The sequence below is a fragment of the Acomys russatus genome, chromosome 6 (genome assembly GCF_903995435.1).
Source record: "Acomys russatus chromosome 6, mAcoRus1.1, whole genome shotgun sequence".
Taxonomy (NCBI): Eukaryota; Metazoa; Chordata; class Mammalia; order Rodentia; family Muridae; genus Acomys; species Acomys russatus.
In genome coordinates, this window is record NC_067142.1 from 70,522,237 (window position 1) to 70,583,184 (window position 60,948).

Genomic DNA, 60,948 nt, shown 5'->3' on the forward strand with positions numbered 1-60,948 from the left:
ATATTTGCACAATAGTAATGAGCCTAAAGTTAGGCATTACAGGCAAAACCATATAAAGGTGTTTGAGTCATCAGTTTGTTATACCCTATAGGTCAGCATGTGCTACATAACTCATTAGTCTATGGATTCCAGCTGAGGCAGCTATCTAAGGTGCATTAGTGGTTAACTAGCCATCTTGGCTTACGTTTCGCCTCATCTGCGAGGTTATCTGAGGCTTACTCTCATAGAAGCCAGCCTGGGACCCAGGTGAGCAAACCCAACATACACATGTATTTTGAAGCTTTCAGTCTTGTTTGCTAATATCCTATTAGCCAACACATCACCCAGGCCAACCCTGATTCAAGGAATAGACAAATGGGTTCCATCTCTTTAGGGAGTGGGAAGGACAGTGGCTACTTTTGAATCTACCACATATAGCCACCAAGAAAGGCAGCACTACATGGGGTCACCCTCTCCAACCCTTTAACCCCCCAAAAAGAGTATAAGCATTGAACTCTAAAGTGAAGAGTAAATAAACTTTTACCATATTAACCCCGGAAAGGAGGAAATTTGTTCATCATTGCAGCCACTGATCCAGAGCCATCAAACTCACCAGCAGGCAGGGAAATGCCTTGGTGACTTAATGAAAGGTTGCACTGCTGTGCTCCCACTGAGCCATAGTTCCCATCCCCATGGAGTGATCCACTGCCCTGCATACACTGCATCCATTGGAGCTGCCATGGGTCTGAGAAAGTGGCTTTTGGGTCATGGCTTACTTATGGGCGTACTCTGAGAGAGTGTCTGTAACAGGGTGAGCTATAGGATGGGACCGGTGCCGAAGTCTAAGCAAGGATGAGATTTCAGTTGAAACTTATCATGTCTGAGAACTAGAAGCCACACACAGAGTGACCCTGAATGGAAGCTACAGTGCCAGCCTTCTGTTCTTGCTACGTCACTGCATCCATCCAGCACTACATCTTTTTAAAATTTATTTTTATTTTTTACATATATATATTTATATTATTATACATATATACAATAAACTACCTAAAAAAAAAAGAATAACCATGACACAATCAGGAATTATATAAATGCTACGTTCTTAGTGTTTTGGCTATTTGTATTTGACAGCCTTGTAGAAAACATCTTTCCTATCTGGGTGCATCTAAAATTCTGAACGTAAATCAATCTCCATCACATCTTGTTATTATCAACTTAAAAAACCTATCTAGACCTAAAACCATCTTAATCCCCAAACAACTAAGCTTCAGTGTAAAACTAAGCCACCTGGTCTTCAACTCCATCATAGACTTGAGAATAATATTGGGTTTCGGGTGACTATTCAGGTAGAAAACTATCTCTGTCATCTTCTCATTTGGAAAGCCACTAACCTGCACTTGTGGCATACTCAGGTAATCAAGTTTATTCCTTCTCAGCACTCCATCTTTTAGACCTCTCCCAGTGAATATGCCTGACTCCTGACACAGTGCTTCTAGTGGACTGAAGGCAACTCTAAGGAAGGGAACTAATGTGAGCTTGTCAATCTTCTACAAGCTTAAAATGCGCTTCCCTTGGCCTGAAGGATGGGTTCCTCCTCTTGGATGAGTTCTCACTAAGTGCCAGTCTTGGGAGCTCTCTTTACTGAGATTATTGTGGGGGTTTGCTTAAATTCAACATAAATCCAACATAACCCAAACACCTGTTCAATGTAGATGACAAAAAATATTATAATCAAGTCAAACAGGCTTACGAACTGAGCTCAGACCCTGAAGGGACATTGCACAGCATAGGTAAAGGATGAAACCATAAAGGGAGGGGGACCGGGGTAGGTTGCAGCATCCTTATTTTGATATAAGAGATGGAGCAAGGGAATTTCTATTAGGACAGGTGTAGGTCCCTGGGCCTAGAAACACAAACTTGTTTGACCCTACCAGCAATATGGAAAAGTTGTCCCTGAGATGTCTGGACTCAGACAACTGTTTACAACAGAAGCTGTTCGGCTATTGGGAAGATCCCAGCTCCCCTGGAACCTGGGACTGTGAACTTAGTTTCTCCCTATGATTAAATGGAGTCTGAAAATGAAATGGTAGTAATTAGAATAGGTTTCGTTGGCTCCTTCCCAACAAGATGAAATCCCTGGAGAGAATGGATTTATCCACTCCAGACAGCTTTTGTTTTTGCAAGCTGATTTCTGGTGTGGATGAACGACTTCTTCAGCCTCTGATATTGTCTTATATTTTTTATGAAGCTGCCAAATTTTTTTGTTGAAAATTCTCATTTACTGTGGAGACAAATTTGATCGGTACCATGAAATTTTAAACATGCACTTACACGTTATCATGTACTAGCAGTGCTCTTTTCTAAATGACCACACCAGTGAGTGGGGAGCCTGGTGTGGCAGAAAGCGTGAAGGTCATGGTCTCTAGTGACTGGGTTTACAGTAAGGGGAGGGAAAGAGGCAACACAGTGGCAGCATGGAAAAAAACTTCCAGTAGAAGGTAAAGGAGTTTTTGTTGTTGTTGTTGGTTGTCTTTTGCAGTGTTTTTGTTTACTTCCTTGGATTTCGCTAAAACTTTTCACCCCACAACAATTTGAACACTCAGTAGGAGACAGAGGTGGAAGGAGATCACTGGGCATGGCAGGAGGCCACCAAGATAACAGAAATGCTAAGACTCTCCTCAAGTCAGGTGCTGGCCAGAGCAACAGCTCTTCTAAATATGGGGACCACAGAGAGACGCAGGCCACACGAACACAGGAAGTAACTTCAGTTCGCTCTCATTCAGAGTCCAGATTCTTCACACCCTCTGTGTCTACATGCTTCTAGCTTTATCCATGGCTAATGAAGAGTGAGAGGTGGTGGTGGCCCAAAGAACCCCTGCAAGAGAATAAACCACCATTCTAGAGTGTGACTATGTTACTAAGGCAGAGATTGGTGCCAGTGGTGCAATGTTGCACAAACAAACACCTTAAAAGACGGAAGAAGCTCTGGCACTGGATAATGGGGAGTGGGTGAAAATGTTTGAAAATGTGTGCTAGAAAAGTCCTATATTGTCATGCACCAGGCAGTGGACACTGGTACAGTCAGAACTTAAGTCTTTAAAGACAATTATTGAAGAAGTCATGATCAGAATATTCACATAAATAGGGACTTCTTCCCCCAAAAAAGGTACTTTCATGAAGATCTTAGGGGGAATGAGGAATGTCTTATTGGAAACAAGAAGATGGGTGGCTCTTATTGCAAAGTCAAAGGATTGTACTGAATTGGGCCTGTGTTCTAGTGCTTTTACTGGCATCAGGATTTGAGGGGTGAAGTAGGACCCTCGGTGGTTAAGAGCACTTGATTCTCTCACGCAGGGTCCAGGTTCAGTTCCCCACACCGATGTCAGGCAGCTTATAGGTAACCGCAACTCTATGTGCAGGGATTCTGACAGCTCTGACTTCTGAGGGAGCTTGCATTCATGTGCACATACCCACCCACACCTATCGACCCACACACATACATACAACTCCAGTGTAGGGAGATTTCTAGGATCCAGGGAAGCAGGGTCACCACTGAAAGTCTCCATTGGATAAAAGCCAACAGAGCCATGGGTCCAGGGACACCACAGAGAGACCTCGCATAGACCATGCTTAGTGAAGAGGTCAGGCCAGAGAAAGCACTAAAACCCAGGCCCGTGGAGCCAACAGCTTATAGTCCTAGGCCCAGAGGGGACTGGGGCCCTAGACTCCAGCCTGAGAAAACTGTAGTGTATGCTGTACTCAGCAAAGCCTTGGGAAGGGGTACCCTGGAGCCAAGGAGCGCCAACCCCTACCCAAGATATCTGAAAGGACAGGCATGGTCAATGATTGCTCTGCCTTGAGATTTAATGTCATTTCATTTATCGGAAGTTAGATTTAATTGACACTGGTTACCCCTTTTCCTTTTAATAGCTTCCATTTGGAATGTTGGTGTTTATCACTTACCAGGATATGTTTGAAGAGTTTAGTTTTCTTGCTATCAGACACACAGTTGGAAAAAAATATTGTCTTACTATTTATCCTGTCTCTGGAGGAAGGCAGGAGATTCCTAACTCAAGAAGCTAACAAAACTCAGAAGAGCTAGGAGGTCATGACACTTAGGAGTCTGGGGGGTGCTGTTCAAAAGGTTTGAAGGTTTGTTAACCCCTTCCTCGGGGTTTTATAGGCAATGGATAATCTCTGGGGTAAAAGAGACCTTCAGCAGGGCAGCTGCACACTGGGCAGGGAGCTCCAGCTATGCAGCTTTTGTGAGTCATCACCCATGCTGAGGTGGGCTTGTTAGTGGTGCAATTGACTGTGAGTCACCTATGCTCATGGTCGAAATGCCAATAAACAAGTGGATTCTCTAACCTACACTTAAGCAAGTTATTCTATAGTCTTTCATCTATGTCCTGTCTGACGAGAACAGCCATCTTTTGTCATGTCTCTCCATGAGAATATATGCAGCAAGGAGGAATTTGCTTTGGGACAAATCACACTTCAAGTTGTGTGTGGCGTGTTTATGTGTGTGTGTGTGAGGGGGGGGAGAGAGAGAGGGAGAGAGAGAGAGAGAGAGAGAGAGAGAGAGAGAGAGAGAGAGAGAGAGAGAGAGAGAAAGGAAGGAAGAAGAAGGAGGAGGAGGAAGGAAAGCAGGAAGGAAGAAGAAGGAGGAGAAAAGGAAAGAAGGAAGGAAGGAAGGAAATTAGGTGAACCAGGCGTGGTGGTGCATGCCTTTAATCCCAGCACTCAGGAGGCAGAGGCAGGTGGATGGATGTGAGTTCAAGGCCAGCCTGGTCTACAAAGAGAGTCTAGGACAGCCAAGGTTACACAGAGAAACCCTGTCTAGAAAAAAAAAAAAAAAGTTGATGCTGGTATCCCCTTTCAGATGGAATGGATACATTAGAAGATGAATTTTATAGGGCCAATGCTAAAATAATTTAAATGTATGTCTTCTCCTCATTCATGCTAAACCTTCATTCCTGTTATGATGTTATGAGGAGATGAAACCTTTTGAAAAATGATTAAGTCGCAAAGGAGGCTCATTTTCCTTTCCAACCTTCTGCCACATAAAGCTAAAGCAACAGGCACCATCTTGGGAGAAAGCACAGCTCCCACTAGAAATCAATGCTGATGCTTTGAACTTCCCATCACCCAGAACCATGAGGAATCAATGTATGCTCTTTACCAATGATCTAGTCTCAAATATTTTGTTAGCATCACAATGGAACTAAGACAGGGTTTTGGAGAAGGAAGCATCTATTCTTCTTTTTTGCCCCATTCTGCTATGTTTGATAGTTCTTCTATGACTTTTGCAACTCCAGGTGGATTTCTTAGGCTAATTCTTGAGAATTTCTTCATTCTGACAAGAAAAATAGGACAGACCACTAAGCTGTTCTTAAACTAACTGGGAAAGCCACAAAACCTCGTACCAAGGGGGTGTGAAATCTGGGAGGGATTTTTTGTTTTGTTTTTATTTTAATTATTGGAAGTATTGTTGTTTGATTTTCAAGACCTCTAAGTTTGCTCAAAGGAATTGTGCACACAAGTTTTCATTTGGTATTCAGAGTGACTCAGAGTTCTCTCTTAAGAACACACATGCACACAAGCAGGCATACTCACAGGCATTCCCGCACATGCATGCATTGCTGGCCCACTAATGGAAGAGCATAGGTGTATTTTCTGGCATTTTTATTTGGTTAAAGTTATTTTGGTTTATAAATCCTCAAGTCTTAATATTCTGAGTTGCATGGAAATCCAAAGAACAGCCTGAGTCATCTCTGAGTCTTTTTTTTATTGCCCCCCTATAACCCAGATAGAACTTCTACTTTCCCTTCCTGTCTGGAGGAACATCTCCAGTCATCAGTGTCTCTCTGCCCTACTGACTTTAGTTATACATGACTTCTTTCCACTATGGAAATCAATCTAATTAACTTTATTTAGTTTTGGTCCTTTGCTGTGTGGGGGGAACTGTACTGATAAAAGAGGAGACAAAAAAACTAACAATAACTCCTCTCAAAATATAAAAGGATGATCCACACATTATAGTTCCCTTATTGCCCTTGTTGATGGAGGTATGAGAATCCTAGAGTGGCTGAGTAGTGGACTTAATTTCCAATTTAATGGGATCATTGTTGTATCACCTTGGGGAAGCTTGTGTTCCTCAGAATCACCTATTTATTTATTTTTAAACTTTATGTACATTGGTATTGTATCTGCTTGTATGTGTGAGGGTTTCAGACCCTGGAACTGGAGTTACAGACAGTTATAAGTTGCCATGTGGGTGCTAGGAATTGAACCCAGGTCCTTTGGAAGAACAGCCAGTGCTCTTAACTGCTGAGCCATCTCTCCACCCCATTTCCTTAGGATGAATGTCTTTAGGTCAGTAGAGCACAGCGACACAGGGACAGAAGATATAAAATGTCCAGCTATAAGGAGATACCCAGTGTCTCCATTTTTCTCCCAGATGACAAAAATTAGGGCTGAATGGCTTGGCTTGTACTGGGCAAGGTGAGAGCCTTACCAGACTTACTAGACTTCTGTTGTTGTTGTTGTTTTGATTTTTTTTTTTTTTTTTTTTTTTTTTTTTTTTTTTTTTTTTTGGTCCTTACAGGTGGCAAAGAGGTGGTTCATCTGTGGTAGTTTATTAAGTTTATAATTTTTAATCCTTCCTTTGAGGCCAGGCCAATTGGAGTGCTAATAGATAGCAACTAGCTATAATACAGAGGGCAAATACCTAAAGTCAACTGAACTGAACTGAACTGAATTGAACTGAACTGAACTGAAATCCATGACCCAGCATTTCCTTGAGTATATCCCAGGTACAGATTGCTCTGTCTCTTTTGGCTTTGGGTAGCCCTTTAAAACATCATAAGAGGGTTTCAGACCATAGTACAACTTTCGGCATGTAATGCCGCACATAGAACGGGGGACACAGCAATCTCCACATGTACCTGTTTCCACTCCTCTGCCACTGTGCTTAAGAACTATGCCCCTTGAGAAACAAATCCCAGGCAGCCTGGGTGTATCTCATTTTCTGGATATCCTGCCTTATGCCTGGCAAGCTGTACTGTTTAAAAGTTCTAAGAGAGGAACGGAAAACTAATTTGGAAGGAGTAATCAAAGACTCTCCATAGTCCAAAAGAGGTGACTTCCCAGTCGTGCAGGGAACAAATAACCCTCCACTCCGAAGACAAAGGTAATTTAATAAAATGGTACACGGCTTCTCTAGAGAGGGAGACTTCACCAAGCTCAGTGGTCACAGCTGTACTGTGTAGACTAACTACCTTGGATCTGTGCCACGCAAGGAAAGACTTTCAGTATATTCTGTTAAAGAAAATAACTTCATTTCAACTCTCAAAATGCTGTGGTTGGCAGCATTCTCCAGGAAAGTAGAATGTACACATAGGTATGTTATGTATCAAATATAATGTGCTCAGCATATCAATGTCAATGGAACATGTGTGAAGTATATATTATATAATATATAATATATATGAGGTCAGTGGAATGAAGAGACAGAGAGAGGGACAAAGGGAGAGACAGATGGCACACACACATTTATAGGAATTGGCTCACATGGTGTGGCAGTGGTGTAAATCATGATCTGAGTCCAAGGTTCAGAGACCTTTGCTAGGTGGTGACAATGACATATGTCCCCCTTCCAGAAGGAGAGAGACAAACCCAGTCTTCTGAGTTGTTGTTCTTTGCGGGGCTTCCTTGGGTTGAGCGATGTCAACTCACACTGCGAAGGGAGATTTTCCTTCTCAGGTCCATTGGCTCATATTCACAGACACACCAAGTGAAAGGTTTGGCCAGCTACATGATCATCTCTTACCCAATCAAACCAACAGATGCCATTCATCACCAAAAGTGCAACCTTTGTCAACTGGGCAGCCATATGCCCCAGCTTAAAACACAGTTAATCTCGAAATAAAGACCATAACAAGTTCACAATGCTACCGAGCAGAAACAGCTCCCCTGTGGGAAACCAGCACAATACTCATCCCTTCCCCAGAAAAGGAGGGAACGTGCTTGAGTGATGTTTACTTTCCTCCTGATACTTAATAATTTAAATACTGTGCTCCAAAATTAACTATACTTAAATATTGATATAAAGTTTAAGTACCATTTGTTATATGATAAGGGAATAAGAAATGAAAGAAAGCAAAGATAATTACTTGATATATGTCTACATATGGACGTGATCAGAATAAAAACTGCTGATGACGATCACAATTCTAATCTCTGTAACTGGTCACTTCTTATCATGTGTTTCCAATTGGCTTCTTTTGAGAGTCATTCTATACCCATTAGGAATGCCTACACATTTTATAGAGTACCTTATAGATATTTGAGAAACTTTTTCACGTAAGTTACTATGTCTTTAGGACATCCCCATGTCTGATCACATATACACTGCGTCTGCATGATATCAGCATATTTATGTGCTCACCCAGATTAATGGCCTGGATCAGACTGCAATTAGCTCATAATAGTCATCTCTATCCCTTGTTAGGTGGTCCTATTTGGTTAATAATTCACAACTAAGGCTCCCCAGCAGGCCAGGAGCTGCCTCTCAAGTGGAGAGTAGATATATACAGATGATAGCAGAGTCTTGCTCCAAAATCTGAAAGGTCCAGACTTTGCCTCATTGTACAGACCTGGCATGGGCTCCAAACTGCTTCTCTACCATCCACTTTTACCTTGACCACCACTGTATCTGCTGGGTCATATGGTTCAACTGGTAAAATAAACTGTACAGATGCCTGGCCTATGACATAGTATTCATTGGTCTAGACTCTTCTCAAAACTTGAAGCTTTTGGGGGTCACTCCGTAGATAGGCCAAAGTATAACTTCAAACAAAGACTATATGGCCTCTGAAGTGCAGAGGTTCACCAGATGTTGTGCCTTTTTCCTGGTTGTGGTAGGGGGCAGTTGTAAGAACTGGTCACTCACCTTACAAGGGATCTCTTGACATGAAAATTCTCAGAGAGATCTGTTACCTGTAACTTCTCTAATGGGTTTAGAGGAGTTGCTAATCTAGTTCACTGTTTTTAATCAGAGCAGCATCAGCAGTGCAATGGGTTAGTGTGATGTCTTGTAAAAGGGAAAAGTCATTGAGATGAGAGTTGGGAAGGTAGCAACAGTGTTTGCTTAGTGAGGATAAGGACCTGAATCTCATCCATCAAAAAAGGGGGTAGGGAGACAGAAAGAAGAGAGGGAGAAAGAAAGAAAGAAAAGAAGAAGAAGAAGAAGAAGAAGAAGAAAGAAAAGAAGAAGAAGAAGAAGAAGAAGAAGAAGAAGAAGAAGAAGAAGAAGAAGAAGAAAAGAGACTCTGTACTATCTGTACTGAGAAGCTGCAGAAGGTAATTACTTTCCTCACTGGAGTGCCACAAGTTCTCTGGAACATTTCTCTCTGAGGAGTGAACTGTAGGATAACAAACACCAGCAAAGTGACGTGAACCACTGCAAAGCACAGCGATACAAAAGCAGTGTCTCACTGTCTGTGGGCTTCTATTTATCCCCTCTCTGGGTCCACACAAGGATGTTGTGCAGCTGGCAAAAGCCATGCCCCTCGAACAAGACAGCTTTCAGCAAAACTTCATATGCCCTTTCACATGTCTGTTTTTCACTAGCAAAAATTACGAGTCAGTGGAAAAACACTCCCAAAACCACATCCACATTCACATGACACGACTGAGTCTTCAAAGAAAGCAGAAACTTTCCCTTCAGGAATGTGAAGCAGAGAGTTGTGTTACAGCTTACACCTACAGTAAAGAACAGTGGGGATTGAAATCATGCATGCACATTGCTCTCCCCAATCTTAGACGGTTCAGACGCCTTTGAACTTCCCTCATCCCATAGAGGCAAGTCTTTGTATCTGAACTGACATGACCAGCATAATCCATTACAGATATGTCCACAGGGAACCTAATCTGGATGGTCCCTCACTAAGACTGTTTTTCCAGGTAATTCTAAATTCTGTCAAGCTGACGGTTAAAACTAAGCACCACATGTAGGTCATTGCTCAGTTACACTCATATTCAGGGAAATAAATGACACCCGGACTCCAGCTTCATCTCATACCACACACAGAGATGTCACCATTCTGACCGTTTTACTATGTCATATTTGGTCACCAGAGTGGTAAGCACTCAGGGGACAAACAGAGTAGACAACTACAGTGTTAAGCATAATTGCATTGTTTGAGTTTGCAAATAGAAAAGCATTTTATATTGCTCATTTTAAAGTGAATTCTCAGAACCATGGGTAGTTAGCAAGAAAGCACTCAAATAAAAAAATAAATACAAAATTGGGGATATCTAATCCCCATATGAGAAGACAATAAGATAAACTCTAAGGGAAAAAGCAATCTGCACGAAAGAGGCACATGTGGTGGGGGAAGTAACAAAATAATTCTTTCATGTAAACAAGAAAGGTTCTCTGTGGAGAGAGACTGAGCTTCAAGAGAATTTTCAGCGTCTTCAGTTCACACAGATACAATCACTCTAGTCCCAATTTCTCTTACAACCCACAGAACCTAAGGAAAAAGTACTGAGAGGCCTGGTTACCACACTAGAGACCGAGGACCTGAAGCCAGGTACAGCTGAGCAAGTGGCACTGGGGCAGAACCGTAGAGGACTTTCATAAGAGGAGGAGTGGTGATTTTCTGGAGTCTTCGAATTGTAATATATTTGTGGGCAAGTTACCAAGATCTTATGAGCCCTGACTTACCCTCTGCACAGTCCATAAAAGGAAATCATCTGGAAGCATTTACTCTCCAACGTTAAGTCCATGATGTCCAAGGCATTCTATTAGAGTGAATAGAAAAACGATTTGAATTTCTATTTTCATCTAATCTCTGTCTTTCTGTCTCTCTCTCTCTGTCTCTCTCTGTATCTCTGTGACTCTCTCTGTCTCTGTCTGTCTCTCTCCCTCTCTCCCTCCCTCCCCGTCTCTTCCTCTCTCCTTCTCTCTCTCTCTCTGTATGTATCTTGGTGTGTATGATATTCAATATCCATATAAATTAGTACACACATAGTTAAAGAATGCTGGAGCTAAACCACACAGAGCATTGGCTGCGAAATCTGTGAAGAAATAGCAGCGGTTGAGTCTCTGATCCCCCCAGGCTGTGGTAGCCTGAACCCAGGAAGGCGCCTCACATTCACTGTGTGGCTTCTAAGGATAATAATAGTTATAAGACTGTTGCACAGATCAAGAGACTACTTAGCGTGGCACCTGGCAAGGCACGTGTGTGGCATAGATAATGGCTTGTATTACTCATCAGGATCATGGAGATTAGCTTTTCTTTCTTGCCAAACTTCCTGCTTGTTGAAAAATGTCATCCCCCCACAAGAGCCAGATGATAGAATCTTTCAGTCTACCTCTTCTCTTATAGAACCCTGCTCCCTTCTTTTACAGAATAAAGTCAGCCTGGGGAGCAGGGGGCTGGAAAAGAATGCTCCAAAAGCATCCTGCCATCTTTCTCTATAGGCAGAGAAACTGGATGATGCCTGAGCAGTTGCTGTGAGCTCTCTGAAGCATGATGCTAATATGTTAGCATTTTCAGACTAAGACCAGCCTATCCGTAGCGCTCTCTAAGCTTCTTATCCTTTAGAACTAGACGAAATGCTTGAGGTTGTTTGTTCATGTGTAGCCCGCACTTCGAAAAAACACAAGATTTATGCATTTAATAAGAGCCACAGAAGAGTGTGATTTGGTGCCAAACGAGGTTTAGGAACCATGGCTGCCTCCCACACAAGCTATTCAGAGGGAAGAAAGTATAAACAACTTAATTCCAACTTTCTTTGGGTCTATAAATTATTTACAGCCAAGATCATCATTTTTAAACTTTAGTAGTATCATATCAAACTGGTTGGCAGAACACTGAATCAAGTAAGGAACAGAGCCTGAGTTCCTTCATTGAATCATCTCCAATACTGTCATTCAATGATCCATAGAAAGTATGACAAAGTAAGATTTAAGAGTCTGTGACTTAGGTGACAGATGGTGGTAGGTGGGTGTTAGACAACAACTTTTTCATTAAGTCTGAGATTGGAGGGGACTCGATAACAACCCTCTCATCTTACAGACCATGAATGACCTCAGTGTGACTACATGCCGTGGCTTCAGAGAGTTAAACACAGTAGCGGTCAATAATCATCTTTCATCACCAAGACCAGCCTCCACAGAATGACTTAGACAATCTTCTGTTGTATGACTTAGATCAACCTCCATCGCATGACTTAGACCAGCCTCCACTGTATGACTTAGACCAGCCTCTACAGTATAACTTAGACCAGCCTCCATTGTATGACTTAGACAATCCTCTGTTGTATGACTTAGCTCAACCTCCATCGTATGACTTAGATCAGCCTCTGTCATATGACTTACATCAGTCTCCAGACCATCCTCCATCATATGACTTAGACAAGGCCCTGGATAACTTCAATGTACCTATGACAGAATCAGACATGGCCCTCTCTCTGGTCTCAATGTTTGTGTCTTCCAGTGTTCATATGCTGAAATTCCAGTCCATGGTGATGACTGTTTTAAGATACTGGACCTTTGGCAGTGATTTAGAGCAAGAAGATAGAGTCCTCATAAATGGGGCTAGATGCTTATAATACCAAAGCAAAGGTTGACCTTCTACCATGTGATATTCCAGGAGGAAGGCGCTACTTGTAAGGCAGGAAATAGGCCATCACCAGGCATCTGGGCTACCAGTGCCTTGATCTTGGATTCCTAGGCCCCAAACTATAAGTGATAAATTTCTATTGCCTACAAGCCACCCAGTCCCCATAGTTTTGCTGAAACAGTCCTTCAAATTCTCAATCCTTGGTCATCACTGGCTGATCTAGGCCAACTGCCTGCAAAACCAACTTGATGGAATCTCCTGAGACTTCTCTCCTTTCCTTAGGCCACAGAATTCTGGTTCTTTCCTAGGATGAAGCACACCTCAAAATGCAAAAATTTCTGTTCACATCACCTATGTTCTAGCTCATGTCATTTGTACATACCCCCATCCTCTCAAGAGTCCTCACTTCTCCCTAGTCAAGAAAGCTTTCTGCTTTCAGACACTTGCAGGTTTTACAGACAGAGCAGCTCCTGGAAGCTGCAGTGCCTTTTTCCTTTTGCAGTGATCTTTGTGAATTTAGTTTATCTCCATCTAAGTCCAAATTTACTTTTTCAGTTGCACAGGAAAATTGTACTTTTTACTCTGCCCCTGATCTTTCAAGTGCATGTGTTTTTTACCCTTGAACTTATCTATTGAAGAAATACGTATGAATTAAGATGCATACCAAGTTCAGACTTGGTGCTAGAGATAAAAATAATGAAGTCTCTACACTGCAGAAGATGAGATGAAATACAGAAAAAAAAAACAAGTATCAAAGGATATGAAGAAAGACTTCATAGAAAATAAAGCAAATTGCAAGTCTGAAGACCATGAGGTTCGGTCCTTAGGATATTCAACAATTAGCAATGGCAACCATGTGGTTGGAATACAACAAGGAGGAAGAAATCCAATTCCCTGGACTTACAGGTGGTTGTGAGACACCCAACACAGTTGCTGGGACTCACATTCAAGTCTTTTGAGTTTGACAAGTATGTACTCTTAAGCTCTGAGTCATCCCCCCAGCCCCACTTACTCAGAAAAGCGTTTCCTTGTAACAGGGTCTCACTATGTAGCTCAAGCTGACTTTGTAATTTTTATCCTCCTATCTCAATCTCCTAAGTGTTGGGATTACAGGCATAGGCCATATTTATCTGAAAATAGATATGACTGAAACTTGCCTGTCTTGTCCCTTTGTTATCTACTTGATTTTAATTTTTCCAAAATTTATTTTTAAATACATTTATCTAATAAATCTTTGCCTTCGTTTTAACATGGTATTTTCCTTATTATAATTACATTCTACTGTAGTGTAGGATTAGCATTTATTTATAGTCAGCATAAAAGTTTCATTTTCTCAAAAATGAAGTTTATGATATGTCAACATGAAATATTTGTTTCATGCCAGTTGTGATTGCTTGTTTTCATTGTCAACTTGATACAACCTGGAAGGGATACAATCTAGAAAGAGCATAACAAAGAGGGGTTTTACAGATCAGGTGGCCTGTGTGCTTGTACTTGGAGAATTATCTTGATTGCATTTACTAAGGAACAATGACCCACCCACTGTGGGCAACACCATTCCCTAGACAGGTAGGCCCAGACTCTTTACATGTAGAGAAGGTTCTAAGCACAAACAAGCATGTATTTATTCTCTTTCTGTCCCCAGCAAATGTGACTAGATGCTTCAAGTTCCTTCTTCAACCTTCTTATAATGATGAACTGTAACCTGGTATTGAAAATTGGATAAACCTTTTCTCCTTTAAAGTTACCTTTGTATCTTTAAAAATATGGAGTATTTTAATCACAGCACAGAAATAAAGCCAGGACACAACTATTGCCCTTCTCATTATATGTATTTGTATTATATTTATATAATATTATATTATTATATGCAATATAGTATACACAATATAATATATACTATTTATATATAATATATTATGTATAATAAAACATACAATTATATATAATACTATATAATTATATAATGTGTACATATAATATATATAAGTATATATTATTTTCTTTTTTAGTACATCATGGACTGATCTTTGTAACTGAATTCTTTCAGATATTACGTCGTTTTCTCTAATTCCATCAGGGATCAAATATTAACTTTATTTTTCCTCATTATTTACAACTAAGAAATCAGTAACTTCTGCTTCATGCCCTCACCTACCTATGCCCTTTTCTCATGAGCAGCATTTATGTGTTTCATCCCCATAATCCACCACACCCTTAAAACTGTCTCCACGGCACAGTATTTACTATAATGTCCCACAAGCAAGGGGTCAGCATATTGTTCAGAGTTAAATTCCCTTTCCCATTCAAGCATAAAGTCCATTACAGAGACAGGCAGTGGGTTTGATAATTTCTGAATGACCCCACTATTAGTGTCTGTACTCTATTTTCTAGGCCCCATGAAGCATGATGAAGCTGAGAAGACCTTGTTTACTGTTAAAGTCCAAATCCTGCTGCTGAGGACGGAGAAAGAGGGCTTTGAAGCCCCTTCTTGCTGGCAGTTCTTGAAGTTCATAACTTGACAGAGGAGCTCAGCAAGGCATTTTTCTCATGGACTTCCACAATACTCTGAACCTCTCAAAAATAAATGCGAGAACCCCTGCAGCCTCGAACGCACAGTGTAGACGTGATGTTTATCTGTGGCTTTCAAATGCCTAGGAAATATATTTGTGTATTTCACTATTCATGTAACTAGGAATTGGAAAGGAAGATCCCGCATATAATTTCCTTATATTTTGCTCAGGACTGGGCATGCTAGAATAAAATAATCAGAGAAACAATTCTGGTGTCCAACTCGTTCATTCATGTTCAACAAACATATTGAATGCCCTTATTAAACCTGTTAGAGTGGCTCAGGATACACACTATCCAGGCATGCACCTCAGTTTCTAATTCTGCACATCTAAGTGGGTAGGCATGCATGTGGACCAGGTAGGTGATGGAGAAGAAAGAAGAAAAACTGACCCACATGTTGTGTCTGTGCCTACGATGCCAGCACTTGGAAGACTGACATGAGAGGATCTAAAGTTCAAGGTCAACCTGTGTTTCATAGAAGGATTATCTCAAAAGGCAAAATAACAACAACAAAACAATAAGAGAAAAGAGGGTCTGGAGAGATGGCTCAGGGATTAAGAGCCTTGCTGCTCTAGGAACTCTAGTTGAATTCCTAGAATCTGTATCAGACCACACACAAGTACCTGTAACTCTAGCACTAGGCCTTCTTCTGGCACTTAAGCGCGCGCGTGCACACACACACACACACACACACACACACACACACACACTCACTCACCTTTTTAAAAAGAGAAATAAGAGAAACAGAAAAGAATTAAGAGAAGTGATGACTCTTATGATGAATTTAAACTACCAAGATGCAAAAGAGCTGAGCATAAAGTTAATGGCTTTTCTGAATCTTCACTGTCTCCTGAAAAGCAAGATTCAGATAGACGTGAGATTTATTGAAGAGTCATCAATAGAATAAGCTTGTAGGGCCTGGAGACATGGCTCGATGGTAGGGCACATTTGGCTTCTACAGAGAACCTGAGTTCCATTTCTTTTTTTTCTTTTCTTTTCTTTCTTCTTTTTTGAGACAGGTTTCTCCGTGTAGCCTTGGCTGTTCTAGAATTCATTCTGTTGACCAGGCTGGCCTTGAACTTACAGAGATCTGCCTGCCCCTGCATCCCAAGTGCTGGAATTACAGGTGAGGTGCCACCACTGCCCAGCTCTGAGTTCCTCTTCTAACACTATCAGAGAACTCACAAATAGCTGTAAAGCCAGATCTGGGATGTCAGACATCATATGCTGTCTTCTGGACTCCTCAGGTACCTGCACTCAGATAGATAGATAGATAGATAGATAGATAGATAGATAGATAGACAGACAGACAGGCAGACAGACAGACATAATTCCGAGGAGCAAGGATGCCTCAAATTCTGACCCTAATGCAATGATTGGCCATTATGTCTCCAGCACTTAAAATCATGCACCAGTTTCTGTCTCATGCAGTACACAACGGTTCATCAAGGCAGAAGTAGATGCATTTAAATTGCCCTAAATTTCCCCTTCTATTGCCTATTCATTATGTTACTCATCTTCATCTTTTTGCCAGAGTTGTGGGGAGACAGTTCTCAGCAAAGTAAACAACAGTGGGTGTCCTTTGGACAGCTGTGAGGTATCAGTGGAGGATGAGGAGGAGAGTAAATTGCATAGCTATCTCTGGCCATGTCATTCAGAGACTTGGGCAATATTCAAAGCGAGAGTCAGGCCCTTCTGCAGTTAAGCTGAACAAAGAGCTGCTTCCCACAATGATAGGATGCAAACTTACCAGCAATAAGTTGTATAACTACATCATTGACAACACATCCATGCAGGCAAGCAGCAGAGCTTCTCGGCCTCTCTGAGTTTGCTAATGTGCCCACAGATGGTAACTAGGGGAAACATAAAACCCAGAGAAATTGCATCTCAGAGAGACTCACTGGTTCGTAGCAGTAGCTACGCTGCTGTGTTAGCAGTGTCAACCAGGCAAGTGTATGTATGGTGGGGGCGGGGGAGGGGAGTACTTGGAAAGGTACAGTCCAGCATTCAAAGGGACTATGGGTGGCAACAGTAGTCGTAGACTATAACCCTGTGTGCAGACACAAGCACAGGGAGAAGAGGGCCCAGAGAGCCAGCAAACAGTGGGCACCAGGGGCGAGAAAGGAGTACAGATGTTATTGGGGAGGCGTGGGGGTGAACTGGCAGATGGAGGATTGGAGAATGACTTGGAGGCTTAGCTAATTTCCCTTGTTCCTAAGAATGATTCAAAAGCAAATCCAATTTAAATCTGAAGCATTTTATTTTTGAAAACTAAAAGACTTTCGCTTCTATTCATATGGAAGTCCGAGGTGGTGCCAGATATACACAACGTGGAACTGCATGCCCTGAGTCCTATGCGTGAGCTGCTGTTGTCTCACTAAGCTTGGCTGGGACATCTCTTGCTCACAGTTACTAATGCTGAAATTTCCATTTGGAAAGAGCCCAGGTGCTTCACAGGGAGAAAAGAGCAATTTCATTTCTATTACCCTGGCACTTCCTTTGCTCTATTCTAATGAGGTGGCCTAGATTCAAGTGTCAAGTTGTGTGAACCTGAAGGGTCTTTTAACTTCTACCATTTTATGGGTGAAAAAACTGGAAGTCAGAGAAGGCAATGGGCATGCCTAAGGTCAACACCTACTTGATAAACAGAGCCAAGACTAGAACTTTGGTCTCCAAGATCTTTGAATTGTTCTCTTTAGTTTGGGAGAGAATCTCTTCTTCCAGGGCATTATAAAGAAGGTGTCACATTACACTGCGTTCCACAACATCATGTTTTATGTGCAACTAAGGAAAAGAAGAGAGGCCACCAGCCATAAAATGTTGGACTGCATGTTGCATTTGGTTTTAGGAAAACAAACATACTCTTTAGAGGATTAAACAACAGCAACAGTAGACAAGATTCAGAGTGGTATGGTATTAGACCAGTCCCTAATGACTTACTGTTACATCATAGGCCCTCAACCCTCATCAGAAAAGCTGCTTCTTGCAACAGGCAGTAATTAACCCAAAGACCCACCACTGGAGTGTGAAGAAAATAAGAAACTGCAAAGTGCTCAGCCCCAAATAGAACATCTACGTCAGATTGTATCTCCAAGGATCCTTGGAGGAGAAGAGGTTAAGAGCCAGAAGCACTGGGTGACAATAATGAAAGTATTTTCCAGACACAACATGATAGTTGCACATAGGAACCCACAGAGATTATGACAGCATACACAAGATGTACACAATCTCAAATGAGACAAAGTCCCATCGTGAACAAGGCAGGAAGCCCCACTGTCAGCTGAGAAACTATTAGCATGTGATAGATATGAAAAGAGAGTCATTTTCTTTAAAAGTTAACCACTGGTACATCAACTATGCCCCAGGGGTTAGCCCTAGACCCAGTAATATTTGGGCAACACAAATTGAATTCCATGGATAAGAAGAAGGAGGAGGAGGAGGAAGAGGAGGAGGAGGAGGAAGAGGGGGAGGAGGAGGAGGGGAGGGGAGGAGGAGGAGGAGGAGAGAGAGAAGAAGCGAGAGAAGAAAGAAGAAGAAGGAGAGAGCGATAGAAGAAGAAGAAAGAAGAGAAGAAAGAAGAAGAAGAAGAAGAAGAAGAAGAAGAAGAAGAAGAAGAAGAAGAAGAAGAAGAAGAAGAAGAAACACAATTACACGAGTAGAGAGGTACAGATGGATCTCAAAGGGTTTTCAGGGTATATGACCAAAATACATTACATGAAATTTTGAAAGAATTAATAAAATATTGTTTAAAAAATAAAATAAAAACAAAGATTCTGAGCACTAATTCCCAAGGCATCCCAGATGTTTTCAAATCTAGGAAGTCAGGGGCTTTGGGGGAAACTTTCAAGCAGACCATGGCCACGGGAGAAGGCAGCCATGACTCCACCCTGCACAGACACTGACAACTGTTTGGGGGATATCAACCAGAAGTGAGATGTCCTCAGGTTCAAGGGTAAAAGTCATGGAGGCAGGCTAACACCTTAAATGGCAAAGCAGGCCCATAGCAGAAATCATACATAAACTCCTGAAACCAGGGGAAAATAGCCTTTATATTGTTAATTTTAAAATCTGGAAGTACAGAGGAAAAATGACAATGGATTATTCACGTAATTACTTATTGGTAACCCCAACCCTCACTGTTCTCTAACTCTAGTGACCTGATCAACTACCTCCTCTCCCTGACCCCATTATAAGAAAAAAGTATCTTTGAAGTAATCAATCTGATGTTTGGTTTTGTTTCTGCTATGCCAGCCTTTCTCTGTCCTTAAAGCCAGAAACTAGGTGCATTGGCACACTTATTCTCTGCTATGGGATAAAGGATGCCTGTATTCTAAAATGAAAATGAAAGCCAGTTGGGATATTTACAAACCAGGAGCCTCAGTTTCCCCAGTAAGCCAGATACTCAGGGGAGAGAATTCCCTTCTTACTCTAACACAATATAAAGAACCATATCAGGCCAAGTGTGTCAGCAACACACACCTACAACCCCAACAACCAGGAAACTGGGAGTCTAACCATTGCTTAGTCCACAAGGCTGGGTACCTCAACTATCACAACCTGAAATAAGTCCTGGGGAACCACTAGTCCTTTGGCCACATTGGAAGTCCAGAAGATCCGATTCTAATATCAGCAAAGGAATCAGCAGCTGCAACTGGGACAGTATAGTGAGAAGAAACCAAATAGCTTCCTTCCTCCATGTTCTTTATTATCAGGGCAGCTGCTAGAAGGTTCACCTACATGTCAGTCCAAACCAAGATACCCAGAGTGTCTCCCAAGATACTCCCATAGGCCAACCCTATGTAGGCAGCTCCTCAATGGTTGCTCTCTACTCAAGGACTCTATATTGTGGCAAAGTGGCATTTCAAACTTATTGGCTATCACAATAGCTCATTTCCTTTTCTCACTGTGTAACATTCCATTGTACGAATATCACATTTGTTTATTCTATTGAAGGACAGTGGTTAGAAAAAAGCCACTGGTTGGTAAAAATCATAGCAACAGAAATGAACCTAGGACACTTCCTGAGATCAAAGAGAGCTCAGAGTTTGAGAACACAAAGCTACCTACCTTTTCTGTGCAGTGAAAATCAGAGGTTGGGTTTTCATTGTCACCTGTCTATGTAATTCTACACAATAACAATGTTGGTTCCAGTAACCTTATGGATTTTTACACACTTGGCAACACCTTTTGCCATTGTAACTACTGAAAACAACTATTGTCTAACATTAATACTTTTTTTAAGCAAAGGATGGGGATGTGTCTCAGTGGTAACATGTTTACATAGTGGTCACAAGGTCCTAGGTTCAGAACACCAATACAGCATTGCTACCAAATATTCATAACAGCATTAAAAGACAGGAGTAGACCCAAAAGTACCCGGATGGAAAGAGTATAATGCAAATACTATGAACATTGATTTTAAAATAATGTGGAAAATAAGTGAGATCTATCTACCATGTTTGCAAACAATTCCTTTGTTTATATTTTTTTTTATCAGTGATTGACAGTCCTTTTGTGAGTCAGTGTATTTTCAGTGTCTCTCTCCTCCATGTAAAAATCCATTAACTTCCTCTTCTAACCAGAGACCAAACCCTGACAGGCTTTAGACTGCTTTAGCTTTAGGCTCCTGCTGTATGCAAGAGGACACCAGGGGCTTAGTCTTCCTGTAGAACAATAGCCCTTGTTCTAATCATCATGGGAAGAAAACTGAATTATGAAATTATGGTGTCCAAATTGTACATCCCTGCAGCCAAGCAGCTCTACTTGCCTGAAATTGGCCTGATAATATAGCAGCTGACTATTAGAAAACTTGAGAGTAAATAGATAAATCAGGGTTTAAAGATGGAACAACATTTCCAACGTTACAATTCAGCAGTGCTTTCCCAGTGTGTGGCTTTCACCCCATATCCTGCCCCCCATCCCACCCACCCCCACTTCCACCATTAACTACAGGAATGATTTTCTGACTAAGACTGGTGGCACCACGGTGTTGTAGGGACAGAGTGACAGCCTGGTGACTCATCAGCCACTAGAAAGAAAATTATTCAAGAAATGCAACACCATCGACATTAGAAATATCTCAATGCTGTGAATCTCTTCCTAAAAATAAGGACAACAAAATAACTTTATTCACTGACAAAAAGCCACACATCCAAGCGACGGTGACAGGGTATAGAACAGATTATAATTATTCAAAGAATCATCGTGATTACTCATAAAAAAAAAAAGTCCTTAGCATTTGCCAACCACTTTTTTCTTGTCAAAACACATTGTCTCTTCTGGGGTTCAGACCCTCAATTTGCCCAATTACTCTCCATAAATGTTCTCTTTGGTGGCTGAAATATACAATACTATTCAGATTCTAAAGACCGTGGGAACAACATTTGAGAAGCAGATGAATAGCTTTCGAAAGTGATTGTACTTAAGATTTGTGAGAGTAGAAGAAAGTCAGGGGTTTTCTGGGGGTGTTATCTGAGGACTTGGGCTTATTCTAAGGAAGCGCCAGGCTGTGAGTAGAACAGGCTGGATGAATGGCAAAGGTCTCTGTACAGAGAGCTGCCCACTGTCCTCCACTCCAGGCTTCTTTCTCTGCATCCCTTCTCTGCTGGGAAACCCTGCTGCTATGGTTCTGGTCCACCATGACCAGGAAGCCCTAGCTCTGTGATGACTCTAGGGGACTCCTTTTGTCAGCGTGGCTACCTCTTCTCTGTCTGACCTCATCTGGAGAGTGTCCCTAGGCACAGATGCCTCTAATTACATCTGATACATGATCTTTGACACAGTTCCCTGAAAAAAAAAACACACTCCCCCTGCTGCCCATAGGGGAATTAGGTACTGTGTTCCCTTTCATATGAGAGAACTATGCTGCCAAATGAAAATAAAGCATTCCTGGCGCTTCAAGCCCCAGCCAGTAGTGTACACCTACCCTCTACCCACTCCCTAAGAACTATGTAGCCTTTGTTCATCCCAAGTAAAGTTGAACAGTCTCAATGAAGCTGGTCCTGGAGGTCATTCTCTCATACTCACAGCTGTGTGAAACACCATGCCTCCCACCCCTGTACGCACACACACCTCTGCACCCTTTGTCCTCAGGTCGGGAACCAGTGGTCAACAGGGAGGACCACACTTCTTCAAAATGGTTCATGTTTCTCTTAGCTCTTTCCCTCTAGTTCCCTCCCCTATTCCCCCTTTTCTGTGTGCATGCTCACTTTCTGAAATCTAACCAGTGGGTTGTAGACCCTGCAAAATATGGGTCCCTATTGCTAATACGTATCCAAGATGCAGTTAATCCCATATCTACCCACATTGGACAGAATGTTCACATTGAGTGGGAAATTGTCCATATCTGCATTAAGTGATGCTTCTAATGAGCCTTCACCTGCATTGGGGGTGCTCTTCCTATAACAAACTTCCACTGACCAGTCATCATCTGCCCCAACACCATACTTCTTGCTCTTAACAAAACCTCATAACCTCAACCTTCTGTCATCGAGCTGTGCCCAACAACCCTAGGAAACCACTGTGTAGCTAATGTGGTTGCTTAGTATAAGGCAAGATATTGATTGCTGAACAGATATTCTTTGCATTTATCAGGGCTTTGTAAGCACTTGCTTTTGCTGCGCTATAGCCACTGCTCTGTGTTGAGTGCTGAGCATCCTTCCTCCAAGGCCCAAGTGTTAAAAGACTGATCTCAAGTGGCACTGTTGGGAGTGCGACTTTTAGGAGATGGGGCCTTCAGGGAATCCCTCGGATTATTGGGGATACAGCCTTGACTCAAGTTGTAGCCTAGAGGACCTTTATCTCCTGATATTTTTTTAATAAGTAATTTTATAAATGTACTAATTCTTTGATTTTCATACAATGTATTTTGATGACATTTACCTCAAATCCTCCCCTTCATCCTCCTCTGGTTTTATTCCTGGCCATACGTCTATGGTTTTGCTTCACCAAACACCCCCACCATGATAAGCCACCAAAACCCCAAAACAACCATCAAACTATGAACAAAAATAACCTTTTCTTTTAGTAATTTAGTTATCCCAGGTATTTTGCTATTGTAATAGGATTTTAACTATGACAAATACTTAATCTTTTTCTCCTTAGTAAATTTTAAGTGCACAGTGCTATGTAGGGACTGTGTTATAGAACAGATTTCCAGAACTATACATGTTGTAGGAGTGAGTACCTTAAGTAGAGACTCAAAAGATGGTTCAAATAATGTCCGCATACAGTACCTCTTAAGTAGGCATTGAGTGAGGTCTTGCACATCTAGAGGTAGACAGTATACTGTCTCATCTATGCTGGGGGTTTTCATGGGGAAAGTTGTCTCATTCTGCTTTGTTTTGTTTGAGATGAGTCTCATACTGTAGCCTCACTCTGTAGTCAGGTTGGCCTCAAGATCATGGCAATTCCCCTGCCTCTGCCTTGCAAGTGCTGGGAGAGACCCGAGCACATGGGGTACTTATCTCTTGAGCATCATAATGCAAGCTGTCAATCAGCACACTAGATTGGCTGTTTCTCAACCCACTCTATTACTTCACACAGAAGAGGGGTACATCTGTCATCTTAGGAGCTATAGAAAATATTTGTAATAAAGAATTCTTGTCTGAGGCTTATACTTGAACAAACAATAAGCATGTACGTTCTGTTGCCATTTAGTAAAATAAATAAATACATACATACATAAATACATAAATAAGTAAAATTAGCTTTATAAGGATCAGTCTTGTCCTCATGGCCACAGAACAAACAAGTAGCAGTGTTTAACCTGGATGTAAATTTGGATACCAACTGTACCATTGTCCAGTCTACCATTGGTGCCATCTCAGTATCTCAACAAGCCCCCTTAGATAGGCCACAAATAGACTATCAGGGGCTGCATTTATCTTCAGTGTCTTAGAGAATGCATCCATGTTAAGAATAGAGCCAGAGCGTAAGTTTTCAGATATCATTGTTGCAATAGGCTTATGCTAAGATCTCACCATTTTTACTGCATAAAACACGCTGGCTAGAATCATTCAGCTGTCATCCTACATGCCCTTTACCTCCTCAGTTCTTGAAGGTCCCATAAGCCCTCCCACAAATATCAGCATAGCACTGGAGTTTGCCTCTAGTCCATCTTTTCCTGTCTGGCACCTTATCTTGAGATACAGTGTCATTCATCACTTCCTTTCCTCTGATGTCAGCTTGTTGACAAGATGCTCACTCAGCCCTCCACCTTGCCTTCTTGGACAATCATTCCTTACCTTCAGGAAACTGAGAGTTGATGTAGTGCAGAAGCATTATATGGGGTTAATATAAATGAGGCTACACTGGCCTCTCTGCATTGGCCCTTGGGTTCTTTATTTATTGTCAATATTAAGATTGCATGAAGTGCACTGTGGTCACCCTCCCAACCCCACTACATTCTCTCATCCTCTCTTCCTACACAAGTCTCCTCTTTCTCCTAGCTAGTCCGCCTCCTAGCCTCATGTCCCTCCTTTCCTACCTTTTTTTTTTTTTAAAGACACAACACAGGTAGTTGCAGCTGCTGTATGTTCATGATTGTAAGTGACGTGTCATACCAGAAGACGGCACCTCACCACGCTCTTCCCCATCCTTCATGCCCCCCAGTCCTTCTGCCTAATCTTCTACTATGTTCCCTGGCCCTCAGAGGGGGTGGCATGGATGTCTCATTTCGGATCAAGTGCCCAGAAATTACTTATTCTTAGTATTTTATCAGGATATGTCCCGAACTTGGCCATCACCCAAGACCAAAAGTCTTCTCTGACCAAGGCCAAGAACTGTAATACTCTACAGGTATAAACACATTTAGAAGGAAGTTTAACTACATGTCCATCTGGCAAAACATCACTAGTAGCTTCCCCTATAGGGCCTATGACTTTCCCCAGTCCAAGACTTTTGACCATTTCTCCAGTGCCAGGCATGTATTCCCTCCCATGGAGTGACCATCAAATCTGATCTGGAAGCCACTGTTACACCAGTAGGCACATTTTTCCTGAAGGTTGGATATTGGTTTTGCAGGCTATACTGTGAAATATAAGCTGGACATAAATTTAATATCCTTCTGCCTCAGCCTCTAGAGTACTGGAATTACAGTCAGCAGGCTCCTTGTCTCTATATTCATATACTTACTAGCTCAAAAGCCTGCCATCTTTAATAATCCAATCCATCTAAATACTCTTGAGTACATCTAAAGCCCGTATAATTGTATTTCCAGCCACTTTGGAGCTTATCTGTGTGTATACCCTGTGAAATGCACCCAGACCCACTAGCAAGAGATAAGCTAAACTGCAGGCCAGAAAGACTCCAGACAGCTGCTGCTCTATGGGGCTGCCCCCTGACTCCTATACTGAACTCATATACTCCAGCTATGCTGCAGAGGGCATGAGCCCTTCTCCAGCTGCCTGTCCCCTGGGAGTCTCTTTGATACCTCCTTCCTGAGGGGGTGGATCTTGTTCCTTAGGCTACAGAAGGACTCATTCTCTGGGTGTTGGGAGTGTGCATACTGTTGGCACTTGTGCTCACATAGTTTTTTTTTTTTTTTTTTCAGTCATCCTCCATATCTCTCAACCCCTACAGAGTGACCTAAAGTTGTTCAAAGTTTGCAAGGAGATACACAGAATGTACACTAATCCTATAAGCCAAGGTATGGATTCAGTTTGTTATTGTCCATTTATAGGTGGCTTAGTAGTAAATATTCTATCACCTGACAGTATTATATGACAATAAAACCACTGAGCTCTGAGTGCTTATTTTACAATTGTACAGTATATGACAAAGATGTGAGCAGAACACTACCAGCTGCCTTAATTAATCATCAGAATTTCCACTAAAAGGTCATACTATACCACACAGCCCCAGTTTTATTACATTATAAAAATGATTGGAGGTCATAAAGATATAAAAATCTTATCATAGCTGAAAAGTGAAAAGCGCTCTCTCTCTCTCTCTCTCTCTCTCTCTCTCTCTCTCTCTCTCTCTCTCTCTCTCTCTCTCTCTCTCTCTCCTCTCTCTCTCTCTCTCTCTCTCTCTCTCTCTCTCTCTCTCTCTCTCTCCCCCCCCCCCCACCTGAAGGGTCAAATTCAGAGTAAACCATGTCACAAAATAAGAAGAGATAGCATTGGCCACAGAATAAAATAAATTTCCATCTGTATTAGTTTCCTCACTGCTGTGCTAAGATAGGTGAAAGATCAGGTTAATGAAGGAAGGGTTAGGCTGGCTCACAGTCCCGAGGGATACCTTCCACTGTGGCGGGGAAGGCATGGCGGCTGGAGCATGAGGCAGCTGCTCACATTGGGAAGCAGGGATTAATGTAGAGGAGCACAGCCCACTGTGGGCTGTACCATCCTCCTTCATCTCTTTCCCTGGCCTCCCTTTATGATGAAAGCCTGTAAGCTAAAAATGAACTCACCGAGATCTGCCTGTCTCTGCCTCCCTGAGTTACTGAGATTAAAGGCATGTGCCACCACCACCTGGCTCATCCTTAATATTTAAAATTGGTGAAAATTGAGAAACAAGTCTACAGTTTAGCTAATGATATTAGACTGATGCTCATCTCCCAGCCTTGGCTAGTGTACAATGGTTATGTAAGACGATAGCATGTGGGGAAGGTGGGTGAGGAATACAGAAGAGTCTTTCATCCTGGCCTCTTAACTTCATTGTAAGCCCAAAACAGGTGAAAAGAGAAAGGTTTTTTTTTTTTTTTTTTAAATAAACTAAACTAAAAATAGCTAGTGGTCAGGGAGGCAAAGTCCGGGACGCTAGTGTCATAGCTGGGAGACCTGAACTGGAAGAAGCTGGCTCACTGTAAGTCTTCTGTCAAAATGTTCATGTTAAAAATGAAAAAAGAAAGAAAGAAAAGAAACAAAGAGAAAGAGAAAAGAACCATGATCTAACCCAAAGCAAACTGAGACCTAAAAACCTTGGTTTTCTGCTCTAGCTTTCCTGCCTAGGATGCTTATTCCTATTCTAAGTAACTGACAAGGAGTAAAATGCCACATATGGATATATGCAATAAAAGTATATCACATGAACTAAGAAAGTAATGAGTCTAGTCAAAAATCAAACAAAGTGACATTTATTTTGCAACCCCAGAAAACAAAGATCCAAACAGTGTTGAAATGGGCTCCAAGGCTTACAAAATGGCAGCTACGTTCATAACGTCAAGCCACAAGGGCGCTGGTAAGCCCCACACATGTTAACTGGGAATGATGGAAAGTGCCAGCAAACATTCAGCAGTTCTGTGAATAAAAATGAGCCTGAGAAAAAGACTGTCTCACTTCCCCCACCCATGGGATTTGCTTTCACTTTGGAAAACATGTCCTAGGCAGTATGCCCCCATTAGATTTGCTACAGATAACACCCGTAAACAATGCTAATTATAGTAGTTACTTTGCATCCTGATCAGAAAATACTCTATGGAACTACTCAAAAGGAGCAAGTATTTATTTTAACTCACAGTCTCAGAGGGTCACCATGGGAAGGCATGGTAGAGTAGAATGTTTCATACCTCAACAGTCCAAGAAGCAAGCAAGTAAGGCAGGAACGGGGGGAGGGTCAAGTATAACCTTCAGTGGTCTGTCACCAGCAGGCCACTTTAGCTAGCTAGAGCCATCTCCTAAAGGTTCCACAGACTCTCAAAACAGCACCATACTGGGGATCTAGTGTTCAAAATGTACCGCTGATACAAACCTTAATAGCAATGGTTACCTAAGCTGCTTTCAGGAACATTGAGGCAGCTCAAATGGATTGAAAGTACCACATCTTCACCTGGTCTTGCAGAAGTGACATCGGATAGCCCAACAGTGCCCTCTTAGAGCATGCTGATGTTGCTATTTTGTAGTCACATGTCCTATGGAGAGCCTCAAAGTTTGCTTCTGCCTCTACAGACCACTTATGTCTTTATTCCCACCACCCCACCAGTCTCCTTTGTTTTCTCCCACAAATGTCCTCATATTAATTACTTTTCTCATTGATATGACTCAGTATCTGACAAAAACCAACTTAATGTTGGGAGTCAACATACTAGGATGAGGCATCCCACCTCAATTAACCAACCTGAAACTCCTTCACAAGTGTGAGGAAAGAGTCACTTCTAAGTGATTCCATACCCACTCCAACTAACCACCAAATGGCAGAACATGTACTGGGAAGAAGACAGCCACCTTATCAAATGATGCTGGGAAGTCTGAATATCCACACGTAGAAGAATGAAACTGCATTCACGCCACTAACCTAGACAAAAGCCAGTTCAAAGACCTCAGTGTAAGACATTTCTAGAAATGACATCAATAATGTAAGAAATAATCTCAAGGATTAACAAATGGAATTTCATGAAATTATGTTTCTGTACAGCAAAAGAAACAATCACAAATGTATAGAGACTGTCTACAAAAAGGGATAATTATTTGCTGACTGGACATCAGGAGATTAAAATTTAGAATATATAAAAACTGCAAAAATTTAACATCAAAAGTCTTAAATCACTCAATAAATAAAAGGGCTAGTAAACAGAATGATAGTTTTCAAAAGAAATACATGTGGTCAATCAATATTTAAAAATTATTTAACATCCTTAGCTATCAGGAAAATTAAAATCAATGCTACTTTTAGCACCAGTGAGATGGTTCCATGGGCAAAGGTGCTGGCTTTCAAGGCTCATGACTCAATGGACTCAAGGCTCTGAGCTCAACCCTCAGAATCCACAGCCTAGAAAGAAGTGATTTCTGTGAGATGTTCTCTGTTCCACAGGTGCACCATGGCATGTGGACACACAGACACACACACACACACACACAGACACACACATATACAAACACACACACACACACACACTCATGGGTGGTGGAGAAACACAAAATAAATAAATAAATCTGCTGAGATTCCATCTCACCCCAGTCAGAAAAGCTATCATGAAGAAAAAAAATGACAATAAATTCCAGCACAGATGTGGACAAAGAGGCACCCTTACACACTGGTAGGGATGTAAGCTCATTCACTCACTATGGAAGTCAGTGTGGAGCTTCCTCAGTAAACTAAAAACAGAACTACCATGTGACCCAGCTATACCATTCCTGGTTATATAGTCAAAGGACTTTAAATCAATATGCCAAAGAGGTATTTCATAGGTCTGTTTATCATTGTAGTATTTCCAATAACTAAAACTGTAACCAGTTTAGATGTCCATTTAACAAATGAACTCACTCATGATCTTCTGGGATCCAAAGGGTTTATGTTGCCACTTCTTCAGTTCTGCCATCCGAAGACTTTCTAATAGGCATAGGATGGTTCTACTACATACCTGCTATTGTCCTTGTTAGCCATTCCGTGGGCTTGGCATTTCGAGTATGCTGGGTTCTCCACTGCAACTTAGGCTACGCCTCCACTAAAGCCTTCCAGGTTTCTCTGCTGGAAGTCCATTCCTACCATATGGTGCCAAGCCCCACTTTCTTTCCACATCCTCTAAAATCCTGCAGCTTACATGACACCAAAATTAGTGCTATATGTGAAAGTTTTATGCCTTCCTTTTGAAGTTTCGTTGCTAGATTGAGATGTAGCCTTGGCCCCCTCTGGACCACAGCTATTGTGTGATGACTCTGCTCCCAGGAGACTTCAAGTCAGTCATGCTGGTTTCTTATTAATCACAGATATCTCTTCAGTTCTTGTTAATCAGCATCCATTGTCCCAGCAAAGATTTTGCTTCTGTAGCCTCTCAATGCAAAATTCCACTTCATACCTGACAGTCTAGAGTCCCACAAGCCAGGCCTCCACTGTTTGCACTGCTCTCAGCAATACCTTCCAATTTTCCACCACAGTTTATTAACCTCTGAACTCTCAGTGGCTTTTCCAGCAGAAAGTTCTAGTCTTCTATTTCTCCTACAAGACCACCCAGGGCCACAAGGTGAGGACCATCACAGCAATGCTCACTCTAGTACCAATTTCTGTTCTAGTTTGCCTTTCTGTTGCTGTGATTTAAAAAAAAAAAAATCTGGTAAAATAAAAAAACAAACTAACTGGGAAGGATAGGATGGATTTATTTCAGCCTACAGCACAGTCCATCATCAAGAGAAGCCAAGGCAAGAACTAGACAGAGACGGACTGCAGCGAAGACCATGGAGGAAGGCGGCTTACTGGCTTGTTCCCAGGCTCAGGTGAAGTGACCTTTCTTATACCACCAAGACCCATATGTCAAGGGATGATACTGTCCAAAATGGGCTGGGTCCTTCTACATCAACTAGCAATCAAAAAAAAAAAAAAAAAAAAAAAAAAAAATGTCCCCACAGACTTGCCCACAGGCTGATCTGATCAAGGCAATCTTCCAACCCTCTTCCCAGGTGTGTCAAGTTGACAACTGAGAGAATAATGAAAGCCATGTAACACAAGCGGAGAGGCATGGAAAACTTAGGGGAGAGAGGAAGCAAGAGACAGGGGGCTGAAATGAAGGGAAGAAAAGTATAATGGCATATACGTATGAAAATACGGCAAGGAAATTCATTATTTAGCATGCTAAATTTTGTAAGACATAGAAAGATGTTACAGCACAAAAAAAAAAAAAAAAAAAAAAAAATGCCTGTGCTACCATGCTCATCTTAGTCACACTCTTAAAATCTGTGAAGTATCTGCAGTGCTCTTCAGAGAGCTCAGAAGACTGAGGCAGGCATTGTGCTGGGTACTTAATACACACATACAAAGTTGGGAAAGTATGGAATGTGTGCAGTAACAGCTGCACTGTACGGGTGAGAAACGAGGTGGTTGCTAGACAAAGTATGGCCAGAAGCCTAACTAGCTGACACCCAGGTAGAATTTAACCACACTAGGTTAGTCGGCCAGCTTCCTGTCTTCCTTGGCATCTAGAAATTGGCATCCAATGCCAAGTTCTTCCCCATCTCTGCATCTTTCCTTTCGGTGGTTACCTGGGATCTTCCTTCTCCTTTGAGCTTCAACCCTCACTTCTAAGTCATATGATAAAGAGTCCAAGTTACTGACAAACATATATAACTATCAAGAAGCTTCCTTCCTAAATTTCTTCCTCGCCTATCTGAGAAAAGACAAAGCATGCTTTTACTCCACCACGCTCTTAAAGATTCCTGAAAGAATACAGTGCCATGACACAGGCAATGTGTCTCCACTTCATCCTCAGGATACAGGGCTTTTCATTCTAGGCAGCGTGGATTTATGGGTGATGTTTGGTACTTACATGTCAGGCAGGAGGGAACAAGCAGCTTGGAGCTCTGCAGTCTTTTGGGGAAAACTGAGGAGTGGGGTAAAATCTCAGCAGCTCAGTGGTTTCACCTGCCTGCATTCACACAGTATCTTGTGATCAACAAAAACACAATCAGTAGCTTCCTCCTCCTCCTCACCCAGATTCCAGACGAAAGTTCTGTTACGTTAAACTGTCAATTCAGAAAATTCATTCAAGAAGTGAATCATCTGTGCTTACCAGTTTTAATCTTGACATTACAGAATATTTATTAAAAACAAGCAAACATCAGCACATTGGATTCTCAGGTTTCTCCCTGTTACATATCACTTCAGATCAAATGGAAAGAAGAAGAAAGAACAGCCACGCAGGAGCGTGATTGTTAACAATTCTAAGCAGGAAAGTCTCTAGTATTTGTGAATATTGTTTTCTGCCGCCAGCCGGGCTAAACATCTAAGCAATGAGCAAATTTGTTACTTACTGTGACTTCTTTGCTGTTTGTATGTTAAGCTGGCAGCTCGAGACTGACCTGTTCCTTTAAGTCCTCGGCTTTTCCTCCTTTGAGATGTGTTTTTGTTCAAGAAAACTCTAAAGTGGAGCAAATGGCAGATGTCTGTGGTCCTGGTACTCAAGATTCCGAGGCAGGGGAGTCGTAAGTTTGAGGCCAGCCTGGGCTACACAGTAAGATACAGCTGAAGGAAAAAAGAAAGGCACCAACAGAACAACAAACAAAAACTGAACAAAAATGGCAAGGGAAGGGCCTGGCCTTTCATGTTTGCCTGCAGGTCGGAAGGGGCTGTCTTGGTCTCTAACTTAAGCCTGACATTTTTTTCTTTCTGTTTGTTTGTTTGTTTGTTTTGTTTTTAAAGACAGGCTCTCGCTATACAGTCCCGGCAGGCTTTCACTTAATGAAGATCCTGCTTCCCTTTGCCTGCAGAGGGCTGTGATTATAAGCCCAAGCCACCATGCCCCAGCTGTCTCTCTCTGGTGGGAATAGGATATATCCTATTAGCACCACAGACAGGTGGAAGAAAGAGAGGAAGCAGGAAGCGAAACCTAATTGGATGGTCTTGGGGCTGGAAAATGCGGTTAGAGGGGCCTCTCCTGTGTACTCTGTTCAGCAATCTCTCTCTGGCTCCAATCAGTTAGATTCTTTCCACAGTTGTTATACCCAAGTATCTCTGGGCTTTGCTAGATGTCCACAGAGCACATGTTTCCCAATGGAAACATGAAGTTGATGCTCAATGCAAGTATCCAACGGAGAATTCCAAAAGCCTTCTTCCCATGACATCACCCTGCACTATTTTGCTTCAGCACCATCAGAGATGATTATCAACTGAAAGGAGTCCTTGGCCTGTAATATGCTGAATCAGTTATACAAAAACTGTTTGAGAGGCTAGGAGCCTGATGTGCTCTTATCTTTACTACCTAAGTGGTTATGTCTCCAGACAAGCCCTCAACCGACAGCCTGCCAAGGTAGACATCAGCAGCCAAACAAATAAATATGTCACAACTAACAGTCATTTGTAAGTGTGGCTGTTGCTATACAATCTAATTGACTTATTAATTTCAATAAAATCCTTTCTTGAAGGAATCAAGAGAAACCACACCCTCTCCTAAAGCAAGGTGTAGAAGCACATCTAACTATCGCTGGCAAATACAGTACTATAGGTGAGAGGGTAGAGCCTGCCTAGCGTGCTTGAAGCCCCGGGGTGAATGCCCAGCACTGAGGAACATGCATGCGAGCACACACACACTCCAATCATATGGACCAGTAAGTACATCCTACAAGTTCAGGAGTTATGCTCTGGGAGCACAGGAAGCTGGTTAGAGACATGATTTGTGAGTCAATAACAAATACTTTACTCTCAGGATCTTCCTTAAAACACTACCAAACACAAACTAAAACGCTTTTAAAACTGATGGCTCTTTTAAAAAGCTTATGAAGTGATAAACACATATGCACAAATATCAGAGGTTTGACTCTATGAGTTATTTAGCATAAAGTAAAAATTATTCAATTTTTGTTTTTATTTTATATTTGTAGGTTTCTGTGGCCCTGGAGCTTCATGCAGATAACCAATCTGCTTGCTACAGATTCTCAAGTCTACATAATTTCCCCTTTAATGTCCCCATTTACATTTAAAAACACATAGTCTTGTTTGTTAAATTTCATACAAGTTTATTTTAATATAAATTTATTTAAGTCACTTTGGACCCAGCATGTCCTTGGGTTTTACCCACTCATCAAACTGCTCTGCTGTGAGGTAGCCAAGTTCAATGGCTGTTTCCTTTAAGGTTGAGCCTTTCTTGTGTGCAGTCTTGGCGATCTTAGCTGCTTTGTCATACCCTAAAGAGAAGACATGCAACACCAACATTAGTGAACTTTTCCTAAAACAAAAGACAGCCACCATTTACTTGGCACTGATGTTATACACCTCTTGTATGACACATTCTACTCTAAGACTATGGAAGAGTTAACTGAGTGTGGTGACACACGCCTTTAATCCCAATACTCAGAAGAGAGAGGCAAGCAGATCTCTTGAGGTCGAGGCCAGCCTGGTCTACAGAGTAAGTTCCAAGACAGCCAGGGCTACAGAGGAACCCAGTCTCAAAAAACAAAAACAAAACAAAAAAGAAACCACTATGCATGAGTGACCATGGCAATAACTATTATGATTTCTATAAAATACAACCTTGATTTTCTTAGGAAATTTTATCCAAGATTTTATCCTCATTTTATCCAAGATTTGTCCCTATCTTGAAATGGACCAATGATCAAAAGAACATAAAAAATTGAAAATAAAGCACCACGGCATAAAAATCCATACTTGAGCATGCTGTCCAATAATCAGCTATCCAATAGCCATCTTTCTAAGGCAACACTAACACGTTATGGCAGGCCTGCAGAACAGACAGCTGTGTAACAGGCAGCTGTCGGGACTGCCTCTGGAAAGAGAGGTGGGAAGTCTTTGTGCAGGCAGGAGCAGCCAGACTGAGAAGCTGCCAGCACGGCTGCTTTCCATGGCTCTGCTCTTCTGGATGCTCCACCACACTGGTTGCCATTCTGTGAGGTCTGCTTAGACATGACAAGGATAAAGAGGAGAATATGTATTTGGCCAAAGGAGCCAGGCAGCCCAGGCAGGGTGATGCAGTGTGATCAATCCCAGCATCCAAAGGATGATAAGGGTCTCAGCCTGGGCTATACAGCAAGCCTCCAGCTCAAAAACAAAGCAGAACATCCCAGGCACTGGTTTACTTCATTCTTTTGCTTTTTAAATGAAGGCTGACACTGGGAAGTTCTCAAGGTTGGTCTGACACTAAAAACCGACAGTTTAAAAAGACAGAAGGCAAACGTAAGGACAACGAAGTCAGTGATGGAGGACTTATGACCACAGAGACAGGCCTGCTGGGCAATATGGTAAGCAGGCAGTACAGTATTTGACTGGATATAACCAAAGCCAAACTGCACCTGCTTTACTTCATTCTTAGCTGAATCATAAATGCTCACTGTGCTGACAAAGGCACGGAGTAGACAGAGTTACCTGCAGAGAGAATGCTCACATTAAGCTCCTGGCCAGCCTGTTGTCGGTACTTTCTATGTGAATGAGGACTACAGTGTAAGAACCCCTGCTCACCAACCCTAAACCCTATGAAGCAACAGCCTCGGGCATCACAAGGCCACTGGGAACCTGGACCAGCCTCGCTCAGCCAGAGAGGTGGTTCGTACTGAGTCCTTAAGGTACATTTGCCAGAGATGTTGCCTTGGGTGGACAAGTCCTGACAGCCTAAGAAAGCCGCCCAGTCGTTCTTAAACAGGGTCTCTAACCTAGAGCTGCCGGCAACACGTGAAAACCAGATGGAATGTTTCTCACACAAACCTTTGGGGTTGCTTTGCACCTTCCCACTTATATACTGGTGTGTAACTATTTTAAACAAGTCTAGTTATTTTACCAACTTTGTGAAACAAACAAACAAAGAATAAAACCTGCCCACTAAGGTCAGGATTGTAAAACATTCTAAACTGGTACCTGTGTCATGCCCCACAACTGCACCATCAATTATTCCACAAAAGATCAAAGTCATCTACTGAGCAGAGGGAACTGCACAGTGGGGTGCAGTGGTTGCCCCCTCCTGTGGAAGCCAGGGCAGATGCCTTAATGGGCTGGACAGTGGTGCCAGTCAGCCTGCCACTTAAGTCTACATAAAACAGTTACAATCTAGAAAAGACTAGGAACACAAAACATAGTTTTATAAGAAGTATCTAGTTTTCTCTCTTTTCTCTGTAAGTTTCAAATAAGTTCCCTTTCTTTTAATTAGTAACATTCCGTATTTGAATTGGATAAAACAAAATCAAAGTATTGAAGTATTACATAGTATCTAGGAAAAAAGAAACAAATGAATCTGTTGGCTGTTGATAATAAGGTAGTGCCACCTAGTGACATTACCAACAGAGGGTCTTGCAGCTAACCTTCCCCAGCTGTTCGCACACAACACCCAGCATCTAAGTCTATTAATATGGAATAGGAGGTGGTGGATGGCTTACTTAGTGTGTACAGCTGCTGTGTTCCATCCCACAGACCCACATGGCAGAAGGAGAGAACTGACTCCTGCTAGCTCTTCTCTGACCTCCACAAGTATCCCATGGGATAGACACAGACACACATACAGACACACACACACACACACATACACACACACACACACACACACACACACACACACACACACACACACACACACACACACACACACACACACACACGGTGGGGGGGATGGGGGAAGGGACAACAACAACTTTTTTTTAAAAAAAGAAGAGTTCAGAGCCATCCTAGGCCATATATCCGAGACCCTGTTCAAGAAACAAAAGTCACTTGAAACATTTAGGACTAGCAGATAGTTCAGCAGATAAACGGCTTGCTGCCAAGACTGCTAACCAGTGCCATCCCACGGACCAACATAGTTGAAAGAGAAAACACACACACACACAATTTTTTTTTTTAAATTTTAGGTTTTGGATTTTTTTAAAAGCTTTAAAAAGCTGTTCTTAAGATGGTATTACCCTACACACTTACCTATGTGTGGATTAAGAGCTGTCACCAACATCAAAGACTCGTTCATTAGCTTGTTGATTCTTTCTGTATTGGCTTGGATCCCCACCACACAGTTCTCTGTGAAGGACACTGAAGCGTCCCCCAGGAGCCTGGCTGAGTGCAACACATTCTTAATCTGTCAGGAAAAGGAAGGAGAATCACTTCTCAGCTCCAGTTTACTCTGCTTTGCTCTTGTCCAATGACATGCATTATTTGATGTTCTATGCTGGACATGTAATTCCATCAATTTATATCACTCCTACCAATTCTACAGAATAATACCCAACAAGTGAGAAGGGAAGAGACTGGAGACACAAAGTTACAAATCTAAATATGATAGAAAAGACGTAAGTATGAGTAATTAACACAAGATAGCCCATGGCAGATAACTAATACAAGATACAGATCACTGTGAGTGACTAACACAGGACAGCCCATGGGTAATAACAGAAGACAGCTCTCAGTGAGTAATTAACACAAGACAGCCCACGGTAACCACACGAGACAGGGGTATGTGCTGTATTCACAATCCAGGAATCCTACTATTACAGAGGAAGTGGACAGCAGAAATGGATGAAGACCCATCCATGCAGGAGAAAGAGGAGCAGAGGCTCAGGGCTTGTGGCAGATGCTCAATTTTGGATTCTCTGATTTTATGCTTAATGGAACAAACATCCCAGGCTCATTTTAAAGTAATATGACATGATGTTTAAGATCATATAAAACCAATGGGTACACGTTATACCTGTTTCTCTTGAGCAACACTTACATGTACACCTCTAAAACTCAGGAAGGTCTGGAAGCTGTATGTGCGCCACTGGACGCTAACAGAAGTTACACAGTAAAGCTTAATATGACTCTAATGATGCTTACAAGTGAAATATCAGCTGGATTTTCTGATTAAAGCAAAACCTTTTTTTTCCAATTAGGTCTACTCCCCACTTAATGTTCATCCATCCTGTTTCTCCAGGTCTGACGCAGTAGTTTTACTTTATGCCTTGGAATGATTGTTTACCAAACTGTTTTGGGTTTTTTGTTTGTTTGTTTGTTTGTTTTTAGCTCTTTCCTCTTTACAAAGAAAGAATAACATGGTATTACTTTTAAGACACAATAAATGATTAAAAATCTAACAATGAACAGTTATTACACATCTGTATACTCAAGGCAGCTGGTATCAACTGTTGAGAATATGGCCTTAATATGAAAGCATACAGAACTGAAGTTCACTTTGGCCTGTCTTTTATTTACCAGTCCTAACAGAATATACATGCCATGAAGGAAAAAAAAAAAAAAATTCAAAGGCCTCATCATGTCTATTGTTTTATTGTAAGCACCTAAAATTGTGTGATCCAAAGTGAAACTAAAATGAGTATACTAATAGTCCTTTGAATATTCTTATCAATTAGACATTATACCACAAACCAGTAAGAAATAAGCTTCTAGTGCATTTCAGAGATGGCGCTGTACAGTGAAGGACTTAATGCTGACTCAGCTTAGCTCTCGGAAGTTCAGGAATGTGCACACAAGATGACACCACTTGTTCCACATTTGGAACAAGGTGCAGGAAAAAGAAGTTTAGTGGTCAGTTTTCAAGGCATATGCAAAAGGCAAAAGTAAATCAAAGAAAGCTTTGTTGTGGGCAGAGAAAGTGCTGAAGAAATGGAGAGAGGATCAACACAGCAATCTAAGAGAATAAGGGATGTCCATTAGAAGGAAAAGATGATGATGGAGATGATGGAGAACAAGGCAAGCAATAAAGGGGCTGAGGCTGGACCACAGGGATCAAACCATAAAAGAAAGTGTGGGTCCGTCTTTCCTAACCCGGTCTGAAGAGGGCACGATGCAGCAGCATGAGCAGGGGACAGAGCCATATGGATGGAGCACTTTTTAAGCTGAACTGACTTCTAGCTACCATGTGGTAAGAGACAAAGAAACTCCTGTCTTACTTTCCAGATTTCTTTGTTCTACTTAAAAAAAATCAAACTATCAAATCACTTGAGCTGAGTAGGACCAAATTCCCATACAGGTTTTCCGAGTAGGACTAGAATACACATGGCTTCCAGTTGCTACACTACACTACTACCTTCTGTGGGAGCTCCAGAAACCTTCAGGAAAGCCAAGAGCACTGCACGATCTCTGGTGCCCCATATTTGGCCATGTCCCTTTGTTGGGGAAGCCCAATGGCACTCGGAGGAAGGATAGCAGGTTACCAAGAAGAGACTTGGTACCCTAGCACCATATTCATGGGGAGGAGGTCCCCCTCGGTCACAGTCATAGGGAAGGGGGATTGAGGTGAAAGTGGGAGGGAGGGAGGAATGGGAGGATGCATGGGATGGGATAGAAAATGAGATGTAATATGAATTATTTTATTTTTCAATAAAAATGTGTTAAAAAAAAGTCTTCAGTCAAAAACTGCTAAAAATCAGACTGAAAGCTTACCATCATTGGTTTAAAAACATTCAATTCAAAATGTCCATTGCTGCCTCCAACAGTAACTGCAACATGATTCCCCATGACTTGGGCTGCAACCATGGTCATCGCTTCACATTGGGTAGGGTTCACCTTTCCTTTGAGAAAACCAGTGCAGAATCTCATCACAAATACTCATGGTTTCCTGTATCACTTAAGACCGTCTTTTTATCAGTCAAAGAAAGAAATGTAACATTATTAAATAAAGACATAAAATAGGGCTAAGTTGAGGCACAGGCTGCAATTCTAGTCACTCAGGAGACTGAGGCAGGGATATCCCAAGTCAAGGCCAGCCTAGGCAACAAGTGAGATCTTGACTAAAAAGCACAGAGAATCCCAGGGATACATCTTAAAAACAAAAATACTTGCCTAACATGAGGGAGCCCTTGGGTTCAATGCCCAATATTACAGATAAAATATCAAAGAAACTGGGATATGTAACCATACAGAATCACTAAGTGAAAATTAATGAAAAGATCGATCTACACACAGTTTTCCATTGGCTTTCATTCCTGTGTAGGCAAAAGTGCATAACTAAAAGGACATAGACTCCACCCTCCAAGAGAGTGACAGCCAAGAAAAGAGCTGGCCACTCCAACACACAGGTCCACACAGAGAAGGCCACATGCTATGCTGGAATCTATTTACTGCCCAGGTCCCCAGGGCACTAGCTCAACAGAGCTCCTTTAAGAAGCCCAAATCTGGGGCTGGAGAAATGGCTCAGCAGTTAAGAGCACTAGCTGTTCTTCCAGCGGATGTGAGTTCAATTCCCAGCACCCACATAGCTATCTGTAACTCCAGTTCCAGGGATATCCTGATATAGACAGACATGCAAACAAAACACCAATGCACATAAATAAAAGTAAATCTTAAAAAAAAAAAAAAAAGAAGACAAAGAAGCCCAAATCCAAGCTACACACAGTAGATTCTTCTATCCAGCGTAGAGAACGCACTGGGGGATTGGCCCCTTTGTCTGTAATGTTCTTCCGTTTGTCTTTTAATTTGGAAACATGGTTTTGCTTAGTTGTCCTGTCAGGCCTGAAATAATATTTGAAGCCCAGTTTGGCATTGAACTCACAATCTTCCAGCCTCAGCCTCCAAAGGGCCAGGATTAGCCACATGCATTGTCACGCCTGGCTACATTTCTTTTTCTAACAATTAATTCTGAATTTGCAATGAACTAAGCCTAGATGTCATTTTCAACACAAAGTATTACATATCAAGATCTTTTGGTCTACAGACATATACAGACTGTATGTAACATATAACGTTAAAAGTCTAATGAAAGTTCTTTCGATATATTTTGTCAGCTTTAGTATAATTCACTGGCCTCCAGAGGGGCCTTTGTGGATCTTGACTCTAAATATACAACATAGTACGACCTAAACCTTTGCTACTGCTAAACAGTTAACAAGTGTTCTTGGTCTCCACCCTGAGTCACCAGTAAATGATGAAAGGGTAGACCCCACCCTCAAGATATTTCTCCAACTCGAGTCTACTCATTAGTTTCTCCCTAAATGTCTGTTCACCTCACTCCATTCCCCTCCCGCAGACTCCAGTGTCTGTCACTTTGATTTAACAGGACAGAAACTGGGGCAGAGCGTGACACAAGACTTTAGTAGGACTCATTTATTCAACCCAGGACGACTGTTTTACTCTGGCATTCTCTTGGCTTAGACTGGAGTATCCAACTACACGTAGGCTCCAGAACGGGAACCTCAACGTGCCGCTAACTCAAGTCATCTTCCTGCCTTGGTACATTCTGCAACAACCCGCACAGATACGGTAGAACAAATGTTTCTCACACATCCCCATCGCTTAGGGACAGCAGTAAGTGAACAGACATGTGCTATGGTGCGAATCCCTGGGTACAGTCAAATTCCAGCTCCAGAATTTATCAGCTATGTGCTCACCTGGCATGATGCTACTCCCTGGCTCATTTTCAGGCAAGATCAGCTCTCCCAGACCCGACCGAGGACCAGAACCCAGGAAGCGAATGTCATTTGCTATCTTCATCAGACTGCAGGCGGTCGTGTTCATGGCACCACTAAGCTCCACCAGCGCATCGTGAGCAGCCAGAGCTTCAAACTTATTCGGGGCAGTGACAAAAGGCAATCCTGCAGCAAGGAAAGAGCTCCACAGGTGGGCATGGAGGAGCAGGTATGCCTGCCGACATTAAGTAAGTTAAACAAAGTCCAATACACACAAAAGCAGGTGGGTGTACAACGCACAAGGTTCTGGCTGAGTTTGATTCCCAGTACTACAAACATCTATAAATCAATAATAATAAATAAACGGATAATAATAAATAAACAAATGCAAACTCAAGGGAAATGCTTAAGAGTCAAGCTGCGTCAATACTCCTGTAAGACATCTCAAAGGGCCTCTTAACACGACTCTTTAACAAGCACATTGATACAAGACCTGCCTACTCTTGACTAAGAATGAGACTGTGAAATTCACTCTGCTTTTTGCCTACACTGCAGTCTTACATAATCATTTAAAATCTGTCTGCTCCATCTATTCTACTCTTGGAGACTAGGGAGCACCGACAAGCTCTGGGCTCAGTCTACTCATCCCACAGCAGATTCTGAAATCTGTGGACTCTACATCCTAATACAGTTCAACTCTAGTAAAACGTGATTTTAAACAGCCTCATCTAAATAATAAACAAGTGTGAGTGCTCAGCCACAAAGCACATCCATGTCACCCCTACCCCAAGGCTCAAAGACATCTCAGAAGAGAAGGCAGTAAGGGATGACTAGCTGGAGATGAGAGGAGAGCTGTGAAATGCTGTCCTCAGGGCAGGGCATGGCTACTGCATATGTGAACTCACATCAGCTGTGGTTATCCCACAAGGTCAAGCCAGTTAAACTTTTCTGCATGGAGACCCCTCCCCTACCTGAGGAGCTACTGGCAGGTGTTGGCTGTCGGAGGAACGAGAATCATTTTTGTTTGGGGATGACTCCTAGTGAGTTGCCCGTATCCCAGTGGATAACCCCACAGCCATGCATATATGGGCAGTGCAAATTGAACTTGGGGATATATACTGAGACAGAGACAGAGACAGAGACAGAGACAGAGACAGACAGAAGGGATTTGAAGTTGGGAGGGAAACACCTCTGGGGATTTGGATGGGGGCTGAATATGATCATGATACATTGTATATATATATGATATTTATGACTATCTTAAAAACTCAGCTGTGATATGTACTGTATAGTTATTAATACCCTAACATCTGCATCTTAATCAGTTTTCTGGATATGACAATTGGTTCTAACAACAGTAATAACAGTATTTATTATTCAGATTATAGTACTGTACTAGTGGGAAGACAGTATTTGAAGATGTTAAGGCAAAGAAGTACCACAGTGTGATAAAAAATCTAAGCTCACAACACACTTATCATGTGATACTTTTCTCAACAGTCAACTGTTTCTGCTTTCTTTGATAACTACGTAAAACAGCTTTGAAGGGAAAGGACTGAACGCTATCAGACAGCAAACAAAGCTACTGTGCAAACCATATTCCTATAAACGCTTACATAGAAGCCTTCAAAAAAGTAAAACGAACTTTATTAACTTCTGAAAAGGGCACAAGCGTGTTACTCCTAAATTTTAGAAGAATTCAGCCTGGAAACATCTAGAAGATGCATAAACTGGTATAAAGAAAATGGGTAGTAATGCATGTGGTCCCCAACCTGTGAGTGAAGCCACTTTCGCAGCCACCTTTTCTGCAAAGCCGATCCTGGTATTTAACCCTGTCCCGACAGCAGTGCCTCCAGCAGCGAGCTCATAGATTCTGGGCATGGCGGCTTTTATCCTCGCCATTGCATACTGGACTTGCTGAACATAACCACTGAATTCCTGACAAAGAGAAATCACAGTAAGAACAAATTCCAAAGAGCACACAACTTACTCTAATGGCACTAAATAGAAGCTTTTAAAGCGCACTTCAGAATTCTTAAATTATACACTACTCAATGTTAAATTATATGCTACTCAATGTTAACTCATTCACATGATAAAGTAAGAAGGGCTACAAGTCTACAAAGCAGGACAATGCAAATAATAACATGTAGCTTTGTTTATAATGTAGTATTTTAAGAGTCAAGAAAACAATACATGAAATAAATCTTCAAAAAGAACAGTTCCACTACTTTTAACTCTACCTACAATTCACCGATGAGCTGATCCCCTCCTCCACTTTTAGAGTATAGCCCACAGAGAAAAAATACCAAACATTCTCCAAAGGAGGTGGGGGGAGCGAAAGATGTCCCATACAATTTCAGCTTAAAATCCAGAGAGTGAACCCGAGAGGCTGCTTTACAGGGACCGCATTCAGCAGCCTGAGAAGGTCACAGTGGAACAGGATCACAGTGTCACTGTACACTCTGACTCTGCTACAGTGTCACATTGCTTTTTACACCATAAGTCTGTCTATCGTGTTTTCAGGATTATGAACCATTAATCATTATACAGGGACAAAAATCCTATGCTCCTGGTATTTTACACTTGTCCTTATCTGGGAAAGCCAAGATACACAGTTAAACAAAATCTTTTCTCCTACCTAAAAATACTGAAAAACTAAATACTTTTGATTAGGATTGAGGTTTAATTAGAGTCTTAAAAATAATTTAAAAGGTAGATTTATTTTATGAGATAGTAACTTTTTCTCATTCTCTCCCCTCCTATCCCCTCCTCTCCCTTCTTTTCCCGCCCTCTAGCATGTGCACATACACATGTGCACACACGCCAGCTGTATGCACTTAAGAGAATATATTTTGAAAACTGCAAAAACTCAAAAGACAATTCCAATCAAAACAAATATACATGTTTTTCATAAAGTAAAAAAGAAACTAGAACTGTTGTCGTGATTAAGTTATGGTGTCATGCAGGAGACTAAGTCATGGCTCAAACTGGTTTTTAGCATAATGGCTTCTGACATACAACATACAAAAAAAAAGAAGGTAAAAATTAGAAATCAGGGGAAACAGACTGAAATGCATATATTGATCCTTCTTAGAAATTACGCATAGAACTAAGAGCTAATAATGTGAAGAAAATGCCAAAAAAGGCAATGTAATCCACTGGGTAAATTTCATCCCTTCATCTATTTTTAGCTAAGCCTTTGAGGTATTCCTCATTCTTGCTGTAAGAATTTTGCTTAAAAAATGAAGCTTTGTTTATTATCTGCCACAGAACAACTGAGAATCCATCCAATTGGGCAGCAATCAAGTGCGTATCCTCTTCCAGTTTTCATGAAACTATTACAGGTTAACTGTCAGCTCTCTCAAACTGGAGTGTGAGCGGAGACAAAACTGTTTCAGGAATGTTCTTTTGTTTCTTTGCAATGCACTTTATTAGATCCCCCTTGGCTGTTGATAGAGAAACATACAGATGCTTTTTGCTATCCTGAAAAGTAATACTTTTCCACACACAGTTATGTTAAAGGTAAGATGGGCCTCACTTAAGTAACTTTTAAGAAATCTAATTAAATAACTTATTAATTTAGGTTAAGAGGACAGAGGAGGCACTCATGAGAACGGACGGATGAAGATGATGATCGCTATGTGCCAGGCATGGCTCTAAACATGTCTGTCAATCAGCTCACTACAGCCTCACAATCATCTCAGAAAACCGCGCCACAGAGAAGCTAAGCAACTCTCCTACATACACATAACTGGTCTACAGCAAAGCAAAGCTTGAACCCAGCATCCACCTGAGCCCAGCTCACTGGCAGCATGCCAGAGCATGATCTTATGTGAGCACTATTAAAAGTTGCAGATTGGTTAATTCAGAAAATCTATCACTGACCTTTGTTGTTATAAACATGGCCTTTACTTTAAAGGCAATTTTGAGAGGAAACATTGATAATTTGTATCAATCTCTAAACTAAACAAAATGAGTCAAACTTCTGTACCTGCCCAAGAGTAAGTGGGACAGCATCCTGTGTGTGAGTTCGCCCAATTTTGATGACCTGCTCAAACTCTTTGGATTTTGCACTGAGTGCATCATGCAGCTTCTGTAGTCCTGGCAACAGGACCTCGTGAACTTCCACCGCAGCGGCGATGTGCATTGCTGTGGGAAAGGTATCATTCGAGCTCTGTGGGGAATTTTCAAAAGAAAAAGATGTTAACTCGGAGGGTAAAGAACTTTAATCCCAGCACTCAGGAAGGCAGAGGCAAGTGGATCTCTGTGAATCCGAGGCCAGCCTGGTCTACAAAGCGAGTCCATGATAGTCAAGGCTATACAGAGAAACCTTGTCTCGAAAAACCAAAAAAAAAAAAAAAAAAAAAAAAAAAAAAAAAAAAGAAAGAAAGAAAGAAAAGAGGACCTCAAATAAAAGCAACTAGGTGACTATTCAAACTTCTGATCCTAATTGACCCAGCATTTCAGACTGTCCCAACACAAGACTTTAATTAAGCCTGGAATTTCTCAACATGTAGAAACTGGACCACAAATGCTATTCCTAGCTTATTTAACTATTTTCCCCAATTTTATTTGGGCCCCTGCAAAGGTATTATTTATCCCAAATCATCCAGAAGAAACCTTAAGATCAATGCCCCATTTCCCTTCATGTGGGTTGGGTAGGTTTTTGGTTGCTTTCTTGAGCTATATATGTTTATTTTCATTGGGAGTTAGTTATAAGTTATTACTCATCTTACTGACAGAGAAAACAAGGTTGGACTCGAGATGTCTCTCTTTTCCTTTATCTTTCTTTCTTAGGTTTGGAGATAAGGGTTGAAAAGAAAGAAGGGGGAAAATAGAAATATATAGGGATGACAGGACAAAAAGATTATTGAATCTACTCTTCAACTTAATGCCTTGTTACTCACAAGGTTATTTTTAATCCACTGGTATAGAATTTTGTATATTGATGCAAAATAAGTTTACTTTTGATACATTGGTATAGGATTCAAATTTAAGATTATTCTTCACCCACATTATATATATTTCTACTCTAAGATGAGGTATTGTACCCATACAACTCAATTATAATACAAGGTTTACTTCCAATACTTTGAAAGTGCTATTGCAGGCTACTTAAGATAATTAAGTTATACAAGTTGTTAGTTGATCAAATCATGGTCATGTCAATTACTAGTCTATTTTTAATCACAAGAATATACATCCTAGGTGTAACTGATAGATATGATTCTATAGATAAATAAGGTAAAATCTCTAGATAAGGTCTTCAAAACCCTCAGAGACCACGCCAGGCATGGCGGTGCTCACTTTTAATTCCAGCACTTGGGAGGCAGAGGCAGGCAGATCACTGGGTTTGAGGCCAGCCTGGTCTACAAAGAGAGTCTAGAACAGCCAAAGCTACACAAGGAAACCCTCTCAAAAAACCAAAATCAAAACCAAAAATAAAAAATAAAAATAACCCTGAGAGACCTACAGAATATGGCATTTAAAGATGTTTTTATTATTTTAAATACTCTTTGGCAAGAAGACCCAGACTACCTCAAAGAAGATGATGACCATCAATGAACCTCTTTATGGCAATGGCTTCAAATGTGGCAAACCAGCCACTGGGAAAAATGCCCTTATTTCAGAAACAAACAGAATTCTGCCTAAAAGTGGGGAAGCTTGGATGCATGCAAAGTCGACAGCCAAACTATGCCAAGACAGGGTAAGCAAGTCCTAAATAGTTCCTGCCTCACAAATATGTCTGTCAGATATACTGGGCCAGAAGGCTGAAGAAGATGAGTGACTGCTCAAGCAGCAAATTGTCTCTGTCATCTTCTCATTTTGGAAGCTGCTAATCTACACTTCCTGTCTATTCAGGTAATTAATTTTATTCCTTCTTAAGTCTCTGATGGGGTTGAAGACCAGACAGTTTAGTTTTACAATGAAGCTTAGTTGTTTAGGGGTTAAGACGTTTTTAGGTCTAGATAGATATTTTAAATTGATAAAGATGAAATATGATAGATATTGATTTACAGTTAGAATTTTAAGACACACCAAGATAGGAAAAATATTTTCTTCAAGGTTGTCAAACACAAATAGCCAAAACACTATGAATGTAATATTTATATAATTCCTGATTGTTTCGTGGTTCTTCTTGCTGTAGGCAGTTTATTGTATATATGTGTAATAATATAACTGTATACGTAAAATAAATGAATAAATAAAAACCCAGTATGCACAGTACTCAATAGTGTCCATTTGGGAAGTTAACAGTGAAATAAATAAGTTAAGTTAACGGTGAAATAAAAAGCAACCTGGTTTCCCACATGAAACATACTCAGGACTATACTCTATACAAGTGCAGGCAACATAATTCATATTATACCCAAGCACGCTAGATCCACAGTATACATTACAAGTATTCCCTAATAAAGACCAGTCCACACAGGAGTTAGCAAGCATATCTGAAGGCAGCAATGTGTTCTAGAATGTAGCCGTTCTTTTCTAAAACATTTAGTAATCTGGAGGAAAAAAAAAAAAATCTGTGAGGCAGAAAGCCAAAAGACCCAAGCTGTCAAGGAGATAACATGACCTGCACAGTATTGAGAACTTGTAAGCTGACAGCCAGGCGTGCACACTCAGCACACCGCTGTCCTGTACTTTTAAGGGGTGATGTGATTTTAAAATACGCATTCGCTCCTGCCCTATGTCAGCTATTTCTTATGGCAACTATCAGACAGTTCAGTGAGCACTCACGCACCTCTACCTAAATCCAACCAGCAATGCACTCAGTCTTGTGACTCCTGCTTCCTACTGCACCAGTCTGACAGACTTCAGACTATACATTATGTTAAAAAAAAATATTTAAAGGTAATACTAAGTTTTTAAAGTACGTTATAAAATAAACTATATAAAAAGCCCTACCTTTGACACTTAAAAAAATATTAGCCCTAGGACCCAGGTCCCAATTTTTTTTTTTTTTTAATGACTATTTCCAGAGCTGGAACAGAGAAAATATATGATGGCTTGGATATTTTATCATGGCAACAGCAAAATAAGAGTGTGGGTCCAGAGAGAAGGAAAAGACAGCAGCATGCCTAAGGACACAAAGGCCAACTGAGCAGGGCTCCCCAAACACAGCCAATCTCAGTAACATAAATAGTAAAATATAAGGTTATAAGTGAAGGAATAGCAAGCTACTGTGAATTTATAGTGCTTAAACACAACAAATAGATAAACAAATGGGAAAACAAAACTCCCATTAATAAATGTAAAAAGAAGGAAAACTGATCAGGGTGGTGGTGGTACATGCCTCTAATCCCAGCACTTGGGAGGCAGAGGCAGGTGGATCTCTGAGTTCAAGGCCAGCCTGTTTTATAGAGTGAGTTCCAGGATGGGCAGGGCTATTTCAAAAAAAAAAAAAGAAAAGAAAAAGAAAGAAAGAAAGGAAGGAAGGAAGAAAGAAAGAAAAGCTGGAACCATTAAGACACCACAGCAGTGGGCTCAGTGATGAAATGGCTGCCTGGTATGCTGAGGGCTTAGATTCCATCCCCATCACTGTGGACAACTACAAAACAACAGAATGCCCAGCAGTAAGTCTAGGTAAGATGCCCGGACAAACGCACTCTCCTTTTTAAGTAGAGATTATTTCCAGTCTCAAGGTATCTCTGATAACTTCTGCAGTGAGTCTAACACATACCCAGAAACTTCTTCTATCTCTCCTCCAGACTGAGGCTCCAGTGTCATGCCAAAAATGAGGCAAAGTAACATGGTCACAAACGCTGTGTAATGGTGGTCCCACCCAGCCATGCCTCCTTACAACCAGTGATTAAGTGTGACATCACCGCAAGTCAGGCTCCAATGAGAAGGTCTCTCACTTCTGGGATGGTGTCCCTAAAATCTCAGAGCCTCCATCTGCACACCAAGTGAAGGCACTGCTGCTGTTATGGACTATAAATCCACACCCTGACCACTCGGGAACTCTAAGCCTCAAAGTGAAAACTGAATGGAAAACTGGGGAAATCCTAAAAGAAGCCTGTTTAAGAGTTCTGTGCCTGTAGCAACTTCTCAGTTTGGGTAACTGAAGACAGTTATAAAAGGCATTAGCATTACAGGAAGATGGTAACAGAATAAAGAGGACTCAATTATCTTTACAAGTATATGCTGAAATAAAGAATGCTTTAAATAACTGAAATATAAATATGTCCATACCCTAAACTAAGATGTCCTAACAGTGATTGTTTTATGAAGTTTGAAACCAGCCATGTTTCCTGGGAGAAAAAAAAGAAGTCTTCTCTAGTGAAGAACACAAGCTGGACAGACTCTCCTTGTTAAAAGGTGCCATGCTTGCCTTATGAGCATGGTCTTCCATATGCTTGCCAATCTATCCGGATAGAGTGGAGAGCAAGCACCCACCTGGCTTTTGTTCACATGATCGTTGGGGTGCACAGGCTTCTTGCTGCCAAGTTCCCCTCCTAACATCTCGATTGCTCTATTGCTAATGACTTCATTTACGTTCATGTTTGTCTGGGTCCCTGACCCAGTCTGCCACACCACCAGAGGAAAGTGATCATTCAGCTTACCCTCAGCCACCTGCAGGGAAGAACACATCAACAGGTAAGTATTTTCAAAATGAGGAAAACTAGGTATTTATTTAGCTATTTAAAATCAGCCATGATTGAGCAAAGCTCTACTTAACAGAACTATTTTAACGATGCCAGTTGTTTCATAGGCTAAGTGGCTTGCTAATGGCTTCAGACAGTTAAAGGCAGTTGTGGCAAGATCCTAACCTGTGGCATCATATTTTCTAATTATAGACAACTCTGAAACAAGAAACTTTATATATTCTGAATGGTGACAATTCAGGGGCCTCAAATGAAAACTGAACAAAAGTCTTTTTCTTGTTTCCCTCTACTGCCTGCTGCAGTAGGGGACCACCTGTTAGGTTGCTGGTGAGATGACCTCACACACATTTACTGCTGTTGCTCAGCAGGCACATCCAACACATGTTACTGTCACAGTCAGCATGAAAATGGACCAGGGGCTCAATAAAGTGTGTTTATTAAGAGCTACTACACTGCACAGATGCCCAACGAGCAGCAACTGCCAAATCGAAGCACTACCCAGACCTGCTCCAATTTCCGTCAGATTTCCTTTAAATTCATTATTTTCTGCACTGGTGTGTGTGTGTGTGTGTGTGTGTGTGTGTGTGTGTGTGTGTGTGTGTGTGTGTGTGTGTGTGTGTGTAAGTCAGAAGACAACTTTGTGGACTTGAGAGCTTTCCTTCCACCTTTGTGAGGATTCTATAAATCAAACTTGGGTCTGTGGGCTTGTGAAGCAGGAACCTTTACCCACTAAGCCTTCTCACTGCCCTCTGAGAGTTTTAAAGTCTCAATTTATGTGGCAGCTTTTAGACTGTAGGCTTCCTAGCACACTTAACTTCACTATAAAGTGACTGACTTGGAAGACGAGAACGTATTTGAGAGCTCCATCAGCTTTAATAACTGTCTCCTTTTCCAGGACTAGGAACAGAAATGGTCATCTGCCCAGAGCACAGAGGAAAGTCTGGCTCCACCGTAGATCCTGGGCCCTGCCCTTGCTCAGCACCTGCTTCCATCACCCGTGCAGTGGGTGTGTGTGTATATGAAGGCCTCAGTAACTGCCGGCTCCAGCTTCAGGGTCAGCCATTCACGGGATGAGTGGTACCAAGCATGTACATCTAACTGCCTGGAACAGAACTTAGCAACTCTTACACAGCAGTTACAGGATCAACTTGTATTAGCTATTTTAGTTTAAGAAGCAACTTAAAACACATGATGGGGTTGCACAGATTTTATTACATGCTTTACAACAGGAACCTGAACATCTGCATTCTACTACCTAAGCTGGGGCATGGGGGAAGGGGTTCCTAGGGAAACACACATTTTCTGTCCATTTTATTTTTCTGGCTTTCACATTAAAAATCATAAAGTATACTTTAAAGAATATTCCTCTATCTAAGCTTAGGCTCTGTTCCATGCCAATCTTTCGGAACTAATTTCTATTGCTGATAACATAACTAAGTTCACTGCATTACACAACCAGTTGTTATGACCCGAGCCCTTCCTTTTTGTCATCATAAACACTGTAAAGGCAACACTTTAAACACAGTTTCACTTTACCCCCTGACCACTTCCTCAGAACACCGCCTAAGGTGATTATATTCTTGAGATGTACAGCCAAATAATGAACTAGCTTAAAAAGTACAAACCATCTTTTCCATTTTTTTTTTCTTAAAACTATATAAATAAACAGAGACTTTAAAAGCCTAGAGACTTACACAGATGTAAAATTACCCAGAAAGGTCATCACAAGACATTTTGGGCACCGTATCAAATCCTCATTGAGGAATAATGATGCTGCTGCCACGCTCCCCTAAAATTCATTAACCAGAGACTTCAGAGGGTGCCTCCTGCAGGCAGTGCCTGTCCCCACACACACAGTGGACCTCGAAGCTTCAATGCCATTGTGTAGTCACGCTTATCACCTCCTACCTCATCTGCTGCCTTCATGATTGCACTAGCAATCTTTGGATCAAGACCATAATCCTGGTTTACTTCAGCAGCAGCTCGCTTCAAGATGCCAAAAGCTTTAATGACTGGGATCTAAAATTAATCAGAAAAATACCTTAGATTTGCAACTCTAGGTAAGCATTAAAATTTGTTACTTTATGCAGATATAAAGTTGGTACCAATGCTATGGCCCTCAAAAGTTTAAAAAAGAGAAAGACTGCTTATGCATATAATGAATCAACAGAACAGGAAAAGAAAAAAAAATGAAGCTTATATATGTATACATATCTATAGCACACACACACACACACACACACACACACACACACACACACACCGAAATGTTAATATAAAGACCATGTCAATAATAACTGTGCTTCACGGGTGTGTACTATTAAGTATTATGTTTATTTCATGCAGTGTGTATTAAAATAAATAGTACTAAATCATTTCCCCTTACAGATGCTGCATCCTCATTTTAAACCTGACTTAAAACAACCACAAAAGGGCTGGGATTTCAGGTGATAACAACTACATCCAGCTGGTTTTTCAACATGAAAACAGAAAAGGATTTTCATCATAACCAAAGACCAATTGACACCACTAATCTGGGTGGCTGAGTCTGGTGTTGATAAACCCATAAAAATGAAAAGGGGTCAAAGAAGTCATGGCAAAGAAAGTTTTGTTACACGGCATCAAGACAAGAGAGCACAGGGTATGATGGAGGAAAGGGGAGCCATGACAGTCTTGACTTACTTAAGCAAGAGGTTCAGCCTCATCCCCCTTTGTGCCCTTTCATGAAGATTAAGTACAGACATTCATTATAATGACTTAGGGGCTCAATTTCCTTTGGAATCTAGATACAAATACTTGTTTCTCATCACAGTACGCTCAAAAGACATGGCCCTTTTCATATCTAACAAAACGCAGTAACCAGTCTGATAGCTCAGGTGTCACTGTCCACAGTCATTTTTACAGATGGCTACTCAGTCTCAGAGCAGCAGCAGCCATGCGCCCTCCCTCACGGTCAGCTGGCGCTCACCTCTTTACTCCCAAAAGCTGAACTGTGAGAGCATCTGGGGCTCAGTCATTACTTTACCACTCACATATGCAAGCACACTAGCAGCAATACTGCCATCATAAAACTCTGGACATTACTCAGGATTCAATGTAGGGGCCAGAAAATAAGTTAAAATGTGCAATTAAAACTATTTAGGATAGGGCTGGAGAGATGGCTCAGAGGTTAAGAGCACTGGCTGCTCTTCCAGAGGTCCTGAGTTCAATTCCCAGCAACCACATGGTGGCTCACAGCCATCTATAATGAGATCTGGTTCCCTCTTCTGGTCTGCTGGTTCACATGCAGGCAGAACACTGTATAAGTAATAAATAAATATATTTTTTAAGTGTTTAGGATAAAAAGGACACTGAGAAGATAACAGGTAAGCAGCACCTCACCAGATGGAGCCTGACTCCTTCTAGGCTTATCTGTGCCCTGCACTGATCATCTTTATACCCCACCAGGGCTCTGAAAGAAAAGATGCATTTCATCAACTCTTCATAGCTGAGCAACTCTGAAGTCAAAATGTCCAGTTGTTTCCTCCCTTACTGCTACACACTGGTGCATCTAGACTTATCTAGACTTATCGGAACGTGGCAGAGTTGTCTCATTACATTATGCACCAAACCAATACTCACGTAGGCCCTCGGTCTGAGTACTCTGATGTGTCTGTGTAATGTACACCCTTCTGGAAACTGAACCCCAACAGAAAGTAAATGCTTAAAGAAAACCGGAGCATTAATTCGGTGGAAAGAAAAAAAAAAAACTTGAGCACTGAAATAAAAATCCTTACCAATTGTGAAATCCTGAAAAATAAATAAATAAATAAACAAACAAACAAAAAGCTTCATACTGCCCATCTTGGTTGCCAACCTGACCACTTTTAGAATCAACTAAAACCTAAGCAGCTCGGCAAACCGTGGATTTTTCTTCTGGATCATTTAACCCTAAGTCTGCACCAAACCTTCTGGTGGCTGACCATGGAAACAAGAAGGAAGCTTTTTGCTTTTTGCCTGCTTGCTCTCACTCTTGCTGGCAAGCTGACCTCTCCTGTTGCTCAGACACTCCTTCACGGGTTATTAGAACCTACTTCTTTGAGATTACAATGTACACTGAAGACCAGCAGCTCTTGGGACATGCCTTGGGACTCCAGCAGCCGACTGAGACTGCAGAGACATCCAGTGTTGTGGGTGGAACATCTATCAGATCCGTGGCCTTCACACTGGGTAATGGCAATCGTTGGACTGCCCTGACCACAGCCTGTAAGCCACTCTAAGAAACCCCATGCACCTACACCCACACACTATCACTTCTGCTCTTTTAGAGAAACCTGACTAATATAGCCCTTGAGCAAATCATTTAATTATAATGGCTTAAAATCCAAAGTATCCAAAGCCTTGCTGGAAATAATAGCCTTCTAAAAGCCTTAATAGGTTCTTGGCATTTTAATGAAAAAGAACTCACTACTTAAGAAAGCTAGCTTTCTCATAACGTTATATTTTAATTTTGTAAAATATTTATGAAGTAATATGATTGGTGCGAACAGCACTTAGTTCTAGGCCACTTACTGGCATACGTTCCGTTGCGCCTCCAATCTTAAAGTTCATTGTAGATCTCACGGTCTGGGCACCATAATACTTATCAGTTGGGACCTTCAGTTCACCGAAGGTGTCATATTCTATACGGAAGGAATTTTGGCTTGCCTAAAGACGGGGATAAGACATTATTTCAACTTGAAAAGACATCCAGGATGAAAGCAAACAAAATCTAATCAGCTATAAAGAGAAAGAGTTAATAAATATCACAGACATAAAATTGCATCTTCTTTGTCACTCTTTTACCCCTTTTCTGTTTTCCTTCAAAAAATCTGACACCCATATTTGTAAATTCAGGCATTAAAGACAGCCTGTACGGTTCATATACTGTATAGATTAGAAAACACCGAAAGTCTTCGAAATTTTTTTAAAAATGCCTATTACTAGTCAAGATTTAACCAATTCAGACCTCTTAAAGTTTATTTTATTGGGAACTTTTGAAAACTATAAAAACACTTTGAGATTTTTAAATCTACTTAGGCAAAGCTTAGATTTAGCCTAATAGTCACTACAGCTGGGACAGTAGTATATCAACGGCTCAGGCTGGCAGGCAACAGCCACCTCTTAGGAGCTGTGCAGCTTCTGCACGTCAGCTTTTCTCCGCTGTAAACTAAGGTGAAGGTGCAGAGAAAGGAAAGTCCGCTTCATCTTCTAGGGCGGCATGACCATTTCAGACTCTCAGCACACTATGGAGCTTCTCTAGAGACGTGAGCATGAATGCAAGCACGTCTTCTATGACTCCAGAGCCCATCACTCGGAGGATGAGCGCGAACCCAAGGCTTGGGAGAAGCTGGGATTCTATCAAGTGCATCAATGTAAGCTAATAAAAATATTAGCAACTGCTCAACAAATAACTTATAGCAAAATATTTTAATGTAAAACTTGATACATATATAATATTGAACAGTAAATGATAAATGTTTACTACCTGAATAATCTTAGCAGAACTTTTCTGAAACATTAAGTCATCTCTATCATTATTTGGGGGTGGGAGTTGTTTTGTTTTAGTTAAAACATAATTATATCATTCTCCTTTCAAGAAATATTTATAGCCCTATAAAAATCTACAAAACACTAAAAGTTTTCTATTTACACAATACATTCATTCAGGAAGACTTCAGAATGACACTTAGAACTTTCGTGTATCCCTGTTGCAGGGCTGAGAGCATGGGTAAGTTAGAGGACTTGAGTCCAGATGCCCCACATCCACTTAAAAGCATGGTATGGCAGCACATACCTGTCACATTAGCAGTGGAAGAGCAGAACCAGAGAGACCCCTGAGGCCCACTGGCCTGCCAGTCTAACACACATACAGGTTCAACGAGACATCCTTTCTTGTATTTTTGTTGTGAACCTAGCCTTTAATGGCTGAGCTACCTCTCCAGCCCAAGATACCCTTTCCTAAGAGATATGGAGAGCAATAGAGGATGCCTGAGTGACAGACACTGTGTCCTGTGAAATAACTGTAGGGTTTTCTCCATATAACTGTAGTAAGAGTTCTTCACATGGGCACGACCATTCACCAACCTGTTTCCCAGTCTGTATGTAAACCAACAGCTGAGTTTTTCATGTGAGATGCACAAGTAAGTAATTTGTATCATGATCTTTGTTTCAGATATCCTAAAAAGTGTGCTCACATTAAAGTGCACTTCACATCAAATTGCAAATGACGACAGCAGCAAACAGCACTAGGCCTTCTTCTCTTCTTTCCCTTCTTACCAAGATGCTGGCTTCAAGGGAGACCAGCTTTCACCTCTACTTTATGAAGTTAAGTTTCAGGTTTTCAATTTTTATGATCACCTTTTCTGTGCTCAAAATTACTAATATTTTAGCATTAAATATCAACAACTTATCTTCTAAATAGGTTACTGTAGTATTTAAAATTTTTTAAATTACTTTTAGCCAAGTTCTTCAGCTTTAAATCTTAAAAAAGAAAACTAATTCCAAATAGAGTTTAAATTCCTTGGAGGAGAAACATAATGGCCGAGCACTTGTTGGCTATTTGGGAAACCATGGATCCAAGCCAGGGCACCAAAAATATAGAGAAAGAGATGGCGGCACATCCTAGGATTCTGACACCCACATGTTAAAATTACAGTGCAGAAAAGTAAACTGTACCTAAGATCACAACCTTGGCAGAGACTTCAAAAGCACCCTGTCTTTATCGTTAAAAGCATACAGTGGGCATCTCAGTGCATAACAAACTCTTCCAAAAATCTATCCCCTATCTTTAACCTCAGGCGTTATGGTCAATTCTGTCAACTAGCCAGGATCTAGAGGCACCAATTAGACAAGCCTCTGGGCCTGCCCATGAGGGATCATCTGGATTAGGGTGACTGAGATGGGAGGACCTAACTGAACATGTGCATCACCGCTGTGCGGTCGGCACAATCCCAAGTACAGCGGGTATCCAATACCAAGTGCTCAGCCCCGGAGCCACGCATACATACGTAAGCAACGCTACCCTGTGCCACTTGTATGTGTATGTTTAGGTATTTACATATTATGGTGGTTTGAACAAGATGTCCCCTGTATTCTCAGGCATTTGAATGCTTGGTCTGCAGATGGTCCTGTTTGGGAAGGCTCAGGGCTCAGGAGGTGTGGCCTTGCCAAAGGAAGTGTGTCAGTGGGGAGCTTAAAGACTAATGGCATTTTGAATTTGCTTTCTCTGCTTCCAAATTGAACTCTGCCTTCTATAAGTTGCTGTGGTCATGGTGTTTACTACAGTAGAGAAGTAACACACACACACATACACACACACACACACACACACACACGTAATAGCTACTAAAAAAAAAAAAAGAAGAAGCCACAATACTAACATGGAACAAGGAGGGTTGATATATACGGGAGGGTTTGAGAAGAAGGCAAGGGAAGGGTAAAATTATGCAGTTATATTTTAATTAAAAAAAAAAAAAAAAGCCAGGAGTGGTGGCGCACGCCTTTAATCCCAGCACTTGGGAGGCAGAGGCAGGCAGATCGCTGCAAGTTCAAGGCCACCCTGGTCTACAAAGTGAGTCTAGGACAGCCAAGGCTACACAGAGAAACCCTGTCTCAAAAAAACCAATAAAATAAAATAAATAAATAAATAAAACTTAAAATTTAAAATAAATATAAAGCAATAGCGCAAGCTGAGTGACAACAATCCTTCCTGTTTTCTGACTGCATACCGAGAAATACCTTACCTCCAGCTCCTGGTGCAATGCCTGCCCTACCATGCTGTACCGCACCCTCGAACTGTGAATCAAGCCTTCCTTCCCTGAGTTGTACAGCAGGAACTCTGACCCTCTGAGCCATCTCTGCAGCCCTGTACTTACTTAACCTTTGCCAACAGCCTCTAACGACTAAGGATATATGGGCTATCTTACTTGCAAGGCCCCCCCAACAGAAAGAACGGCAGTCAGCAATGCGTCATACCTCCACATGACGCACTTCAGGTGACCTTTGGGATGTTCTTTTAATAACAGGTAACTCAGGGTTTGCAGAGTTATGTGAATTTCTCAACACTAGAGAACAATTTTTAACAGAAGCAACAGACATGTTGGAAGTGACAAGAGGGTTAAAGGGCAAGAAATGTCCTTGGAACTATGCAAAAAGAAGAGTATCTTGATTCTATTTTCTGACATTACAACCCTAAGAGCAAGGAACTGCTATGTTTTCACATTTGCCAGGATGGATTTGCTCCACTTTCCTGTTCCCCTAAATAAACCTTAAAACAAAAAGAAACACACTCTTCTTTAAGAGATTTTTAAAGTGCATTTAAAAATCACCAGCACAAAGTTCCAGGAACCCTAAACAACTTGGATTTTTATAGCTTCTTTTCAAGATTTGTGTGTGTGTGTGTGTGTGTGTGTGTGTGTGTGTGTACGCGCGCGTGCGCGCCGCACTAGTGCAAGTATCTGTGTCTGAGTCTCTGTGTGTGGACATGTGTGAAGGCTATTAGGAGTGTGTTGCCGATTCCCTAAAGCTAAAGATACAGGTGGGTGTGAGCCACCTAACACACATGCTGAGAATCACACTCCTGCAAGAGCAGCAAATGCTCTTCCCAAACCCCAAGACTCTGTAGCTTCCGGTAAAGTGATGTCATTCAAATTTCTTGAAGTCCAAAGAATATCTTGGCCCTTTCAGCTGTGCTAAAGGAGGTGTATTTAATGAGCACAGAACTACACAGTGTTTTCCCAAGCTCAATCCTGCTGAGCCCCTGTAATTATCTCAATTTTACATGCAGAAACCGACGCACAAAGACAGCCTGCCTGAAAGCAACAGTGGGATTTGAAATCACACTGCAGAGGCCACACTACACCTCGGAGTGGTTTTCCTAACCATTCATCACTTCTCAAACTTTTTCTAATACACACTCATGTTTAACATTTGATTTCAAAGGCACCCTAAACAGCAAAGGGGTTTGATAAAATATGCCATACCGGGGACTCGGCCCCTTAAGTTCCTTAGCTGTCTTTCTGAAATACAAAATATTGATTCGGCTACAATGCGGTCCCATCCAATCTCTTCAGGCATGCTTGGGAGTATTTATGTTCATAAATCCATACTTATGAAGTTCCGCGTTTTACAAAAGTTGTGGGAGAAAACTTTACATGTAACCTCACAAGCTCAACAGTCAAGTTCGTAAGAAGTAAAGCCTTTCCGTTCAGGAGACACACCGGCTTCATCTACTTCGAGGGGCCTGAAAGCAGGAAAAGTGTAGCTTGGTGGACCAAAAGTTGAGGGGGTCCCTAGACCAGCCTAGCACTCTGTGTCCGGCCAGCCAGGGCCCGCTACCTGGGCAAGGAGAGGAGTGCTCCTTTCCCCACATCCCTTCGCTTCCAGCATCCCTGCATCCTAATCCACCCCCTGCTATGACCCCTGCATCCTGGTACCCTCCCCCGTGTACACAGTGGCCCCAGAGAAGGCATGCAAGGCCGAGGGCCTCTGCAAGCTCAGGCGTGGGGCAGGTTCTGCCCAGCCGCCCAACCTCCCCAGCAGGAGCACGTCCCTCAGCGGTGCCGCAGCGCCAGCACACTCGGCGGAAGGTGAGAGTGCACGCCGGCGCTGAGCCTAGGCCTGGCCTGCGGGGACACCGAGGACACTCTGACATGAAGGTCACCCCCCGGGAAGGCCCAGCCCGAGATACCCGCTCACCATTCGAGCGATGCTCGGGGCACAACGCGGGAGGGTGGCAGCTTCCCCTGAGACCGTAGCACCGGCGGACCGGGCCCGCAAAAGGCGACGCGAGCGCGAGAGGAGACGGAGTGCGCGGTACATGGTGTTGCTGTACGTGGGTTGAAAGCGGAGCCCAAGCCACGCCCCCTGGTTGACGTCAGAGCCCGACCATGCTAACATCCAATCTAACGCTTCAACCTGAGCTTAGAGGACGGGACTAACTCTGGCTGGCTAATAATAACTGAGGGGCGGATCGACTTCCCTGGGCGTGTAGCTGGGCTGTGTGAAGTCCTCAGGTTTACTGGGAAACTAGTGGCGAAGGAATTATGGGAAAAAAAGATGAGGAGGGCGGGCCTGCCTTTCAGCAGTATTTTGAATGTGGCTGCTAGGAGGAGGCGGGGTTACCAGCTGGTGACGCCTGTACTAGAAGTCCGTGAAACAGCCTAGAAAGAACATGTTATCAAGTTACTATTTATCATGCAATCACCCAGGATATGAAGGTTTCTTTCAAATCCTAGCTTTCTAGAAGTTTTAGAAAATGCCGCAAATTTTAACAAGTTATTCATTGTCCCACAATTTATGCTCATCACTCCTTGTCACTTTGGAGTCTGTCAGTTTTCTGATAACGTGTTTAATGTGCTCACAGTCCCTGAGATTTTACGTTTCAGGGTTTTCTTTGTGTTTACTGGCTAAGAAAAATGTATTGATTAAATGATGCCAATGGAAAAGGAGTAACGGATAGAAAATTGCGCCTAAACATGATTTTAAACATTTTAATCCCTTCTTTTAGCTTCCTATTGCAGAACCAGAGGACAGTTAAAGAGAAAGTTGTTCAGAGAATGAGTGGCTCCGGTTTATAACCGCCCCACTCTAGAAGGCCTTGAAGGGAGAGGTGAATTCAAGGACATCCTGGGCTTCATAGTGAGTCTGCCATAAACCCGCATGGTAGTGTTGAACCACAATATACACCTTCAGAAGTGGAGGTAAAGGGTCCAGTAGTCCAGGGCCATCCTTGGCTACACAGTGAGTTCGAAGCCAACATGGAGTACAGGACACCCAATCAGACAAATTGGAATAGAATAAGTAAGAATGGTATTAGTACCTGAGCTAAAATAAAAATGCTCAAAAAAAAAAAACACTACCGGTTTTTCAGACCTCAGTTTCCAGTTCTTCCCTCTCTCAACTAATGGTTAAAACATTTCTAGAGTAGTTGGTGAAAAGATGAAATCAAGTTTCTTTAAAAGTTAAGGAAGGAAGGAAGAAAAGAAAGAAGAAACCGAGCACATTGCACACGCCTGTAATCCCAGCACCTGGAGAGGCGGAGGCAGGCAGATCGCTGTGAGGTCGAGGCTAGCCTGGTCTACAAAGTGAATCCAGGACAGCCAAGGCTACACAGAGAAACCCTGTCTCAAAAAAAAAAAAAAAAAAAAAAAGAGACAAAGCAATAAGATAAAATATAGTCATATAAAATAGTGAAGTTCCTAGCTCCTATGTTTACACTCTTGCCATTAAAGAAAGGCCACAAGTTAAATGTGAAGTCTGTGTGTGTGTGTGTGTGTGTGTGTGTTATTAGTTTGAAAGGAATTTATTTATAGGTCTGATCAGAGTCCATAAGGCACTTGCTGAGATTTTTTCAGGGTCCTGTGTTCCAGAACAAAGAACTGAGGCAGGGACAAATGGATAGCGACAGAACTATAGACTGTTTAGTAAGAGAAG

At 41.7% G+C, this 60,948-nt stretch overlaps 1 protein-coding gene across 1 annotated transcript; it reads right to left on the bottom strand.

Moving 5' to 3' along the window:
- Positions 1-33,547: 33,547 nt before the first annotated feature.
- Fh (fumarate hydratase) lies at positions 33,548-59,379 on the bottom strand. The gene is made up of 10 exons (XM_051147941.1): positions 59,212-59,379; positions 54,046-54,180; positions 51,403-51,513; positions 49,286-49,462; positions 44,877-45,059; positions 42,655-42,820; positions 40,865-41,068; positions 38,922-39,049; positions 36,465-36,618; positions 33,548-33,739 (listed from the first exon to the last, which is right to left on the bottom strand). The coding sequence occupies exons 1-10, from the start codon at positions 59,332-59,334 to the stop codon at positions 33,597-33,599; spliced, it is 1,524 nt and encodes a 507-aa protein (XP_051003898.1). The 5' UTR covers positions 59,335-59,379; the 3' UTR covers positions 33,548-33,596.
- Positions 59,380-60,948: the final 1,569 nt, after the last annotated feature.

Bases quoted from the DNA above. Each gene is read 5' to 3' on its own strand.
- Fh (XM_051147941.1), bottom strand. From the start codon at position 59,334: ATGTACCGCGCACTCCGTCTCCTCTCGCGCTCGCGTCGCCTTTTGCGG. The intron at 49,463-51,402 runs GTAGGAGGTGAT...TCTTCCCTGCAG, and splicing joins TCATGAAGGCAGCAGATGAG to GTGGCTGAGGGTAAGCTGAA. The intron at 39,050-40,864 runs GTGAGCACATAG...GTTTTCTCAAAG, and splicing joins AGGGAGTAGCATCATGCCAG to GAAAGGTGAACCCTACCCAA.